The following is a 72,089-nucleotide window of genomic DNA, read 5'->3' as shown; positions in this document are numbered from 1 at the left end:
TTGTGATTATTGGAGCAAAACTCATTTGTGTTGGAACACTGACATATTTTATTTAGCAGACTTTGATAGGAGCAATTTTAATGTCAGAAATCACAAAAGCTTAACCAATTTCCCCTTCTTTCTGCAGTAAAAAGGTTTTGTAGTAGAACAAATAGGCTTTTCTAAGTGTTCTATACAATGTTACGCATGAAGTGCTTTAGAATTGTTGCCAAACTGGTGTTAGTATTTTAGAGGGAAGCCATTCTGTTTGTGAAAGGCATTGAATTAAGAGACAAAAAGAACAAAACCATTAAATTATGCTTCATGTAAATGTGCACATTAAGAAACATTGAAAACAAAGCTATTTTTTTTTGTGGCCTTTGCAAGAGCCACATGGATTTTGTGACTGATGTCAGAAACTGCAGTGACGCAGGAGTTCAGAAGTGGATAGACTCATTTCTGATGACTAGCTTAATAAACTCTATTACTTCAGAAATTAGTTCACAATTAATGATACAACTGTATGCACTCACGTAGGAAATGGTATCTAGTATGCTTGTCACCTGGAAAAGTGTCTTGTTTTTGAGAGAATAGGTTGAATACCAGGGGAAGAGTGGGGGGAAATCTCCAAACACACCCAACCCCCAAACCTTTCTATATAATGCAGAATCTCAACATATATCTCTGCCTTTGTTACATTCCAACAGTATATAAATAAGTACACATATATATAACTGTAGTTTGAAAAAAACACCATCCTCCTAATTATTTCCACTAAGTTAATTGTGAGATTTTCAATAGGGAAGCTTGTTTATTAATTTACTTTAATTTACCCTTTCTTCCTCATCACAGGAAACTGTTTAATTTTGCCTTTTTGATGTAAGATGGAACATTATCAGCCTTACAAAGGAAAGCAAATAAACATTAGGTCTTTGTTTCAAAACTGTTAATAGAGTTGTTTCAGAATTCGTAATTACTGTAGCCCTACTTCATTAGTCTTAGTTTTCTAGTGACTGCATTTGTGAATTTCAAATGCTAGCATTTAACTAAGTCTGTGTTTTGTCTGTGACTTAGGGGCAAGTATCAATAGATATTTCCTTTTCTGTTTGTCTGTTGTCATTAATGCCTCTGTGGAAGATGTGTTTTAAAAATGGAGAAGGGATGATTTTTGGAAATAGTGGAGATGATAGTGCTGAAGCATATTTGTAGGAAAATTAAAATGGATGTAGCTTTGGTGTGTAATGAACTTATGGAGGCAGCAGCACCTGCATCTAACTGCAAACTTCTCTTCCAGACCTTTTCAAGCCCCAGAAGCCACCTCAGATCACAGAATCATCTAGACTGGAAATATCTTTAAGATCAAGTCCAGCCACAAGTCTGATACTGCCAAGTCCACCTCTAAACCTTTCCCTGAGCACCATGGCCTGCACGTCTTCTAAATACCTGCAGGGATGGTGGCTCAACACTTCCCTGGGCAGGCTATTGCAGTGCTTGACATCACAGCTAGTCATCATCTTCTGAGTCAAGAAAAAGATGCAAAGAACCAGCTGTTGATGAATGGTAGAGAAAGAGGTCACAGGCTGTTGTGTACTGATTTTGCTGCGGGCTCCTTGCCCCTGGCAGAGGAGGGCAGTGGGGAGCTCAGGCCACCAGCCCTCCCTTGAACCCATGCTGCTGCTGCTGCTGCTCTGCCAGGGCTTGCCCTATGTGGCATCTGATGGGGAGAAAGGGATATTAAGTTTTCTGATCTGTGATTATACAGGCTTTGCAATGGATCTGAACAGACTTCTGTAAAGTGTCTCCAGAGCCCACCAGTGAGTCACAAGAGAGAGTTCAGTTGTACATGCTTTAAATGAGTCCAGTGTTTCTCTGAGCTGGGGCATTTTGTCCCTGTGTGACACATCAATGAATCAACATCAGAGAGAGAAACACAACAAGGTAATAATTTCGCACAGGCAGAGCTATTGTTCAGTAATTATCTCTCACCATTCCTATTTTATCCTTTAAAAAAAATCAGAGGAACAACCAAAAAAAACCTTTCCCACAGGACTGTATTTTTAAAAATGTTACTAAACTCTTTTTGTCCTCTTAAAATGCAGAGTAAAACTGGAATACTTTCACCAACAGGAATATTTTGCAACTCAGTTTCCTTGGATAGTATTTTTTCTTCTTCTTTTTCTAATTGTGTCTGAACAGAAGCCAATCTATATGTAATGGATGCTTATTTTGTTTTCTAAATCATAAAAAAGTCATAGTTTGATAACAGAAATACTGTCCTGTGTGGCAATGGAAACTGAGACTGAATATGAAGCATGCCTGCAAATTACAGTAAACTGTGCATGCACAGGAACTCAGTTATTTTTGAGACTTACTGCCAAATTTTATAGATAAAATAATCGCTGTGCTTTAAAAGACCCACTTCATGTTTATTGCATGTGCCAAACTCTCAATAAACTCTCAATAAAGGGGCAAATCAGTTAAGAAATGACCATCAGACTCCAGGGACTTTTGCACTGGCTCTCTGGTGAGTTTTAAATTAATACTGGGTACACCACGTAGTGTATCATGAAAGTCTAATAAAGTAGAGAGAGTTTGCATTTCTGTAAAATTGAAGGGCTGCTATGGAGAAATATGTTTTCCTAAGCTGAAAAAAGTAGAACTTTTTTTTTGTTTTGTTTAATTTTGTTTGGTTTGGTTGGGGGTTTTTGTGTGTTTTTTGTCTGCAGAAGTATGTAGAATTCATACAGATTTTCTATGTAAATGTCACTTGTTCCAGCATAATTATTTATTCATATCATTCTGGTAACCACAGTGAGAGGATTTACTATCTCATGCTATGGCTTTTCACTCTGGTCAGTGAGGAACAGAAAATCAGACAAAATTATCTGAGCAATAGGAAGAAAGTATGTGTTTTGTTAGTGACATGTTGCCCTTGTGTTGTATGTGTACAGCAACATACACAGTGTGCTGAGTAGGAACCCTATGACAGCAGAAACGTTTTGGCAGTATAGGGACACAGCAAGGAGCCGAACAGTAGGATGGAATTTAACAGCTGCTGAGTTTGTGGTGGAAACTTTCAGGGATGAGCTAGTGAGAGGGGACTTGCATGATGAGAAACAAAAGGGAAAGTAAAATGTGTTTCAGTGTCAAAGGCTAAATTGTAAAGCAGGTTTCTAATATAAACCAGAGGTTCAGATAAGGAGAAAAATCTTTGGAATATACAGGATGGTGCAAATAGAGAAGAGGGAGGCGAAGGCAAGATCAGAGGTGTAGAATAAGCATGGGGGAGTGTAGAAGAGAGGTCGGAAAGGCTGCTGGAGATTCTTAAGAGAAGAAGGAAAAGTTTTAATTTGATTTAAAAATACCACAAAGGCTAAGGAAAGTGATTGATAAGGTGCAGCTTCTGGAGTATAAAATATACACCAGCTGACATGCTGGATGTTCTTACTGGAAAGACTTAGAGAGATGAAGAGCAACAGTGAAGATAAGAGGACTTCAAGTCTGAAAATGTTCCAAGAGATGGTTAAAGCAGACAATGGAAATACAGGAATGAATTTCTGTAAGCTTTCAAGGATTATGATAGGCTTTCTTATGGCGAAAATCACATGAAGGAAAAGTATATGTTAGCTGTGACAGCCTCTCAAGGTTTTCCTAATAATTGGGCTCTAAGAAGAGAGTCCAAGCCTGAAATCCAGTGCCTAATCAAGGTGCCCAGCAAAGAAAAAGTCATAATAATATATCAGTCCTGTGACTGACTAGCCCTCTAGTTTGTCTGGTTGAGTTGCATAAACAAGAAGAAAGTTTAGCTGGGAAGGAGATACAACAGAGTAAAGCAGCCTATAGAAGATGAAGTTAAAGCTCTCTTGTTTCTGTAAGTTCCTGCCATTTAAAATAGACCTAGATTTAGATAATTCACTCCCAAATGCAGTGCAAGGGCAACACAGTTTTAAAATTGAAGCAGGTTAGGTATGGAGTCAGCAAGAGCTGGAGGAAAGCACAGCTGAATAAAACAGGGAAATGGTGTAAATAAAAATCTGGAAGCCCAGTGCTGCTGACCCAGTCATCACTTTGGGATATATGGCTGTCTTGATCCTTCCTATATGCCCTTTTTTCAAAGAGATGAGGAGGGATCCCTCAGATACATGACAGTTCTTCTACACCAACACCAGGCAAACTTTAAACTTTTGCCATGTTAGATGACTCTGTCTCAGGTGTGGAATTTGAGGTATCCTTTTTCATATTTTTTAAGTTTCATGCAGAATTGGAACAGAACAAGAATTCAGATTTTCCCACCGGACATTTAATTTGTCCAGCCCCTTTTTCTATCTCTCCCCAGTGTTCTAGTTGCTAAGAGGTTTTCCAGTCTCAGCAGCATGAGTAATTTATATTATCTTTTGCCTTGCATGTTAAAGAGAGTCTTTTCTCTATCTGACTGGAGTAGGTGCTAAAGGGAAAGGTGCACAGCTGTTTCTCATTCACCATCTGAAATGAGATGACAAAAGGATCTAGGAATTATACAGTTATTTAAGAAAAAAATTGGAGATTACTGGAATAAAATGGAACAGCTGCTCTCTGTGGAAGCCAGTAGCACTATGGCAGAAGTAGACTCAGCTCCCTTTAAGCCAGATGTCTCTAAATTAGGAACAGACCAAATAAAATACTTAAATATTGATGTGCTGTATGAAGATACTGTAATCCCTTAGTTTGGATTTTGTTTCTCATAAAGCAACCCAAAGCTCACTTCAGTACACAATCACAGTTATCTTTGTGTGAGGACTGTCAGGCATGTCAGAATGAGATCCAAATGGGTAAAACACTGAATAAGTGGCTGTTTGAAGCTATCCAGGAAGGTTAGGAAGAAGGCCAAATGTAGTTTGAAGATCCAGACTGATATTCCAGAGCAGATGGCTTACAAATACCTATATGGAAGCCCTTCGTTCTGGTCTGGCCACCCGGTCCGTAGCCTTCTTTTGAGAGCATGTCTGTGATTATTCATTAACAGGGGGCAAGGCTTAGCCTTTTCTTTTAAAGGATAGCTATTTGGTGGTACAGCTTACTTCTTATATACATTCAAAAAGTTTGATATTCAAAGAAAGAAGTCTTGGGTTCAGAGTTCTCTTTAGCCCCTGTTTTGCTGGCTGCAGTCCTGAAAATTATTTTAACCACCAATTTAGAGGTTACAGTAGACAGGGTAGAGAGGTGCTTCTTTAAAACTGAAAGGAGTAGGAAATTTATTGTCAGACCTCACAATGGTTGTCATAATAGCCAAGGCAGTCACCCTTTTCTAGAAGAAGCACCATTCTGCAGGGCCCATCAGGTGCAACCACAGCAGAGCAGCTCTGCTGACTCAAACTCACTTTGCCGGAAGTGTATAATACTAAAAATTTAAGCCACAGTGGTGAATAGAGAGTGAAAATAACAAGGTAATTTATGAGATGTTAGTTGGCATATGGTGTACATCACAAAAGAGCATTACAAAATAAGTGGAATACAAGCTTTGTGGTTAATACTGATGATACCAAGCAAGCAGCAGCTGAGCACCTAACAGCCACAGCTGGGTAACTCCAAAGGAGCACCTGCACTGTGCTGATGCAAGGAGTCCCGGCAAATGAAATGCAGTCCATGTTTGCTGTACTGAGTATAATCTGTTGTCACTGTTTAGTCACATAGCCCATCATTCTGGTTACTGTTATTCACATAATATCTCTACTAATTCACATTAATAGAAATGTTACATTCTTGGACAATACCATTTCTCTAAAAATAAGATCGTCTTACAGGGAAGTCAGTACTTGTATGGCAAGAATGGACACTAACAAAAAGACTAAGTTACCTGAGGAATTCAGAATTATTGTGTTGTGAATACTGGTATAAGTCCTCCATGATGCCCCTGAAAAATACAGGTGCTTCAGTTTTTTGGGAAATAAATCTTGCTTTTGAACTGGAATAGCCACCTTCTTGATTAAAGTGATCACACGCCAGCTATAAACTGTCTCTGACAGTTCAATTTAACATACAAGTCAGGATTTTCAGGCAACACATTCTAATCAAGTTAGAAAAATATAAACAGTTTAAAATCTTTTGAAAGATGAATGAAAGAATATTTAATATAAAGAGTAGTATGGTTAGAAGTAGGAACTTCTGGGCAGCAGAGCTATGGATTTATTTTTTTTTACCTTAAATATTTTTTTCCCTGGAACCTACCATGGTTTTTATCAAGTGGAAAAAGTGAATAAAATAGCAGCAAGGAATGTGTTTAATATTGAATATCATCCTTTGTCATAGATAGATATAAAAGAATTAGAAGTGATTTCTCCTTGCTAGGGTTTTCACCTGGAGGCACCCAGTGAAAAAAAAATGCAGCTTATTGAAAATAATACATGAAAAACACACTTTTGTGAACTTTATATATACACATGCACTGTCTGCTTATTCAGTTGAGGAGATTGGTGAATTGTGTTCTGGGGCTTGTTATCCATGGCCCAGATGGTACTGTCACTTGCACCAGGTGAGGAGCCAATTCAGATTCCTTCTCAGTGAAGCAATCCATGGGTTGAAATGCATTGCTTGGTAGTGTTTGTCATCCAAATTCATCAGAGGAGCAATGGTACAAAATGCAGATAGTTCTGCTTCTCTGTTTTTAATGAAGAAGATGAACATATATTGCATATATGGCAGCATGGAGACTACATTTCCCTCTAGTCCTGGTGTTATCAGGACTGCTAAAACTTTTTTGTACACAGAATTTATACAGGCTACAAAGGATTCTGCCAACCAAAAATCACCAAATAAGGTTCAAAAATCTTGAGGCTTATGTAACTATTTAGCTCTCTGATGAAGAGGACCAAAGTAATGATTACAGAGATGGAAGGATAATTTGCCTTACACAGGGCAGAAAACATTCAAGAGGGTCTCAATCAGACCAGCTAGTGTTGCTGTGAAGGGTTGACACTGAGATATTTCCACTTTCCCTCCCTCATAATCTTTTTCTATCAGCTTGTTTAGCTTATTTATTATTTTATTAATGATTGTTAATTACTCATTTTGATCTCAATTTTCTTCTCTAAGAACTTAGGGTAAGACTTTTTTATTCTGATCTTGATTGTAATACAGTGGGACAGTGAGACTCTCACTTGAAGTCCCTGTCAGCTGGTTGTTGAACTATTTTAATGCATATTGTTAATTTGACACAAGAAAGAGGGAATAAATGGCAGTACAGAGGTATTTTCACGTTCCAAGTTGTGCTCAAATATTGCAAGGTATCACTGAAGGTGTCACACAGGGGATGTACCTTTTCTAGCTGTAATCTAAACAAGATTTCTTATGTTACCAGATTAGTGATTAGTGCTTCAGCTTTAATGTTATTCATCAACAAGCTCTGAACAAAATTTTTAAAATCATGGCCTAAAACTTGTGATTCTGACTATCTTGGCTTGTAGAAGATTCACAAGACATCTTGTTTCTCCACTGAGAGATTCAGCCAGTCTGTCATTTTGAAGAAGTACTTTATTTCCTCCAGTAGGAAAGCAGACATCGAAAAAAACTGTAATCAGGATCAGATTTTTTTTTGTTTCAGTTATCTACTCTCCAAGATCAAAGCTCTGACTACTGAACAAGGAGAAGCTGCCCAAAGATTAATTCATAATTCATCTAATTGAAAGTTGCATGATAGATGTGATCAGAATACAGATCAGAAGTCATGGGTTGTATGGGAGTTTTGACTGAAGACCTGAGATGAGGTTGAAAAGATTTGGCATGGATCCAGGGAAGTGAACTAAGGCACTCTGAGTCCTTGTTGGAGGGATGGATCCACAAATGTGTGTGAATTAAAGCACAACTGAAAAGAAGCCTATTATGACAAGCTGTGTACATTTAGATTATAAAGGGTTTAGGAACTTCATAGAATGTTTCTAGGGTTTGTCCCCCCTCTTGTTTTCTGACACATTAATGGAATTTTTCACTTTCTCAGTCATTCTACTCTTGCTGGAAGAAAAAGCAAAACAATTTTATTAATTCAAGTATGTTCCTGTGCTGTTAGTCCAATTTTTTTTTTAATGAATCATGTTCCTTGGTTTAATTCTCTTGTAATATTCTGACCTGCATTGCTAGAATATAGTCTTATTGGTTATAGTCATCTTACTACGTCCTTTGTAAGGGCTAGAAGAATTTCTTACGATGTGCCAAATTTTTAAATACATTCATGAAGAAATGGAGCATTGAAAAGATTCCCCAAGAGTCCTCTCATCCCATTTGTGCAAGCTCAGCAGATATTTTATGGTGACTATTTCTCTAACCCATTCCTAAAATTTTCTGAGATTTGCTATATGAGCCCGTTCTTTCTACAATAAACAAATAAATAAATCAAAACTGCAGTGTACTAGAAATGCTGCCTTGAATTAGTGAGAATTTTTTCACTATAAATTTTTTAGTAGATATTTCAGCTTCAAAAGCATATTTAAGTCCCTTCACTTAGGTATTATTAGATAAAAATTGTATTCTGTCATCTTTGTTCACCATTAACAAGTGCTTTACTTCTATATAATGAATTAATAAATCAAATAGATTAAATCCCTGGAGAAAGAAAGGAGTTTTTAGCAGATATATAGGAAATTACTTGATCTCCTCAACAATGAATGACTTCCTGGATGACAGCAACTACTTTGAGTTGAAAAACTGACAACTCTTCTCGGTCCTTGAGAAGAAATACAAATCATTGATTGCTCACAATTGTGGCCCTCAGAGCTTATCTATTTTGTACCCAAGTCACTTCACTGCACAGCTGCCAAGCTTAACAGCCCCATTTTGGTGTGTGTAACAGCTGAACCCCGCTGAGACAGTGTGTCTGTGCCCCTAAGCCTCAGCTGTGCATGGCCCTTTGGGTGCACAAGTGCCCCAGGCTAAATTCTGTTTGCAGGGACCTCATGAGCACAGCTTGAGGTAGGACATGTAATGGGCTTCTTGGCTGGAGAGAAATTGCCTGATATTTCCTGAAATTGCATTACATTGTAGTTGGTGGGATTGATAATAATCTTGACTTGGAGCTGAGCTCCTGCATCAAAATTGTGCTAAATGGCCAATATAATGCGTGTGCTGGAGTGGAACTGTAACAGTTCAGTGTTCTTATTATTCAAAAGGGTTTACAGTTTTGTTTTAGATTTTAGATTGCGATCTAAGTATTCATTGCCTGTAGAAACCAGGGAAAATCCTTTCCTGCTGGTTTTGAGGCAGCACTGATGGATTTCTTCTCATTAAGCTAAAATATCTAAGTAACAATCTGGAAATGCTCAATATTTTTAATAGGAAACTAAGGATTAGTAGAAAATGTGATTTCTGCAAAATTGAGTAAAACAATCAAGCCTTATAACTTCAGATGGAAACTTAAACTTTTGGACATTTTTTTTTCTCTTCTTAAAACCGTTAAAGCATTCACTCTAAAGCAAGTGTTATAAATACCTTGCGGCTGTCTCTAACAGGATCTTTCTGGACAAAATGTCCAGCCCACAATAAACACATCATGGGATGGGTGAGCAACTGGCTTACAGATTGTGCACAAAGTGAATGGGGTGACATCAGACTGGTGACCTGTGACTTGTGGGGTTCCACAGGGCTCCATTCCTCAGACCCTCTTGTGCTTTTCAACATCTTCATAAATGACTTGAAGGTAGGACTGGAAGAGATACTGAGCAAGTTCACAGTCCATACAAAACTGGGAGGAACTGCTGACTCCCTCCACGGCAGTGAGGCCCTGCAGAGAGACCTTGACAAATGGAAGTCTGGGCAACCCCCAACCACATGAAGTTCAACAAGGAAAAGTGCCGGATTCTGCATCTGGGATAGGCAGCCCTGGGTGCACAGACGGACTGGGGAAAGAGATGCTGGAAAGCAGTCCCAGGGACAGGGACCTATGAGTCCTGGTTGATGGCAGGTTGAACATGAATCAGCAGTGCCCTGGCAGCCAGGAGGGCCAACCCTGTCCTGGGGTACATCAGACCCAGCATCACCAACCGGGCAAGGGAGGGGATTGTCCCGCTCTGCTCTGCACTGGGGCAGCCTCACCTCCAGTGCTGGGGGCAGTTTTGAGTGTCACCATGTAAGAAAGACATTGAGCTATTAGAGAGTGTCCAAAGGAGGGCAGTGAAGATGGTGAAGGGCCTTGAGGGGAAGCCGTGTGAGGAGCAGCTGAGGGCACTGGGTCTGTTCAACCTGGAGAAGAAGAGACTGAGGGGAGACCTCACTGCAGTTACAATTTCCTCATGAGGGGAAGAGGAGGGGCAGGCACAGATCTCTTCTCTGTGGTGACCAATTGTTGGAGTCTAGGGCATTCCTTTGGGCACCCTGGGAGGCTACAGACCTCGGCAGAAAGGTCTGGGACCCGAGCAAAAGGGTTTGAGATCTGTACAGGGGGGTCTGAAATCTCTACAGGGGGGTTGTAGACCCTGGCACAGAGCCCAAAGAGACACCGTCTTTGACTTCAGTCCATGGAAAAAAGCTTCTAACACTGAAAGAAGAATTACAAGTCACAAAGATGTGACAGACAGTAGTGTAGTGTGTCACGGGGTGGAAAATTTTGTAGTTTTAGGATTCTTAGTATGTAGGTGCATGGGGAACAAGATGGAGGATTTAGGGTGTTGCCCTGAGTTCTTCCTTCTTCTCCCCTGGCCTCCATCTTCTGGTGACGGTGGCACAAAGTAGTTCAAGGAGATTGGGTCAGAGTAGAGTTGACCCCTTTAGTATAGGTATTAGGCATTGGCACATAATTGTAAATAATATACACGTAGTTATCTGTATAAAAGGCAGCAACCTCCCATCGCGGGGGGAGTTGTCCTGTGTCCAAGCAGCTGTGAACATCTCAGCCGGGCACAGAGAAAATTGTAAGATAAGAAAATAATAAACAACGCGAGAAACCAAAGAGAAAAAGACCTTGAAGACTCTCCGCTTTTTCCTCGCGTCTGGCTCGGGGCCTTCAGAGGGCAAAAAAGGCTCACTCGAACCACTACCTGAATCTCGGGAGAAGAAAACCAAACCTGAAAACCAATGATAGGACTCAAGGTAATGTCCTGAATTTGTGTCAGGGAAGGTTTAGGTTGGATATCAGAAAAAGTTTCTTCACCCAGAGGATGGCTGGGCACTGGAACAGGCTCCCCGGGGCAGTGGTCACAGCACCAAGACTGACAGAGTTCAAGAGGCATTTGGACAATTCTCACAGGCATGTGGTGTGACTCTTGGGGATGGTGCTGTGCAGAACATTGATGGACTCAGTTATCCTTGTGGGTCCCTTCCAACTCAGCTTATTCTGTGATTCTGTGATTCTGTGCCATCCAGACACAGAAGTGGCACTTTTTCAAATTCAAAATTTAATATCAAGATCTGTTCTTGTAAAATAATGTGTGTATAAAGCTTAAGGATGCATTTTGAGGCTTTGAAAAATACTTTCTTATCCTTTCTCTACAAATTTTTTATCTTAGTTGCCATAAAAACTATACGAATAAGTTGAATATAAATGTGTTTGCTATCTTTTTCCTGGGGTAATTTATTTAATTTGAATGTAATTTGGTCAGTGTGAAATTCCAGATTTTAAATGGTAGTCTTATAATAAATTAATATGCCTAATAGCAAAAGTGTTTGGGTTTGGATTGTTTGGGGTTTTTTTGGTATGACATTACTAGCTTTGTTTCTAAATTACAACCCACTGATGAGTGAAATGATCCTTCGTCTCTGCAGTTACAGTCTTTTCAAGCAGCACTAATCTTGTTACTGCTTCTCACCAGTCTGCAGAGGGAAATAATGGCTGGTGCAAGCTGGGAAAGAGGACAGGCAGGAGGAGACTGCAGAGCTTAGGAAGTGAGCACTGCAATAGCAGCTGCTGATACTGCTCTACAACCAGAGGATTGCTTGGGTTGTATTTCTAGAGGTGTCCCTGAAGTCATGACTTTTCTGTGTTAGTCCTGGGGATGTGATGCAGCTGTTGATGGGTTCTGAACATGAAGTTAAATGTAAAAAAAATGTTCACGCTTCCCAGTTTTTAAGTTACCATGGAGGAGACCAGTCTGTGCCTCCCCATGGGACAGTAAATAGTTCTCATTCAAGGCTCAACCTTGTTCCTAAATACCCACCCTCACCAGCCTGGTGGGATCTGGAAGACCACAGATTTCAAAGTCTGGCTTATTTCAGAGGATGATCTTTTAATCCTCTTGCTCCTTTGCAAAGATGAGAGGGAATAAGATAGTTTATAAAATGTCTTCTCTCCAATGTCAGGTGTACCCATGAGCAATGTCCACTCCACATTTCTGATGGGGCTCAGCCTGACCATAGTGCTGTGCAGGGTGGGTGACTGGCATCTCTCATGTGAGTAGTGTTGGGACTTTCAGCTACTCTGCCCCTGCTCTGTGTCAGAAAGGCTGCTCTGTAAGTGACATCCATTGCCTTTTGGCACAAATTAATTGTTTTCAGGGGACACTTTTTTAGTGTGTTTATTGACAATCACTTACAAGAAGTAGACTGTGGGCAAGGGAGTATGCCTGCCTCAGTCCAACAGTGAAGACCCAATTTTTTCATTCAGTTCCAAAAAAATAACTTATCAATGAGTGCTGCTAGCTCCAGAACAGATCTCTTTGTCTGAAATAATCATTTTCATGGCAGCCCCACACATCCTCCAGGATCCTAACCATGGAGGATTTTGAAACTTCTTTCCCTTTGCAGCTCAGCTCTTACAAATACAAAGATATGCAAGAAGTAGATAGAAGATCTCTATAATTAGAATGCATTGCTTGTTGGTTGCCTTCCCCTTTCCTGTTGGAATTCATAGGTTTAGCTTACTCCACAACATTTACTTTTCTGGTCAGCCTGAGTTTTCTAGATGACAAGGTAATGGGCATATCTACAGGCAGTTTGTCTGGTGTGTTTTACACGTTTTCACTTGTTATTTCTTTCTACTGAGCGTGAAGGATGGTACTGCTGGCAGTCTTATGTAACTACTGATTTGGATGTCTAAATTAGGTAAAATGGACTCCACCTGAGATATTTGTCTAGTATCTGTCATTTGTAGAGGGTTTATGACTGTGTGGATGGGAACCCACATCAGGTTTATTTGTCAGTAGGTTTCTGGCACATTGCAATGGCCTTCTGATACCTGAACATTTATTTCTCATAAAAAATTGAGGTGGCAAGATTCACTGTTAGCATCTCAGAACTGTTATTCTTGCAAATAGGATTTTTGTGGTAGGTTTGTTCTTGTCAAAATAACTTGTATGTATGACTTCTTAATTTGCTAAGAAAAAAATGGCAGGTTTCTATTTGAAAACAGATTCTAAAAGGGCAGTGAAGAGAGATAAGTGGAAAATAATATCCATGTGCTTTGGAAGACAGAAGAAAGTCAATATTAGTCAAGCTGCCAAACAATCACCTGAAAGTACTGAAGGCTGCCAGAGTTCTCATGCTAGAACAATAGTAGACTCTTTAAGTTTTTTCCCCAGATAAGAAGAGAAAATCAGAACAGCTTCTTCAGTGCATAGCATTTTGGTTTTATTCCACTGCAAATTTTCATTCCAATACCTCATTTAGTGTTCAGGCTTTTTCACCACCCAAAATTTGTGTGTGTTACTTAGCTACCACCAGCCATAGGAAATCATTCCTCTTGCTCTATGGTGAATCCCTCTCTGCAAATGCTTTTTCAGTTATGACAGACACTCTGGGTCTGAGTCCTGGTGTCTCTGGGTCCTGATGTCTCTGGGTTCTCCCACTTCCCCAACCAATCCTTTCCCTGCTCTCTGTGTGCTCTCATGTGGCCCCCTGAGCCCCAGTCCCTGCTCTGCCTGCTGCTGTCTGCCATATTAGACCTGAGAAGAGCGGAAGAAAGAGGGATTGAGAGCAAAGGACAGGTGCTCTTGTCAAAGGGCAGGCTGTAAATGGAAGAATCTAAGCCCAAGACTTGGGGCTGAAACTGCACCTCCTCACCTCCTCTTCCATGAATGGTGCTGGGTTTCTGAGGTCCTCTGTGGGCTTTTGGCATCGAGAGACCACTCTAGGACTAGATTCAACCAGGCTGGGCACAGAGAGAGCTCTGTGGCCCCATGTATTGCTGAACATCTTAAAGATTCATCCTTGAAAAATATGAGGATTTTATATTTTTGTCCTACATATCATTTGAAACTGCTGTAACTTAAGAGGCTCACGGACTAAGAAGGAAGCTCAAGTCTCATTTGTGTTCCTGTTCTCCTCTCCCATGGTGCTTCTACAAGGTGATTGGAAAGGAAATAGTTAAAATGCTATGTCTAGAGCTAAATACTGACAAAACCTATGGGCGACATCAGCAGGGCTGAGTCCTAATGAGCATCCATCTACTACCCAGCTTTGTGAACCGAGGTTCCTGCAACTAAATTAATGAAGTCATAGGATTGGGTAGTTTCACAGGAAAAATCCAAAAGAAGGTAGGTAGGGCAATAACCACCACCACTAAAGCTGTGATTGAATGGGATATATTTGGGGAGAAGGAAGGAAAATGAGCAGTAAAAGAATATTTACTTATGAAGTACATATACAGCTGGGTGGGGAACTGGAGAAGTGGACTGCTTGCCGTCGGCATTTACAAGAGGAAAGTTGAATTTTGCCATTTAGAGTTACAGCTTATTTTCCCTAAGCTGATGCTGAGTTTTGATGTAGACTCACAAGTTACAGAAATCTACATCTGAAAACATGGCCTATTACAGGTACCCAGGGAAGGCATTTAGATTTTTCAGAAATTTAGAGTTGAGATTGCAGCTGATGTTTCTCTACTTTGGAGGGCCTCTACTTTGGAGAAGATGTAGATTTCTTTTAGGGCTTTCCAGATGGTCTAAAGGTAAATAGTGGTACTTGTGTCTTCACCACATTGTAAAGAGCAGCAGATTTGATGAGAGAGGTTTTCAAGGATTTCTAGGGAGCTTGGTTATTAAAACAATAGGAACATAAAAATTTGTAGAAGGACATTTCCTTAGGCCTTGTTAGTTCCTATAATAAATTTTCTGTAAGAACCTTGTCAGTTGTAGAGAATCCCAACAAATTACACCTGCTGGATCACCTTTATCTACACACTCATTGATATCCTACTCAGGCACCAGCTTGTTAGTGCAGCAGTACAGACACCACACTGCCACCTTCCCAGCAGTTCGCCTCGATCCATCTCCTGCGTGTTCTTTGTCACAAGCTCTATTGTCTCACCAGAGCTGAAAGTCAGTCCCCAGAGTCTGTGGTGCCTTGGCTCCCCTGCAGAGACTGTAACACTGATGTGAGGTTGTATCATCAGTCCTCTGGCATAATTGTTGCTGGTGTGACAGGTTACTCCTAAAGGGGAAGAGGAGGAAATATTGGTCTGACTGCTGTGGTGGCTGAGGAGCTGATGTTGCTTGTGCTCAGGAAAGAAAAAAAAGGAGTGGGCACTAATTATTAGCAAACACCATGTTAAATAATGGCAAAATGTTTGAAGTTGCCAGTAATTAGAAACAAGATGAATCATTCACAAGCTGCTATCTAAGTGTCTTAGCCATTATTATATTCACACACGATGAAAAAAAAAATTATCAGAGGAAGGATTTCCCTGCATGCCCCAGCTCTTGTGATACACACATGCATGCACAGAGTCCTGCAGTCTGACATAATTCTCACTGAACATCCTTAAATTGTCATTCCTGTGACTTTTGCCCGTTCTCATTTATTATTCCTACTCTCCTGCTCTTTCTCACAGTGTGGCTTTGTTTGCAAACTGGGTATAAACACATTTTGAAAGTCTGAAAGGTGAATATGTCTGAGGCATCTTTAACAATAAAAAAAAAAACCTGATTGGGATTTTTCAATAAGGCCTTTCCTACTGCCTACAGAAGCAGCAAAGGACACATCACAGCTATAACAAATGTATTTCATCACCACTTTTGAAAATACTGAAGGTGAAGCAGTATCCTCTCAAAACTGACATTTATCAGAACTTGTGACTATTATTCTGTGGCTTTATATAGACTTCATGGGAATTTAGGTTAGGGAAGGAGGAGCCAGGAATAGATCTAAGAGGAAAAGGATGAAGAGAATGAGATGACGGGTTCTTTTACATATTATTGTTTCAAAACAGCTGCATGTCTGCAAATTTCTTGTAGAACTGTGTAGCGCTAACAACACAGGAGCACAAAAGAAGTCCAGAAAATTTTGGAACACTACATATTATATACTATCATAAAAGTATAATAATAAGTCTGACTTATTTTATCTTTCAAATTATATTTTTAAACAGCCACAGCTGAACTTTTTAGGGGGAAAGGAAGTGTGATACTTGTGTATTAGTTGATCTTGCAAGACCTTTTCATTCCCTGAACAAAAGTCTGAGTTATTCTGTGTAGGCACCACAAAGACTACAAAGACGGGTCAGATCTTTGCAACCTCTCCTTCCATTCTGTTTTCTTGTAAAATTTTCTTTATCCTGAGTGGACTTAGTCCTGGAGTGGCTTTATTATCTGTGTCTTTTCTCTCCCCAGACCCCTGTGACTGGCCTCTATATCTGATCTTGCGTGAAAGGCTATGTACAAAACTCAAATGTTGGGTGCTAAGAGTGGAAGAAGAAGAGTACCCTTCTGGATGCCTTTACTTTTGTGACATTATGTTATCATTGTGTTGTTCACGATAAAATTCCCTCCCTAATCAATACTCTCCTTTTGGTTTAAAAAGTTCACCCCTGCATACCTTTAAAGCTTATCGTGATTTTGCTGAGTTAATAAAACTGTTTTCTGGGAGCTGTAGTGCTGCATTTCTTGCCCATCTCCTTTAAGGTTATTTAACAGATAATCTCTATTGATTTGAAACATAAAGCCATGGGTAACCCTGGGATAAATTAATAGCTGACACAGAAATAAAGCATTTAATCAGCCTCCAAAGATATTAGGGTGCTGCATTATAAAACTAATTTTGTTATCCTGTAGCAAGTCATAAAAAGAGAAGAAAAAGTACTGAATGTCCTTTTGTGTGGTGGCGTCAACATGCTGAGGTGACCACAGTGTTTTGAGCTCTCTGCTCTGTAACTCAGTTGTTCAGTACCTGCTATGTTTGTTTTGCCCATGTTTGCCAGACAGTCTGGACCCAAGTCAGACCTGTAAGTAAGCAATTCCCATCAGAGGCAGAAGTCTGACATCTGTTAACCCTAGATCTGCATAGCCCAATGATATATTTGTCCTTTCACCCTGATGACCTGAGTGGGGTTTTTCTGGGTTTCCCTCCCATCAAGGCCATTTGGGCTTCCCTGCCATCAATCTCATTGTGGTCTCTAACTGATAAGATATTGTTTCCACAGTAGCTGAATCACAGTACCTGGATTTTGTAAATCCTCTTCCGATTTACAAGAAGTTTAAGAACTGACTTATTTAGACTGTGCTGGCATCATCCTGCTTCAAAAGGAAAGGGAATATGGGTGACTGTAAGGGTCAGCTTGTGCTGCTGGATGAGGATCCTTGGCTAACACAGAACAGAAAGTCTGAGATGGTTCTTCAGCACCTGATTGTTGCTCCCCCAGACCCAGTACCTGAGCAGAGGTTGTGTCTCTCTGTGTGTTAAGTTGGTTTGCTAAGACAGGCTCTTCCCAAGCTTTTCCTAAGAAAGCTCGTACGTGCTGACAACAGTCTTGCTGGCTTGTGCACAAGAACGGGGAGGCCTTTTGTTGACCTGCAGCACTGTAGTGTATTTGGAAAATCGCATCACAAAGGGGGAGAATTTCTCCTCAGCTAACAAGAGGTCCTCCATAAACTTTCCTCAGTCCTCTTGAGAAACTGAATTCTTTCTGTATGCAGTGAAGAATACAGATGGTTAACTTATTAGTTCTTAAATTATGGCCTATGTCAATATAAAATTGTTCTCCAGGTTACTCCCTTGTATTTAAAAAAAGGAAAAAAGCTCACACCTATGCAAAACAAAAACAAAAACAAAAACAAACAAAACCCCTCCACAAAAAAACAAACAAACAAAAAACCCCCAAAAAAGCCCCCAACCCTACAACCAAAATACCCACCACCACAATAAAAAACTTTCACAATGAAGTTGTCTAAACACAGGAACATACTGCTTAGGGACACTGTAGTGCCTCCATTCCAAGAAATATTCCAAACTTGAAAAGGCCTTGAACAGGCTGATCTAACACTGAAGTTAGCCTTGATTTCAGCTGGGGGCAACACTAGACACCTCTGAGGGTCCTTCCCAGCCTGAAGTATTTTATGGTAATTTTCCCAAGAGGAGCTCTCAGCTTTCTATCTAGTTGAGAACTGTCAGGATTCAAAGTAGTCCTCCTATCCATTTTTCAACAATGCAGCTCTGCCACACCTTTTTTCTTCAATGGAACTGTCTGTAACTATAATTTCCTCTTCTAGACAGCAAGGGAAATGTCCAGACCACCCCTGGAGACCTGTTGCTTAGCATAAACAAAGTGATGTGGGGACAGGGATGTCTCAGTGTGTCTATTGTAGCTGCAGTTCTAAACAGAGGTGTTAGACCTTGCAGGTTCCTCTTCTCAGATGAGGTCAGCAGATGTGACAGGGAGAGCTAAAGCTGAGAGGTCCCATTAACCTTCTTCAGAAAACAACTGCATAAGTCAGTAAGATTCTTTTCCTCTGTAGGAAAAAAAAAGTTAAAACCTTGGGCAGAGGTGGAGGAGTAATTTTTAAGTTTTAGCATTTCTCAGCAGTGGGAAATGAAGAATGTTTTGAAGCCCATCCATCTGCTCTGCTTTCTTGTGAAGGTCTTTGTCTTTTCCAAAGCTCTATCTTTAGCAGTTCCTGTGTTGTTTTTTTCCCCATCACGTGAAGGTACTCAGCAGAATTGGCAGTGAGAGGTTTTTTGAATGACAGCCTCAATTCCTACTGCTCCAAGCATTTCCTTGTGGGTATGTATTGAAATATTTCTGCTGGAGCTGGAACTGATAAAAAATTCTCTGTAGCTGAACTGTGTGTATGTTTGCATTCTTGTTGCATTTTCTAAAATTTCAGCCTTGTGGAAAAAAGGAAAAATTACGTCTACAGTTTTTCTAGATGTTTTAATGCCTGAACAGCATGTCTGCTTTTGGTCTTCATTGGCTTTCTAGCAAGGGCATGTCACCTTTTCCCCTCTTTTGAAATTCCTCAAAATTTGTGTATCCTGTTAATTTGGTGGATTAGGGGAATGTGCCTGTTCACATCAGTACACATCTCCAGCTCACTCACAATCACTGCCATGCTGAATGCTGTCCACATGTTCCTGCTGTGTTTCCTGGTTTCCATAATTTCTTGTCTGTAGCAATCTTGTCTGTAGCCTCACCACATTACCATGTGGTACCTCTCTGTGGAGGTTCTACTGTGGAGGTCCCATCCTGTGGCTCTAGCTCCAGCCATCCAGTTAACTTGGATATAAACAGGTCCATCCTCTCCCACATGAGAACATCACAGTGCTCAATCAATTTTCCTGAAGCTGCACCCCCATAGCACAAGCAGCAGTCAAGCTCAATTTCTGCCTTCTCAAGCCTCTGGCTGAAGCCCTGGCTTACTCAGTTCAGAGCTCAGCATGCTGCTGAGTCTACTAAAAAAATAAGTTTGTATTATTTTTTTGCATGTTTGGATAAATAACTCTTATATTTTTTTCTTCTTGTTTTTCTTCTTCTAGAGCAGTCTTCTTTTTACTCCCAGTGTGTGCAATGCTGTATGGTTTAGCTGAAGGCGAGGACATTTTCCTGTAACAAATGTGTGTTAACAGCAGCAGGAAGCTGCTCTTCTGATAACCGCCCTGACAGAATTCTGTCACCTTATGGCAGAATCTCTACAAATCTTTGGCCCTTCTCCAATGCCTCCAAAAAAACGGGGAAACCCCCTAGTTTTGTCACATAAAGGACCAGGCTGTTCTTCAAATGATGGCTTTGAGGTCACTGCTGTAAGCAAATCAAGTAGCTGTTCTGCAACGATCCTGTTCTCATTCAATCTTTCAGAGAGGAAGAAATATGGGTTAGGCAGGGAAATGAGTGGTTCTGAGATTAAAGGTCTGATAAAAGACAAACTGTGTGTGTAAATACCAAAGATATGATTATTAACACAAAGTGACACAAATGCTTCTCTGAAGGAAGTGTCTGCTCTGTCTTTCCTGTTGGACAGTTGTCTTGGTTTAGGAAGACAGGTATCTGCTAGGTAAAATTACAATCAGAGGCTCTTTGGCAAAGATTTGGGAAATAGGAATAGCAGTTCTTTACTAGTATGTAATACAAAGCAAACAAACACAAAAAAAACTCCCCCCCCCACCAAACAACTACAGCATTAATGACAAACGACAACAGTACCAAGAACCTTGAGGGCTTTGTTTCACAAAACCCAGGGCAGTTTGGTTTCGGTGTCCCTGCAGGATCCTCAGAGCACCAAGCTGGAACAGTGGAAAAGTCCCGGGCTGGTAGCTGGGATGACAGGGTGTCCCGGCAGGCAGGGGCAGGATGTCCCGGCAGCGCAGGGAGTGCAGGGTCACGCTGCAGCAAGAGGAGCAGCGCCGAAGAAGTTCGAAGGCGAGGCAGAAAAAGCGACTCAGCTTCTGCTCGGCGTGCTTTGCGGCGGCTGAGATCCTCGAGGAGCGGCAGACACGCGTCTCCCGAACGCCGGAAACAGAAAAGCACGCAGCTGCCTCAAGCTGTGTCTTTTACCTGCGTTATCTCCCCCTTCCACCTTTTGTCCACCTCTTTGTTTCAGCCAAGCACTCTCAAGTATCCAACACCCGGTCCCCTTGGCAACCCGTGGGGAAAAAATTCCCCAGAGAAAGAAGGAACAAACCCAACCCCCAACATTATCCACCCCGAATTTTTTTCCACACAAACATATTACATTGAGTTTTAACTATTAAAAATACATATATATATATGCAAATATGGATGCAGCCACATTGTCATGGGTAGTTCACCCCAAAACAAGGTCCCCTTGAGGTATGCATCGGGTCTCTCCATCCTTTTGCATCACCCACCAGGTGCAACCTGGTCCCTGAGCGAAGACAACCCCACGGATGGGATTGTCTTTGCTGGAGGCAGGATTAATCCAAACAGTTTTTCCCAGCATACCTCTCATGTGTACCACTGGAACCTTATCTCCGTCTGTCTTTTGCAAGGGCTCAGATTGGGCAGGACCTGCTCGGTTGGTGGAACCTCGAGTGTTCACCAACCAGGTGGCCTTTGCTAAATTAGTATCCCAATTCTTAAAGGTTCCCCCACCCAGTGCTTTCAAGGTAGTTTTAAGCAGGCCATTGCACCGTTCAACTTTCCCGGCCGCTGGTGCATGATAAGGAATATGGTACACCCACTCAATGCCATGTTCTCTAGCCCAGGTGCTTATAAGACTATTCTTGAAATGAGTCCCATTGTCCGACTCGATTCTCTCAGGGGTGCCATGTCTCCACAGGACTTGTTTTTCCAGGCCCAGGATGGTGTTCCGGGCAGTAGCATGAGGCACAGGGTAGGTCTCCAACCATCCAGTGGTGGCTTCCACTATGGTTAGCACATAACGCTTGCCCTGGCGGGTTTGGGGAAGGGTGATGTAGTCAATCTGCCAGGCTTCCCCATATTTATATTTGGACCACCGCCCACCATACCATAAGGGCTTCACCCGCTTGGCTTGCTTGATTGCAGCACATGTCTCACAGTCATGGATAACCTGAGAAATACTGTCCATGGTTAAATCCACCCCTCGGTCTCGGGCCCACTTATAGGTGGCATCTCTGCCCTGATGACCCGAGGCATCATGGGCCCATCGGGCTAGGAACAACTCTCCCTTGTGTTGCCAATCTAAATCTATCTTTGACACTTCTATCTTGGCAGCCTGATCTACCTGCTTGTTGTTTTGGTGTTCCTCATTAGCCCGACTCTTGGGAACATGGGCATCTACATGGCGGACTTTCACAGGCAGCTTCTCTACACGAGTGGCAACGTCCTTCCATTCATCAGCAGCCCAGATTGGTTTTCCTCTACGCTGCCAGTTGGCCTTTTTCCACCTTTCCAGCCAGCCCCACAGAGCATTGGCTACCATCCACGAATCAGTGTAGAGGTAGAGCTTTGGCCACTTCTCTCTTTCAGCAATGTCCAAAGCCAATTGAACAGCTTTGAGTTCAGCAAGCTGACTTGATCCCCCTTCTCCTTCAGTGGCTTCTGCAACCTGTCGTGTGGGGCTCCATACGGCTGCTTTCCACTTACGGTTCATTCCCACGATGCGACAGGAACCATCAGTGAAAAGAGCGTAGTGTGTTTCTTCTGCTGGCAGTTGGTTGTACGGAGGAGCTTCTTCAGCTCGTGTCACTTGTACCTGCTCCTCTTCGTCCGTGAAACCGAAGTTTTCTCCTTCCGGCCAGTTTGTAATTATCTCCAAAATCCCAGGGCGATTTGGGTTTCCAATACGGGCAGGCTGTGTGATGAGGGCAGTCCATTTGCTCCATGTGGCATCGGTGGCATGGTGCGTGGAGGGAGCCTTTCCTTTAAACATCCACCCCAGCACTGGTAGTCGGGGTGCCAAGAGGAGTTGTGCTTCTGTGCCAATCACTTCTGAGGCGGCTTGAACTCCTTCATAGGCGGCCAAGATCTCCTTCTCTGTGGGAGTGTAGTTGGCTTCAGATCCTCTGTAACTTCGACTCCAGAATCCCAGTGGTCGGCCTCGGGTCTCCCCTGGCACCTTCTGCCAAAGGCTCCAGGACAAACCGTTGTTCCCGGCTGCAGAATAAAGCACATTCTTCACATCTGGTCCCGTCCTGACTGGGCCAAGGGCTACTGCATGAGCAATCTCCTGCTTGATCTGGGCAAAGGCTTGTTGCTGTTCAGGGCCCCAGTGGAAATTGTTCTTCTTGCGGGTAACCAGGTAGAGAGGGCTCACGATCTGACTGTACTCAGGAATGTGCATCCTCCAAAAACCTATGGCTCCTAGGAAAGCTTGTGTTTCCTTTTTGCTGGTCGGTGGAGACATTGCTGTGATCTTATCAATGACCTCAGTGGGGATCTGCCGCCGTCCATCTTGCCACTTTACTCCCAGGAACTGGATCTCTCTGGCAGGTCCCTTGACTTTGCTCTTCTTGATGGCAAACCCGGCTTTCAGCAAAATCTGGATGATCCTCTCTCCTTTCTCGAATACTTCAGCTGCAGTCTTTCCCCACACAATGATGTCATCGATGTACTGTAGATGTTCTGGAGCCTCACCCTTCTCCAGTGCAGCCTGGATCAGCCCATGGCAGATGGTGGGGCTGTGTTTCCACCCCTGGGGCAGCCGGTTCCAGGTGTACTGCACGCCCCTCCAGGTGAAAGCAAACTGAGGCCTGCATTCTGCAGCCAGAGGAATGGAGAAAAATGCATTGGCAATGTCAATAGTGGCATACCACCTCGCTGCCTTGGACTCCAGCTCGTACTGAAGTTCCAGCATGTCCGGCACAGCAGCGCTCAGCGGTGGAGTCACTTCATTCAATGCACGATAGTCCACAGTCAGTCTCCATTCTCCATCAGACTTGCGCACAGGCCAGATGGGGCTGTTGAAGGGTGAGTGGGTTTTGCTGACCACCCCTTGGCTCTCCAGCTCACGGATCATCTTGTGAATGGGGATCACGGCGTCCCGATTTGTCCGATACTGCCGACGGTGCACTGTCGAGGTGGCAACAGGTACTTGTTGTTCTTCTACCTTCAGGAGTCCCACTGCAGATGGGTTCTCTGATAGTCCCGGCAAGGTGTTCAACTGCTTAATGTTCTCTGTCTCCACAGCAGCTATTCCAAAAGCCCATCTGAGTCCTTTAGGGTCTTTATAATATCCATTCCTGAGGAAGTCTATGCCCAGAATACATGGAGCCTCTGGGCCGGTCACAATCGGAAGTTTCTGCCACTCCTTCCCGGTCAGGCTCACCTCGGCTTCAACCAGAGTCAATTCCTGTGATCCCCCCGTCACCCCGGCAATGGAAATCGGTTCTGCCCCCACATGTCCTGATGGCATTAGAGTACACTGCGACCCAGTATCTACTAAAGCTTCATATTTTTGTGGCTCTGATGTACCAGGCCGTCGAATCCACACAGTCCAAAAAACCCGATTTTCCCGTGCCTCTTCCTGGCTAGAGGCAGGGCCCCTCTAGCACTGGTTATTATTCCCTTCTTGGACATACATGGTAGAGGTTCCTTCGAGGGAATCTGACACAGCATTCCCACCTCCGTAATACCTGGCAGCTTGCTCATGGGAGGCTGAGGCTACCTTCATTCTAGTGGAACTCCCTCTGTTAGCGTTTCTCTCCTTGAGCTCACGTACCCGTGCTGCCAGGACAGAAGTAGGTTTCCCATGCCACGCTCCCATGTCCTCCCCATGGTCCCGCAGATAAAACCACAGGTCAGCTCGAGGGGTGTACCCTCTCTCTCTCGCTGGGGGATGTTGGGCTCTGATTCTGGGGCCTGTGACTCGCACCGGTGCTACATGGGAACTGTTCCTTCTCATCTCCTCTCTCATTTCCCTCATCTCCTCTTTGAGTTCCTTCACCACTGCAGAGACATGAGCCTGCATTGGGCCACTGATCATACTTTCATAATTTCTGAGCTTGTTGGCAACAGAACCCACTGTCTCTCGGTTATCCTCGGCATTAATTGTTGCGATGAATGTGGCGTATTGGGATGGTCCATGAGTTGCCAGATTCCACAACATGTGCCCTGTGCATTTAACCTTGTCGGGGTCATTATCATGCTGTCCGGTCCTCCCAAAAAGTACTTCCAATACTGCCACTTCTCTCAACTGTTGGATTCCTTCCTCAAGGGTCTTCCATCGCATTCTATTGTTGTGCTCTTGCATTCTGTCTCTGTGGACAAATCTCTCTCTCACACTCATTAGAAGTCGTTCCCAAAGGGGAAGGGGCCTTTGCTCTCTTACAAATACCTGATTTATACCTGAGTCCTGGGTCAAGGGTCCCAAATTCCTTGCTTCAGCACTATCCAGTTGGACACCTGTACCCATAAGGTCCCAGACTCGAAGTAGCCAGGCTGTATAAGCCTCACGTCCTCGTCGTGCAATATCTTTTTGCAGATTACGTAGACTTTCATATGTCAGGGACTCAGTGATGATCTCAACCTGTGGCTCTTCTGTGGGCTGTGAGGACCCTCCTTTCTTACCCTTAATATCAGGATCTGACGATTTCACTTTACACTTCCTTGTTTCCACAGGGGCGACTGCTGCTGGCTGTGGCTGCCCTTGTGGTTCAGCTGGAACCTGGACAGTTGTAACGTCTGTGGGTTCCACTGCTGCACCATCAGTCTCTGCCTTCTCGGGGCAGGGGGAGGGTTTTTCATGAGCTGGGGAAATGTACTCCCTCAGCATCTGGCCCATCTCTTTTACCAGAACCTCAACCCAATCCGGGTGGGTCCTTTCTGAGGCAGGCTGTGGGGCAGAGTCAGGCTCTGGGGTATCATCCCTATTCTGTGGGGTAGGTATCAGGGTGGTTATCCAGGTCAATCTTCCCTTATCTCTGAATGCTAAATAGAATATGCCTATTAGCAGCACCAGCCATTGTATGATATCATTAGCATTCAGAGAGGATTTAAACCCTTCAAAAACTGGTGGGGCAGACCCAAAGAGATGGGTAAAGGGTTGGGAAAAAGAAACTTCCCCCGGTGTCATTTCCTCACAGTAGGTACCATTGTTAAAGTAACTCCAAAAACACACAGTTAGTGTACGATAGCCCTGAATCCATGTGCCTGCCTTCCAGAGGAAATTAAAAATCCATGAGTTCTTCACCTTATTAAGCCATAAAATAAACTGGATGACAGTCACAGTAGCCTTAGTTATAGGGCCCATGTTTAGATAAGGGCCTGCAAATGGAAGGAATACAGCCACAACCACATGCCACCCAAACCAGGCTAAGTTAGACCACATGATGCAGCCTAATGAGGTTTTTATATCCAACGCACACAAAAGAAAGTACTAGGTTAGTTAAGAACTGCTATTTCTCTTCCCTTTTCTTTTCTCAGTGCCCTCAAGCCCCACGTTGGGCGCCAAAATCTGTCTTGGTTTAGGAAGACAGGTATCTGCTAGGTAAAATTACAATCAGAGGCTCTTTGGCAAAGATTTGGGAAACAGGAATAGCAGTTCTTTACTAGTATGTAATACAAAGCAAACAAACACAAAAAAACCTCCCCCCCCCACCAAACAACTACAGCATTAATGACAAACGACAACAGTACCAAGAACCTTGAGGGCTTTGTTTCACAAAACCCAGGGCAGTTTGGTTTCGGTGTCCCTGCAGGATCCTCAGAGCACCAAGCTGGAACAGTGGAAAAGTCCCGGGCTGGTAGCTGGGATGACAAGGGTGTCCCGGCAGGCAGGGGCAGGATGTCCCGGCAGCGCAGGGAGTGCAGGGTCACGCTGCAGCAAGAGGAGCAGCGCCGAAGAAGTTCGAAGGCGAGGCAGAAAAAGCGACTCAGCTTCTGCTCGGCGTGCTTTGCGGCGGCTGAGATCCTCGAGGAGCGGCAGACACGCGTCTCCCGAACGCCGGAAACAGAAAAGCACGCAGCTGCCTCAAGCTGTGTCTTTTACCTGCGTTATCTCCCCCTTCCACCTTTTGTCCACCTCTTTGTTTCAGCCAAGCACTCTCAAGTATCCAACACCCGGTCCCCTTGGCAACCCGTGGGGAAAAAATTCCCCAGAGAAAGAAGGAACAAACCCAACCCCCAACAACAGTTCAGACTTCCGCTAATCATGCATGGCCATCTAATCAGAAACTTATTGGGACAAAAGCATCTTACAGCCCACAGCAGCTGCACACTGTTAGTATCACTGTAGCAAAATGTGACCAACTGCAGTTCTGGAGACTTATCTTAGACTACACTTTATTGTGATTTTGCTGAGTAGGAGCAAAATGAACATCTCTGTAATTAATGCTGATGACTGCAGCAGCTAAGGCAAACCTGAACCGACTGCAGAAGTACCCCAAGCCGGATAGTGAACACCTAAATAAATAAATAAATAAATAAGCATCTAATTAGATTTTCATATCCTTTTGCAGGTGCATGATTTTTTGAAAATGTATCTCTTTGAACTGTGGTTTATAGCCACCATTACCATTTTCTATTGTACCAAACCCCCCAACTGTGTTGATTGCTTTTAAACATGACCCAAACAGCTAAAGGACAATTCACATTTGCTTTTTATTGGCAGTATTTATCCTCATTTTCTCAGAGGAGACTTGCTGGATTCAATATAGTAACTGCAGCCAACAGTCCATCTCAGCTCAGCTCGGTTTTGTACCAGTAATGACATTTCACACACAGATTTTGTTTCATTTAGGAGTTTTAAAACCATTTCATGAAACTGGAATTGTCTCTACATTAAAAAGCAAAGCTCCAAAATCTTTTTGTCTGGAAAAGGTAAGATGGAACACTACCATGATACATTTCCCAGGAATTTAAAGAAGAGGCTGTTGGCCTCTCACAGAACAATGTCTGCTTAAATTCTAACTGCTGTGTAATTCGACATGCTTGCTCTTTGGAGATTACTGTGAAGATCTAATGAGTTATAGAAGTAATAGAACTATGCCAAACCAAAATCTGAAAGCTGGGAGATGAAATTTGAAGCTATTTACTGATATTTTGCCCCAGCATAGTTTCTAATAGGAAATCCTTGAAAGATGAATAGCTGGGAGTTTGTATGACTGCTTTACTCTCATCAAGATGAGAAGTTTGAAGCTGTGCTCTCACTAAAAAAAGGTGTTGAAAAATTAATGTTGACCTAATTGGAAATAAATAATGTATTAGCTTATATGTCTCTGCCCTCTGCCTCAACACCTAATCACAGATTTAAAGAAGGTAGCCAAGAGTGAATACATTTCTTTCTGAACTGGTATTTTCAAGTGAATGTAAAATGCCTTTTCATTCATACCAAGACAAAAAAAAAAAAAAAAAGAAAAAAAAAAAAAAAAAAAAAGGGAAACAATAATATAATAATATTTCTTATCAGGATTCACCAGCTTTACAATATCAGTAGTGTATGCAATCTGTTTTTTTTTCCAAGTACAGCATCCTATCTAATATTACAAAGATACAAAAGTGATTACTTAGTACCAAAGGGCATATTACTAGCTGATTTCTTTGATCTAAGATAAATTAATGGATCCAAAAGTATGAATTCAAAACACTTTTACTGCCCTTAAGCTGTAGAAAGACATCATGTATCTTCCAAGTTGAAGCACTATCCTATTAGATTTCAACTACTGGCAGCAGCTTTCTTGAAAGAAAATCCTTCAAGGAACTTGATAATCCTGGTACTTAGCTGGAAAAGCTTCATATTGCAAATGTAGAGGCTAGAAATTGCCTCTTAGTCTTGCATTTCCATTACAGAAGTCTTTCTCAGTCTTCACCTATATGGTGCTGGAAGAAGTGTAATTCAATGCCAGTATTTTATATAACAAACTAATGGCTGAAGTTCACACTATGGATGAGGTCAAAGTCCATTTGATTTGATATTTTTCATTCATAAGCAATTCCCCTTTTTTTCCAGCACCATGACTGAAGACCCTGAGCAGCACCAGTTCTTTAGTGAGAGCACCTGTCTTGTTGAAGTCAGGATGATGCTGAGTGCAGGATTCACTCTGAGTGTTTGTGTGTGTGTGAGAGAGAGAAGAAAAGCAAGGAGACAGTAGGGTGCACAACTGCAGTGCAGTGCTGTTGGTATTCAAACTGCAGTAGGAACATTCCCATGGCTGCAGCTCCCTGGATGGACCGTTTGTGGTTTTTAGCCAATGCCTCCTGAAAAGTGACTGTCTAGAAGCCTTAGTTTAAATGTTATTAAGGATGCAGGCACTGCTCACTCTTTTCTGTGCATGTTCAGCATTTTAAGGGCACATTTTGGTTGTGCCTTTGGGTCAGTTCTTGTCATAGAGAAGGCAGAGAAGGTAAAATAGCCTTACACATGCTGAAGTGGACCATGTACTTTTGTGCTAAGACATAGTTTACATCAATTTTCCTTCTCTGTCTCTTTTGCCCAACAGATACTTTTTAAACTATTTGTTCCTCATGATTTGTTTATAAGCTGAAGGCAAGGCTTGTTTTCCTGCCCGACAGTACAGCATGTTCTGTATTAATTCAAGGACAAAAAAAAGAATAGTCAACTTAAAGTGTTTTCAACTTGTCACATGATGCCAGTGTTCCATTGAATTTCTCTCAATTGGGGTTGCAGGTAGAGCAGATGATAAGTGGCTTTATGTTTTTATTTAAATGATGCATCATTTTTCCTGTCACTGTCATGCCACGGCTTGTGTTGCCTTTCTGCAAACCCTGTGCGGAAGGTTCTCCCAGAACCTCTGCAAATGTGAAACTTCTCACTGCAGTCCTTGTGAGACATGCATTTTCAATTCTGTTCCTGTAAGCACTGCCACCTGCACATTAAGCACATCCTTCAACCTATCCCTCGTCAACAAAACACTTAAGCATGTGACTGAGTACTCTCCTCAGCTGGGGCCCTCAGCTCCAGTTCTGAGCTCACTGCAGTTGGTGTAAGCTTTGCTGAGAGCTGCAAGTTGAACAGCCTCAGCTTTCCAGCTTCAGTGAATATGTGAAGTGGCCTTAAAAGTTTTTATTCTGCTTTCCTAACCTTGACTGTTAATATCTCCTCCTACTGCAACTCTCCTTAAAATGTTGCACTATTTCATGCCATATTTGTTTTGCCTCTTGATGTATTAAGTGGAGGACTAATGCGGAGCTGTAGGAGAGGTTTTGGTTGCCTTCTGGGGACAGTATTTGTTTGGTAGGTGATTCCCTTCCAGATGGAAGGAGAGACCCTATGGGTGCCTCAGCAGAGCACTGCACAGTCCTGCAGCCTTCATACCCAGTATTTGTAGAAATTTTTCTATCACACCTCAGATAATAAGGAGACACTCTCTCCTCCCCCACTGTCTTACACTATTTTCACCAAGTACTGCTAACTCTAATTACACAAAATCTTCAGAGAAAAAAAATTGTGTTTATACAGCTACAGACCGTTTTCTCTATTTTTTAAAAATATGAAATAGTTACTTCTAGGGTTCTTTTATTACTGAAGACTGAGGGTCACTCATGAAAGGAAGTAAACACAGAAGTGCCTTGGACCAAAACACTTAACCCTCACTGACTTCAATGAGAATTGAGCACAGTCTCAAATGCCTTTATGAATAAAGGCTAAAATAATGCCCCAGCAATTGAGTTAAACTTTTCCTCCAGTCCATCAAACAAGGATTTTTGCAAAAATTACAGAAGGAGGGTAGCATGGCCTCCAATATTAAAGATAACAGCACTTTCAACTTGCGTATTTCTAAAAGTGCATTTTAATTTAATTCCGGAAATGTTAGTTCTTTCAAAAATAAGACTTTGAAAAGCCACTACTCTTTGAATTAATTGTCTACTGTATATTTTTAATATGTGAGTCAGATCAAGTGCAAATTGCCTTTTAGAAGTTGCCAGATCAAAAACTTGTTTTATCTAGGGCTGACTTTTCCCTTCAGATTTAATATCTTTCTACTCATCAAAAGGTGTCAAAGTTCCCCTTTTCCAGTACAAGCACAGCAAGACAAACCATCATTTTGTCTTTCTTGTGCTTATTGCCGCTGAAACAGTATCTTCACAGCAGTATTTTCAGCGCTGAATATAATTAACAATGATTTACATAACATCTAATAACATTTTAAGAAGATGAAATTTCATTACTGTTATCGAATTATTTCCCCACTTTCAAGTTCTGTATCATAACTGAAGTGATTTTTTTAACATGTGAGTTGCATCCTCCTCAGCAACGTATTTCAGTCAATTTATATTGATATTTGGAGGGTGCTCTCATTCTACATCTCTCTGCTTTTATTCCAATTTAGAAGCAGCAAGAGGTTAACCAGGATTTAAAGGAAATACAATAGACAATAATTCATTCTGTTGCATGCCTGAACTATTTGCAATTATGAATGGTATTGAATTTTTGTAAACTGAATTTCTAATTGAATTTCAGGAAACATTTGCCATCATTATATTTTATAAAGAATAAGAAGTATTGCAGAAGGTTTGGGGGTTTTTAATTAACCATTAAGCAAGGTAGGCAGTGTTGCCTTTCAATCATTAGTAGAAGAGGCAGCAAGAGAGATTAGCAAAGTTAATACCAGCAATAAACCCTCTGTCTCAGAGGTAAATAAGATACTTAGACAGATAAGATGCTTGTAACTCTTCAAGACCTTATGAACTCCATTCTTTACCAGAAAAAGCACTTGCTAAAAAGATGTGGGAGCCAGCAGCAACCAGCTCTGGGGATTCACAAAGGCAATGGATGAAGCGTCATAAATTGATCTCATCATTTTTGCTTTCCCCCTTTTCTTTTACAAGAAACAAGGGTGAGGAGAAGCAAGGGAGCTACATAGCACTCAGCATAACTTTTATACCCAGAAAAACTCTGGAACAGATGATTCAGCAACACATTCATAAGTAACTGGAAAATTATGAGAGGAGTTGAATCAACTTCTTGTCTGACTTGTAGCATGTAACTTGTTCTTTGCAGATCCAAGTAACTCTTTTTACAGTGGAATAATGGCATTTGTGGGTAGAATGGGCGTGTGAATATTTTATACCTGGTTCTTAGTAAGGCTTTTCACAATGTTTAACATTGTATTCACAAGTCAGCTACAGGATCATAGTTTAGATGGAAGAACCCTAACCCTCAAGCAAAATTGAGCTCGAGAAATACTTTTCAGCACTTTCTTGACAAAAGGGGAAGATATATTTACGCAGCTCTGTAGGATTTTGCCTTCTAGTTTGCTTTCACCTGTGGTCTCAGTGAAGGAATGGATAGGGTGCTTATACTAAGGAAAAAAAAAAAAAAAAAAGAAAAAACAAAAAAAACCCCAGAAGAACTATAGTTATGCTGCAAGGTAGAAAAAAAGAAAACAGAGAAATAATCTGGAAAAATCTGCACATTTGGTAGGAATAACTGGAACATGCTACACATAACCAGATATAGTTTGTTGAACTAACAGGGAATGGAGAGCATAGGACTCCAGTCTCCAGTCTAGATAGGTTGGAGCCTTGGGCAATCATTAATGGCATGATAATTAACAAGTCCAAATATTGGATTCTGCGCCTGGGATGAAGTAACTCTGGACACAAGTGTGAATAGGTAGAGAAGTGGCTGGAGAGCAGCCCTGCAGGAGGGAATGTGGGGGTGCTGGTTGGCAGCAATCTCTGCACAAAACAACAATGTGCCCTGGCAGCCTAGAGGGCAACCCACATCCAGAGGTGTACAGCATCATCAGCTGGACTATTCTCTTCTACAGATCCATTCTCCGGGGAATATCCTGACAATATCATGTATTTTGGGCTGCATGTGGGTCTGAAAAAAAGGGAGGTACCATTCTGGGATGTATAAACTACAAGTACAACAAGCACACAGAGCAATCCTTTCATTCTGGTTAGTAATGCCGAGACCCCTATTGTAATCCTCAGTCAGGTTTTCAGCAGCATTTCCAGGAAAGGGAGGAAATGTTTCTGAACAGGCTGGAAAAGCACCTCTCCAGAGCAATTGTAAGGCATGCAGATGCGCATTTGAGAACCTGTCCAGCACTACTTCTCCAGGCTTTTCTGAACAAAACCAAAGCACAGGAGATGATACAATATATTCACAATTTTAGCTTTATTTGTGGTTCTTTTGTGCTGCTGTTGTAAAATTTAACTTGCCATTCAGTTTGACCCATCTCCTCATGAAATTCAGATGTTAATGAAATACAGGGAAAAAAACACTTTTTCTCTTGTTCTTTCATTTTTTGTGGATCAGGCTTTCCCATATGATGCTTGTGAACAACAAAATCAAATATATATGCATTTTGGATACACTCAACTGTTATTTCTTCTTAGGTTTCATTGTTGTTGTGGTACTTTCTTCAACAAATAAAAGTTTATTCTTAATAACATACTGCCATCAATTTGAGGGGTCAAAACAGAGAATTTTGGATTCTAACAAATTAGAGGATAATCCTCTTTCTCATAGGACTCCCTTTGGCTGTGAGACAGCAAATACTGTTTTCTTCTGTTTACAAAGTTTTGCTGTAAAATTTCTCCTGGATCTTTTCTACTAATCTACTTTCTTGGAAAGAAAATTCCTATTGCACACATTGGGTTCATAAAAAATATTTTGGTTTAACTGGAACCAATTTCTGTTTCCAATTCTAATTAAATTAAATTCCATTCTAATTTTAGATCACTGGCAATGTTTGAAGGGAATATGCATTTATTTTGTCCACACATAGAATTTGTGTATTATTTTTCCTCAGGTAAATGTCAATGGACCCCATTTCTGCAGAATGTTCAGATTAGTATCTTTTAGCATGAAAAATATATGCTTCATTTCTATTGAGTTTGAGATCATGCAGAAAATGCTATTCCTGAGGTGTCAAATTTTTTATGTCACTTAGTCACATATTTATGCCACTTTTCTCTTCTGAAATGAGACATGGTATTTAGAATACTGCAGATGGAAGCAATCTCTAAATCAGTCATGCAAACCACTAGCTGTTTTATCATATAGGACATAGATGGGAGACCTTTTCAAATACTCTTTTACATGTTAACAAAGAAATTGGCCTTTAAAAAAGTGATAAGGAAATGGAGTTCAAAAATATCAACTGGATGGTGTCATTTTAGCAGGATTCCTGGATCCTTCTATGGTGTGGGATGCTTGAAATCCTAACATAGATTTTATTTATCTGAAGCCTTACTCACTCTTCCGTCAGCATCGATGCTGCTTCAGCAGTCACCACCTGGCTTTCTGCAATGGGGAAAGAGCTGGTTGCCTCCCATGTTTTGCCAAATATCGTGCTAGGAATTAGGGCACAAGAGGGGTTGCAGCAGGTTTTTAGGACCACCTGAACCATCTGAGCATTTGCTTATGCCACTTTGGGAATACAGAAGAAAATGTGAAGCTAAAGTGGCTCCTAATAGTAAGTATTTCAAGTATTTTTTAGATTGAACAACACATTGGACAACGTTTGTTGAAATTGAGAAGGGTGAAGCCAGCTTCTTAGATCTTGCCTTTTTTCCCCATGCCTATGCCATGGCAATTAACATGGTGGCTCTCTCGGCTCAGCAGGCCATTACTTGTGCCCAGAATGGACATGTGTCCATTGAGTCTGTCAGTGTGGCAGATTGTCTTTGCCAAAGAGAAGAGGAAAGGAGCTCTCCCAAGAGCAGAAAAGAGGATTTGGAGCCCAAGTTTGGAAGCTTTTAAGGAACCTGAGTATGTAAAGGAGCACTTGGTGGCTTACCCATGGCACCTGGGTCATGATCTCAGTGTCTGATAACCTGGCCTTGAGCCCTAGAATGAAACCCTGAATGTGGATGGGATGTTGGCGTGTCATATATGGCTCACAGGGAAATTAACTGTCTTGGGAACACCCCTTACCTCATAACTATTCTTATTGGATATCCGGAGAACTCATCTTGATTTGTTGTATTGCCAGTATGAAGCGTCCTGGTGGTTGCCAGGGAGTCACAGAGGCCCCACTTGGGACCATATTGCACAAGCTCTTCCTCTTATCTTAGTTCTTGGCAAGGCATTTCACTTCTCAGGAAGAGGCATGTGGATCCAGAAGAGGGTAGATTGATATTGTGGGAATGCAGCAATGAATAAATAGCACAGTATTAAACTGTTGTAGCTGTGTAGCTCATATCAGTCCAGGTGAAAGCTTTGACAGAAATGCCTGGATCTCTTTGTATGGCTCTTTGAAGATGAGTTTATAGTCTGTAATTCCTTCCAACAGAATTACATCTCCTACCCAAACCAGTCCCTCTCCAAGACGTATGTTACTGACATCAATTACTAGAAATATTCGTCATCAGAAGAGTAAGACAGTGATTCAGATTTTTTACTCATTAGTTGAGGATCTTGTTGCCAACTGTTGAGAAGCTTATCAGCTTTCTTTCTCACTCATGCATCCCACTTGTGTCAAAATGAAGGTTTTATTAGGTGCTTTGCATTAAAATAGAGATGAAAGGAGTGTGTTTGCTTGAAGCAGAACAAGACAGAATAATCCAGATCTTCAGCTGATATACATTTGTCAGAGCTTTCTAAAGATAATGAAGTGGAACTAATTTGCAGTAGTTAAGCAGCTGAGCTTCTCCCTCTCATAGGGACTCCTCTGCAGGTCTCCTGGTGATGACAATGTACTGATTCTGGCTCAACTGGAGTTAATTTTCCCTATTGCAGCCTTCACAGTGCTGTGGGCTGTATGGGTATCTAGAAAGGTGCTGATACACACCAGTGGTTTGGCTACCACTGCACCAAGGCTGTCTCCCTAACTTTCTCCCCTGACCAGTAGGCTCAGGATGAGCAAGATCTTGATAGAGGACATAGCCAGGACAGCTGACCCAAACTAAACAAAGGGATGTTCTGTACCATATGAAATGTGTTCAACAATAGAAACTAAAGGAGGAGGAGGAGAAGGGGAAATTTGTTATTTTGACATTTGTCTTCCAGAGCACTTGCTAAAAGCCTACCTTCTGGGAAGTAGTTGGACATCATCTGCTGATGGGAAGTAGAGAAAAAATATTTTCATTTTTCTTTGATTCTGTGCACAGCCTTTGCTTTTGCATTAGTAAACTGTCTTTATCTTGACACATGAGGTTTTTTCCTCTTATTTTCTCCCTGTCCTGCTGAGAAGAAGTCTAAAAGACCAGCTTGGTGGACACCTGGCATCCAGCCAAAGGTAACCCACCACAGACAGGCGACCCTGACAGCTTCTAGCCCATGCCTCAGATAGGTCAGAAACAGTCTGAGTAATGCATCTGCTGAAGGTGGCTGATAGGCAAGATTTAGTTGCAAGTAAATGGTGGAATTCTTACTCTTTTTCCTGAACTGATCTGCTTTACCTTTGCCTTTAGGGCAAGGGATTTGCATTTTATCATGACTGCTTGGAATTCACTGTGTGGAGTTAAGAATGATGTGTTTCTCCAAATCTGGTTGGAGACACTCTCCAACATTTCTGTTTTTCACCTCCTTTCTCCTTCCTCTTGCTTCACAATTCTTAGGCAGTGAGGAGGTTTTTTCTTACCTTTTCTACCTCTTTTAACAATCTTTCCCTCTATCTCACCCATTTTTCTTGTGATTCCACCTGCTCAGAAAGAGACAAATAATATTTACCTTATAAACATGTATTTCTGGCTGATATTGCTCTGCCTTCTACAGTGAAAAAAGAAAAAAAAAATCAATAATTTGGATTTTGAGAAAGTAATAAATGTTGAAGAGATTCCATAATTGTTGTATTATTCCGAAAACACAGATATCCTTTGGCTTTCATGAGCCCATGGGCTGAATCAGCAGTGTGCAAGTCCCACTTAAACAGCAGCTGAAGCTCCCAAGTCCTTTTGCAGACATCACTGTTTAATTCATGCAAACTGGAAGAAAAAGTGATGGTAAGTGAAGAGAAGTGTCCCTCCTGTTTCCCCTCACCGGGAAGTTAATACAGTTTTCATGTCTTGTGACATTATTTAGTGTTCCCACGGATGGCTGCATAATCACAGCCTGACAGCTGGGGGGCACTGGGAACAGACACATTCCAAGTCCTGTAACAGCAAGGCTCTGGGACAAGTGATACAAAGCAGGTAATGAAACATTTACCAGAAAAACAGTACTTTCATTCTGTCCAGAAAATAAATTTTATCTCTCCCAAACACATTCTGTTAAGAAGTTTGGTTTTATTTTTAATGCAATTTTTGGTGGATTTGTGTGTGTGTTTTTATGAGCCGTATGAGCTGGTTTTCCACTCAGAATTCAGTGTGGAAAATTTCTGCAGGTAGTTTTCTGTCTTTGAGTCAGAGTATCCACTGAGATATAATATTCATTTCATTAGGCTCATCAGTGTTAATACTGTTCAGCTCCGTCTAATGAAAACAGTAAATTAACATGTGCAGTAGTTCTCTTTCACTTCCTAATTGATTTATGATGAAAGTTCCCATGTTACCAGCTAGCACATCCTCAAAGGGTGTAAGTAGAAACAGTGGCTTAAGGGATTTAAAAAATGTATGTTTTTAATGACAGTGATATCCAGTATATGCTGTTTAAGAGAAAAATGCAAAAATAAATGTTGCTGCCACTGGATAACAAAATCTTATACAAATCATTTTCTTCCTTGGGAATTTGAGCAGCTATTGTACTTATGCAGGAATGGTCTTTGAATACATATTTCAGTAGCATTATGCACTTCAGCATAAGGATTATCTTTCTGAAATCTGTTCTCACAGTTGGGTTTTTTGGTGGTCTTTTAAATTTTGATCGTGAGCTTGCATTTAATTGAAGTGCTTATATGACTTACTGCTGACTGCTAGGCAGGAAAGCCTTGAATTACGAGTTGTTTTCCAGGAAGTTAAAATGGAGGATGGCAGATTCTCATCTGATGTTAATCACTTGATCTCCTTAAAATTGGACTGTGTTGATTTGCATTAAAGGATGGGAAAGAAACCCCTCAAGGAAGCACTGAAGAACACCTCTGTCAATGGCAGTGTCACACAGTACCCCAGAAGCCCAGGAGACTATCAGGCCTCAGCCAAGCACCTGTTACCAAAGGAAGCTTTGAATGACCAGTAAGGGAAATAAATGAAAAATCATAAACTTCATCAGTAGTGCCTCGTGGGTGACTTCACTCTTCCTAAAAATTCAGCAACTGACTTGCCCTTCTGTAGTAACATATGCCTACAAACCTTCAGAGGGAAAAAACAGAGACAGGCAAGAATTAAAAATGCAAAAAGGAACTGAAAATAATCCATTCTGCTGTAGGAAGTATGGAAAACACTGCAAATAGGAGCTTGCACATCTCCCAAGTCATCATGTTTTAAAAAGGGAATGGATCAATGTGTAGAGGAAGCAGCCTCAGTCACTTTGGAGCCAAATGGATCTGCTCCGATTGCAAGAAATCTCTGACCAGGTCTTGCAGCATTAAAGGTACCCAAACACTGTACAAACTGTAAAGGCACCAAGCTGTTTAAAAGTCATGTTCCCCTTGGCTTGGTGGATCTGCAGTGGTGAAGGTGCTGCTCACCCACTAGTGACCAAAGCTGGGACTCCTCACCATTGCGTCCCGAGTTCTCGTGACCCAGAAAAGACGCTGCTTTCCTGAGACAAATGCGCTGTTGGCTTCTTCCTGCTCCCATCAGCAGCTCCAGTGTGTTCACTGCCAAACCACATGGCCCTTGCAATGAGGCTTTCCTTGGCAGGAAAACCCTGGGGTGCTCAGCGAGGTCACCGGAGGGCTGCTGTGCTCCCTGCATTTGTTTTAATTGGGCTGAGCTGCTGTAATGTGCCAGAAATAGGTCTTGCAGCACCTGCAGAGACAATGTGGTAGGCAGTTTTCATTTAACTAGAGTGAACTTTGTAAATTCAAGGTATTTATTTTATTATATCAAACTTGATTTTTCACAATTATTTTTTCGGAAGTATCTCAGTACGGTTATACTCCATATGGACAAGCCAAAATTCCTGTCCCAAAGACAGATGGAGCAAATGAAGGAGAAACTATTATAAATGCAAACAAAATTCTTTGAGCTGAAGGCTTTATGGTTTTAGGTTCTTGATTTTGTAGTCAGTGAAGTGTCTTTCTCTTATATATTATAACTCTTACAAGACTGTGGTCTGTAAAATTAGTAATATATTCTGCAATGTATACTTGCATTTCTTACTTCCTTACAATGTATTTTTTCACTAAACTTTACATATTTGTGTACTGAATGTGAGAGGATTGTGACAAAAAAGAGATTAGTCTAAGAAACATTTCTGAACTTGTATAAGTCTGTGGAAGTATTTCTGAATTCCTTGCACGAATCTTAAATCATATCATGGCAAGTATAATCTATCATTTTCTTGCTGAGGTGGAATGTGGGGTGGTACAGTCTCTGCCCCCTGCTTACCAGATATAGTTAATTTTTCTCTTTATTTTGTTCATTACAGAAGAATTTTCTATTGCTGAGGACTATATTGATGCACTTTTAGAGTACTGCATTTTGTCCTACTGTATCATTTATATTTGTTGTGTGATAAATTTGGTATCTGAGTGATACTTCCCATTGCTGAAGTTGAGAAGGTCTGTTTCTGAAGACTCATAAAAATGGCAAAGTACAGGACTGCTTCAGTTCATATATTGGCTTTTCTTCACAAACTTCAAGTTGAATTACCACTGAGCAAGAAGCCGCAGTGATGATATTGTAAAAGATTCATATTGCTCTGTATTTTTGGAAGAGATCAATGATATTGTGGTAAAGGAGATGAAGGAAGACACTTTGTTATCTATGTCCTCCTTTGAACGTGATGCCAGGTCATAAGTTTTCCTTCTATGTCTGCCAGCCGAACTCCACTGCTCAGGTAACTGTTTGTTTTTTCACTTGCAGTTAAAACCTCTAAAGCTGTTAGACTGGAGTGTTTAGCAGCATTCCAGTTTATTTAACTGACTTTTTATGAATTGCTGGGTCAATTGCCAACTGCCAGGCCAAAATGAGATATAGGCTTGCCTTTGTTTTCCTAGGCATTGTATTTAAAATTATCAAAGGCTTAACAAATTCCCCAAGGCTCTCTTGGCTGAGATGGAAACTCTGGATCTAGGGCTTCCCTGGAATGATTTTGAATGTTTCATCCCTACCTTGTGCAGACATCTGGCCCCATCCTGTATCATTCATCTCCTGGTTCTGAACAAAATGGTTCAATATTTTCCTGTTGCCCTGGGCCCAGTCAGGCAGTGTGTAACTGACACTGCAGCTCACTAATGGAGTAGTAGTAAACACAACCTTATGTTTTACTATTTTTCTTCTTAGCCCACAAGTAACATAAAACAGCATTTCCAATTGTAATTGAACTACAACAAGGTCTGCTAGAAAAAATGCCCCCCCTTTCCTTGTCCTTCAGAGACTCATTCCTAGGTAACACAACAAAGCTTGTGTATTTTTATGTCGTGTTTCACTGTGTCAGGTAATTTAACAGCTGAACAAAACAATTGATAATTGTCTAATGGAGGAGAAAATAACTTCTTAACACTTCTCTTTTTTTCTTGTTTTCTTGTTGTTCATTTTAGCTAGAACACTAGGGAACTCATGTTCTAGCATTATGATAATGATGGGAATTCTGCTCTTAAGAAATTTCAGGTAACCTCTGGATATATTATGACCTTTTCTGTTTGTTGACTTGTTGGATTTTTTTAGGGGGAGCACTGATTTGCATTTTACCCCTGGTTAACAGCCTACTTCTTATGCTTGTTTCAATCCATTTCTGTGATTTGGAGATTTTTGACTGTGGCTTCAGTGGATTTGCACATTACCAGCATTGTACTTTGAGGTGGTATGAAGAACTGAATCATTAGCCACTCATTTTGCTAAATTACCTTATAGTACCCGAGTATGTAAAGATCAGGTATGTAAACGGTTATATTCCTGTTCTAGTCTTATTTAGTTAAATTGGGGGTTACTGTTGGATACTGTTGGTTACATGCACCATAGTTTTGAATCAGTGCAGTCATTTTTGTGTTACCATTTCTAAGTGTAAAATTGTGAGCCCTTAATTATTTTTTTTATTATTATTATTTGTTATTTTTCGCTATCTTCTGAAATGACAAAGCATTAGACTTAGCATAAGAACCAGGCAACTTATAAGAACTTGGCTGCGTTCCATGAGTCTCTTACTTGTTAGCCTGATCCTTAGATGCTGAAAAAGGAATGAAACATACCCTGTTCCTCTTCCTTTTCTGTTAGGCTGCATGAAGATGTCTTTTCACCACTTAGTGCCCCTATCTATCTCTATTCTCTTAAAGAAGGGAGCCGGGGGTGATTGCCATTTAGTTCTTCCAAAAGATTTAGAGGAAGTGAGAACTGCTTTCTGGATATAAATAACTCAAGTCAGGAAAAAACCCAATGGCATTATACCCACTGCTGGGCTGTGATTACAACTAGAAACTGCATATAGCTCAGCTGATTTAAAATTATGCAGTATATACTAGATCAGCCTGAAGGGCTGAATTCTTTAATGCTACATGGCAAAGCTCAAAGAGAAGTTAGTTGGAGCCAAGGAGGGTAGCCATGGTCATCCATTCTGACTCCCTCTGTCTGGGACAGTGCACAGTGCCAGGTGAACAGTCTGGTGTGGTTTGGTTTGTTGGGCTGTGCTGGCTTTGGCTGAGGTAGAGTTCATTTTCTTCACAGTGGCTGAATTTGTGCTGAACACAGAGTTGATGATATAGAGATGTTTTTGTAATTGCTGGGCAGGGCTTACACAGAGCCAAGGCCTTTTCTGCTTTTCTTACTGCCACGCTGGAGAGGAGACTGGGGGTACTTGTGAAGTTGGGAGGGGACACAGCCAGGACAGGTGACCCAAACTGGCCAAAGGGATATTCCAGACCATGTGACATCATGCTCCATATATAAAGTGGGGGGGGAAAGGCAGAAATGAGGGGACATTCGGAGTGATGGGATTTGTCTTCCCAAGTAACTGTCACAGGTGATAGAGCCCTGCTCTCCTGGGGATGGCTGCCCACCCATGGAAAGTGGGAAATTAATTCATTGCTTTGCTTTGCTTTGCTTGTCTGCGTGGCTTATGCTTTCCCTATTAAACTGTCTTTATCTCAACCCATGAGATTTTTTGCTTTTGCCCTTTTGATTTTCTTCCTAGTCTTATTGGTAGGGGAGTGAGTGAATCAGTGGTTATGTGGGGCTTGGCTGTTGGCTGGGCTGAAACACAGCAAGGGCATGAAAAAAGCCACATTCACTTTATTTGCCACACTTTAGGGAATGAGCAGACCTTGAGGTGCAACTTCATGTTCCAAATCACTCCTCTCTGAAGAGGATTCCCAGAGCTCACTTCTCCTCCTTTATTGCTTGTGCATCCTGCCTTCTGTGAACTTTCAGGTGCCTTTCTGATAAACTTTTTTGTTTAATATTGAAACTTCTTTCAAATAACCTTTAATAATAAAGCCATGAGGTAGAACTCTCTTACTTTTCTTGTATATTTTTACTGTCATGTTTATGTATGAAGCAAATTATAATATCCAATAACTTTGCAGTCCTGTGAGTTTTTATAAATATTTAAAATGGTTGCACTCTGTTAAAAATTCCCCATGCATTAGAAATGCAAGAGACTGCAAATTAAATTTATATTGCATATTTGAATATTGGATGTCAGTATATGCTAAAGTTATTTGGACTAAAGCAAGTGAAATACCTAATACAAATCAGTGATTTGCCTTGACACAGTGTCTTGATTCATTGGCAGTTCCTACATGCACAGAAAAAAGATGACACACCTTGCAAATTGTTCAGCAAAATTAACAATCAGATCAAAATTGTAATTTGCAAAGCTAAATAGACTGATGCAGTCATGGAACAATATCAGATTTTGAGGGGTTTCAATTTCTTTTCTTCCTTTGGCTTCTGTTGTTTATTTTCTTGCATTATGGATCTTCTTTCTCTGTATCTTATATTACCTAGTCACATAGGTACTGGGAATACAAGATATGTTTATTTCCATCCAAACTCTCATCCAAGTCATATTTCATTTGTTGCAATTTTCTGTCCTTGGAAGCAAAACTGAAAAGTTCCTCTGAGCAGTCTTCAAGAAGTGTCCTATCTACTGCTGTCTCACATTAATATTGTAGTCAATACAAATAATGGAAAAGGGAAACAAAGCAAAACCACTATTTGCAGTGCTTAAACTCTGTCCTTCATTTCCCTTCTATTTCTTACTGATTTTAATGATCTCAATTTAATAATGATCGTCAAAATCATATTGATACATATTTTCAAATATAGCAAGGGAAAAGCATTTTTCAGCCTTTTCAGTTATGGAGGTTCTTCAGTTTCCTCTTGCCAGGTTCTCACAATCCGCAGTCATGTAAGACACTGGCAATTGTTTTTCTTGACTGTTGTCCCTACTATTTCTCCTAACCAAAACATTTTTTTTTTTTTTGCCAAGAGATGTGCAGGTTGGAGGGCTCATAATAATCAGAACTTTGAAAAAGATTGCTAGTGTAGAAAACGAACATAGGTTCAAGATTTTAGAGAAAGAAACAACTGTTAGTCTGGTTTAGCTTCCTTACTGCAGAAGTCAGAACAATCCATGCATTTTGCCTCATGCTGATCCACACAGTTTTAGCCCCATTTAAAACGGTCTTTCAGGAGGCATCCCATCCTGATTTGGAGGCATCTAGAGATGGAGAAACCACTTATTCTGGGAGCTACCTTTTCTGCTCCAAAATATACAGAGAAATTCAGTTGAAATTTATCTAGTTTTGGTACTTTTTTATGCTCTTCTCCTAAGAGATTAGAATCTTTAATATAATATTACTTATATCTGTAATGGTAATCTCATCCTTCTCTGTTACAGACTGCACAGACTGAAGCACAGCCAAAGGAGTGAAATGCAGAGCACAAAGCTGACACAAAAGGATTCTGCACCAAGAAGTCAATTGGACATGGAGTGACATCCATGTGGTGTTTTGGTGCCATGCAGGGCGTGGAGGATAGAGGTCACACAACCTAAACTGGTAAGTCATGGGCTTTGGAAAGCAGGAAATCAACTGAGTATTATCCCAATGAGACACACATGCAGTGCTTGGTTCACAGCTCTTTCACTGCAGAAGAGGCAACAAGTGTGCCTTGGTGGTGATGTCCAGAGTTACAGATTAATTAACCTTGTACGGCAGCACTTATGGCAGTCTCCAGGTACCTCAGGTCATTGTTTGCTGTGTTGGTAAGCAATGGGAAAATAGAATAGACAAAATGGAAGTAATTGAGATAAAGTGCTGGGGAATTTAATAGAAAAATAGTGTGTATTTCAGAAGCACAGTTGCTGCTGCTTAACAGGCACTGAGAATTCCATGGTTGTGAGAGGCCAGAAATGATCTTTAATCACCTGTCTGTAAGAACACTGATGGCCATTGAAAAAAAATGACCCCAGTTTGTAAGGGAAATGCCACATCCAAAAATCAGCACAGTCAATAGGAGAGTTTAAATTTATTCAGCTATCAGTAGCAAGGCTGGAAAAAGGTTGTTAAGTATGAGTTATGGCTCCACTCCACATACTACAGCCTGTAGCAATGGATATTTTAATAAACTTCACTTGGAAGAAAATAAAATGATTTCTGTGAAAATACCTGAGGTTTTTTGAAGATACCGGAATCCAAGGAAATATATTTCATGGCAAGCATCCTTATAATGCACAGAAATAGGGGAAACATAAGCTTGTAATGAATATAGAACAGGCTTGAGGAAATAAGTGCTGGTGAGTTTAAGCAAACCATGTGCCTTGAAATGTAAAACAACCAAGGTATATTTCTTCAGTACAACAGTGACTAGTAGGATACATTTATTAACTGCAGAGCAACTGAACTCCCTACCACGTTAAGTGCAAACCTCCTGAAGGAATCTAATGTTTTGATTGAAAAGGAATGGGGCCTTCACACTAAGCCCATTAACAACAAGTTTGCCCATAAATTGTCTCAGAGCATGCTGTGTACCAGCCCAGCTCCCCCAGCAGGCAGCAGCCACTCAGGTGGAGGAAGGAGGTGGATGGAGTGCTTGGCTGGAGGGAAGGGGCCATGGGGGTGGCAGGGGAAATGCTGCAAGAACGTGGTTCCACCTCATGTTCCAATGTCACTGATGGTTTCACTGCTTGCTGCTGCCACAAAGTGCTGCAGGCACACCACCAGCAGCAGGGAGCAGAAACCATTTTCAAGCACAACAGCCTTGAAATTGTGGTAGGTTCAAGGCTGCCTGGAAAAAAAAAATCTTTCTTTTGCTGTTACTGCACTAGGTACCTCCGTGCTTGTCTTAAGTCTCAATCCTGCCCCAAATTAAAGACTATTTTTACTTACTGGTATAAAGTTTTGTGAAGCACTCCATAGACAAATAGCACAAGAAATTCCTTTCTGATAAATCAGGCTGAATGCTATGATGTATCCATCAAATAAATGCTCTAATCAGAAGTAGTTATTTCTTTAGCACCCAAAACTAAGTTAATTAGTGTACACAAAGTTGTTAAGTGTGAAGCAAGAGCAAGGCAAAATGCGACAAGGGTGCAGGCAGTTCTTCAGCTCACATGCAGTGCAGGGGTGGTCCAGGCACCTTAAGTCCTACAGGTGATGGAGATGAGCACTCTTCATCAGCTGTTCTCCCAGCCAAATCCATAACATTAACTGGACTATGCATAGCTGGACACTGATTATGCACCTTTTTTTCCTAGGAGAGAATGGCATTTTGAAAGCTGTGTGTTGTCCTTGGGGAGATAATTCCTCAGGTAGCCATTTGATAATCTTTACCTGTCTTTTCCCTCTGTAAACTTGAGCAATTTCAGTGACAGTGTTCATTGCTGTTGTTTACATGAGGGAGTTCATCTTGCTGCTCTGGGGATCTGGAGGATCACTTTGTTTATGCTATGTAGAAAATAATGCTGCTACGCTGTTGCTACAAGCTACATATGAATGCTTATGGGATGAAAACATCATTTTATTTTAAAAGAAATTTTACTTCACTCACGTTTTCCTGCTGTGCTTCTCATAAGCACCAGGACAGGTGTCTCTAGGTGAACACCAAATCTGAGACCTTGCCATGCTGCCTGGGTTGGGGAGGGTGGCTTACCTTTGACTTTCTTTGTGCCCTTTAGGAGCTGATGATGGATTTTGCCTCTCCATCCTATCTCATCCAATGCCACCTTTGTGAGTCCACGGATTTTCCTCACCATTTCTTTGGGCAGCCAAGGACTTTACTCTGTTCTTTATCTTCCCATTTTGACGAGAGCCATTACTGTTTGTGTATTTTAGTTTGGGTGTAGGCTGTTGCTGGCTTTCTAATTGTCCTGAGAAATTGCAAGTAGCTGCACTGGGATATCTGTGACCTGGTCATCTGGGCACCACTAGATGCACCAATCTTATGGCCCTTCTGTTCCTTTGGGTGCTCCTGCAGCCAGACCTACCCACACAGTCTCTGTTCCTGGCAATCTCAATAATTCTGTTACAGCTCTCTAAAGTACTTAGCAAAGCTCTTCAATGACCCTAGTCCTCACTGCTACTATGAAGTGAGGTTTTATGAAGTGAAATGAAGGCACTGATCCAATCTTACCTGTCTTTGCAATTCCTAATAATTCAGAGTCTATCATTCAGTATCTGCCTTTGCAAAACAATTCAAGTTGTTAGCAATTTGAAATTAAGAATACCTCAGGAAAAACATTAAGCTTCAGTGAATATATATAGGGAGAGATAGCAGAAAATATCTGGGTTCAATTAACTAGTTCCTTCACATCATCCTTCTGTTACATCTTACAGTGATTCTGCAAAACATCTTTGGTTTGATATTTTTCGCTATTATTTTTGCCCCAAGCAGATGAATGTGGTTTTTCAAGCTGTTTCCTTTTGCCATTGTTAATTTTGAAACAGGGAATAATGTCGTTTTCACTACAATTTTTTGTTTTCAGCCAGAAAATATGCACTGCAGTGCATAATTGCTACGCATGTTTAGCTATCCTAACAGAACTCAAAGACCACAAGCTGCAGCATGGCTCATTAGGGACTTTTTGTAAATACAATGCTAATACAAGAAGAAAAATCAACCCGGACTTTTAAGGGTCCATGAGTTAAACCAAGCAGACTCACTAGCTCAGCAATAGTAAAATCTTGTTAGCAAAAGAAATACTCAGATGGAGTGTTTTAGTTTTAACTGGTGCCATTCCCATACACATTTACATAATTATAGCTACTCTGATAATATTTCTTCCTGCCATGTTTCTGTGCTATGACAGAAAATGGCTTCTGAAATGTAATACCATACAGCCTGGGATACCATACAGACCTGAATCTTCTCTTGATAGCACTCCAGGATGTTTGATATTAATTTAGAATGCAATGTCATTTCCCAGGAGTTATGGGTTAATTCTGAAAAAAATTAAATGACCTTCAGATACATGTTGAAAATGGTTTTCACTCATCCATATTCAAAGCAAGGCTTTTAAAAGACACTCCATGTAACTCATATCTGCAAGTATGATCTCAGGGAAAAAATAATTGCATTCAAAATTGCAGTTACTTGACTAGAGGCAAAAAATTTTAAAAATGTCTGCCTCTTTATAAACAAATCATCTTGTATTTGAAATTTATTTTCAGCTTTCCAGGTGGTTATCATTGTCAGAGTTTCAGGAAGAAAAATAATATATATGAACCATAGATAGTGGATAATTGAGGCCTCCTATAAAGACAAACTATTGTGTATGTGAACATCTCAGCAGTGCTTATATGAGTGAAAGTGAAGTGAAAAGCTTTTTTATTTCACACCAGTCAGTCTAAGATAATTGTTTCCTATGAACAGGTACGGAACAATGGTATTCCACTTCATGCAATTAAAAACATCCACTTCATTTTTTTGTTAAAATAATTTTTACAGCGCTTTAATGCACTTACAGATACTTCTGGACAAGAGAAAACTGTCTTCAAGTTCCTTAAAATATCTAGACCACCTCAGAAAACTGTGTGAGTTAGATACATATTCTTATTTTATAATGAGAGTAAATAACTATTTTCCTTCTGAACAAGGAGTATAAATTAACAAATGCCTGTTTCCTTGATGAAATTAAATGCATAGTAGTAGCTGTTTAGATGCATAGGCCCTTCAGCTGTTCAATATAAAACCCCTTGTTTAAATGAGTGGGTTTCCTTTTTCTGCTCCTGAAGACCTTGTCCCAGACTCTTTACTCCCAGAAATATGTCTCTGACATCTTTTTTTTCTCCGGTGCCTCTTTTTTTTTGGGAGGCACAGCCATCCTTAAGTCCCATGTGAGAATTTATCAGCTTCTAGAACAGCTTTTTAGATTTTAGCCCATTATGCTCCCCAACAGCTCTGACAGCCTGTGAGTCTCACAATGCTGAAGAGAAGGTTGAGCCTTGTGACATAATATGTTTTGGTGGGTATTTTGTTCCCATTCCATAATTTTGCAAACATTAAAATCGTTTTCAAATGTACCCTGAATTTAGCAAACACTTTAAGCTGATATCACAGATGAAAATTGTTTGAGCATTCTGATTTTCCTTTTAAAGCTTTTCCCTATATGAAAAGTCATATTCTCACTTATGAAAAAGGTCAAGGATATGGAGGTCCAGATTATCCTAGCCTGTGAATATCAATCCCCACACCCAAAGCAGGGTCTCAAGGGTCATTAACCACCACACCTTTCCTTTTATGTGATCCTTTCCAGATCCTTTTCATGTTTGGAAATGCATGTGGCTTGGTACAGAGAGAGCAGTGCTACCTGCAGAGTGTTAAGGACTGGGAGGAGGTGTCAACACCTGTAGTTTTACTAAATGAAACTGTGACTGAATGAAAAAAATAATGAAAAAGAGAGAGACAGATTCCACCTCCTCGAACACAGAGCTGGGAATTGCCCACAGGTTTCAGTGCAGTCTGTCTGAATCAGCAGAAGTGCAGTCTCTGCCTTCTGGATGGGGTATGTACCTTAGCCCTAGGAACCATGCCTGTGTGTTGGGGGAAAAAAAAGGGCACTACAGACAGTTTTTTGTGTCTCCATTTGCTTGCTGTTTATTGCAAATACACCCAAAATGAAAGAAAGGGGTTTTTCAGGTCAAAATCCACCTCATCTTCTTCCTTTTTTTCCCTTTTGTCATTTTTGTGGTTTATGTGCCATTTGCACTCCCTTCTCCTTACAAGAACAACAACAAATAAACCAGCAAAACCAAAACCAAACTCTAGTTATCTGCATCTACTTGCACCTGCTTTTCTGGTATTACTGCAAATGTGTAAAACTATCTTGTCCTGGACAGTGGTTGTAGAGACAGAGACATAGATGTTCTGATAGACCTAAATGGATCTGAATCCACCTCTTGTGTTTCCCTAAGTAATTTCTCACTCAGGCCTCAGTTCCCTTTCTCTAGAGCCGCATGGTTTTTTCTCTGTTAAAGCTGTGTAGAGGAGAAACTGTAAGCCCCTCACTCTGGCTTCCCTTAGTACAGACACATCAAAAGCTTAAGGGAAAATCTATATTTAAAAAAAAATAAAAAAGAAAACAGTTTATTCTGTAAGGCCTATTTACAGGAATTAGGAGGCAGTTTGAGGCTGGGACGTGTGGGTTACCTGTACTTGTGTAATAAGAGGGAAATTAAATGTGTAGAAGAGGATTTGAGGTATATACCCAGAAATGCTGGGAAATGCAGGAGAATCTGGTGTATATTGGCATGGTTTTCTAAAAAACTCTGTTTTCCTGAGCAATATGACCCTTCAGTCCTATGCTGGTCATTTTTTCAGGGAGGAGTCAGAAGTTCTCTCCACAAAGTTGTAAGAAAGAAAAAGCAGGAAGGAGCCAGTGGGAAAAAATTCCCTACCAGAATTAAGTCTGAGAGTTCATGTCATCAAAGAATAAGAAAAAATCCCATGGTTATTATTTAGAAGAAGAAATCTGTCAGATTAAAATTATCAGAAATAATATTATCATATTGTTACTTCTCTGTAGCTGTGACATATCTAGCTGTGACTAAGACATATCTTTCAAATGTAAGTTTTATTTTATAATCCTGTGATATGATCCCTTTCCATGAATTCCCTTTGAACTGATATTTTTGCAACCTATACATATATACCTGCCATTTATAAAATTTACTGAAGTGTTTACTTCATGAACCAGATTCCATATTGTCAAAGAGAAATTAAATGGCTTGAAACAATGCACGGTGAATTTTTCTTTGTTCTTTTTTCTGAATATAAGTTTAATGACCACATTGTTAACTGTATTGTTCAAACACTGCACAATCTGCTTAAATATTAAAGGTTTTTTTCTCCTGACATTATTTTTCTATGGAAAATGTTTTGTTAGCCTTTATTTGAGACACATTACTAGGCACTGTAATTGCTGATTTGTTCATTGATTTTTAAGCAATATGTTAGTTTATTTTCACAATATTTTCAATTCGGAATAGCAGGTTAGAGACAAAATAATGTAGATATCCACTTACACAGGCTATCTCTAGATATTTCTGTGTTTTCCATTGATTCTAGCTCTCTGTGTAAATTTTACCTGGACACCTATCACCTGCCTTGCAAATTCCTAAAACCCAAAATAGCAACAGCTGAATATTGTCATTGCAGTATGAGCCATCCTGAGAGGAACAATGCACAAGGGGAGAAATAAGACAAGGAATATTGACTTCCATCTGACAAGAATCAAGCAAAGACTATTTCAATGAAGTGTTGTAACTATATTTTTGATCACCTCTCTGTGGCTTGAGTATAATGGTCCTTGGAAACCCTAGGCTATGCTAGATTTAGGATTCTAGCTCTGCGCAGTCGATGGAGAATATATAACACTATACTCACTAGTGGCTCAAAGTCTACATTGTAGGTTTCATTTTTCAGTCCCTGATGGGATTGTACCTTGTACTTTTAGGAGGTATCAATTTTGCAAAGGCTTTACCCTTTCTTCATCATAAATACTCTTGCTTGGATAGAAATTTCAGAGTGCTGAAGCATCAGTTTTTAGGTCCTATGAAAAAAAATGATGTGTACAGTCCTAGATCCCACTCACTGCAGTATTTATTTGATTTATGTGACCATGAGGGTTTGAAAAACCTCTGTTGTTTTCTAGTCCATGGATTGTGAGAACTGTCTTTCAGAATTGGATCGAACACCGCTAATGCTGTCTATAAACAACCCAAAACAACACTCTGGGGAGGGTAAATAAACCTGGAGCTCATTAATCCGTATCAACTGCTGCACTATTGTCATTGAGAGACTGCTCTATTTAGCAATCCAGGTGAAGTCATTTCAATACTCCAGGAATTTTGCCTGAGGCACTGCTACAAATATCCTGCAAAGGATTTACTACACAATTATACAGCACAAGGCTCTAAGAGGAAAGATACCTCTGGATACAATAGGATCATTTAGGATGGTGGATGGAGCAGGAATTTTGGAAGACATGACACAAAATTCATGTTCTCTCAATGACAGAACTGGCTTAAGTTCCTTTGTGCAACAATGAAAGAAATTTTTGGACAGAAAAAATAGGTCACAACATTTGGATTTGTTCATAGGCAGAAAACACAGGTAGTATCAAAACTTTCTGCACATGCAATTTAGAGGTTTCTATACCAGTGCATGTAGGATTCTAAGGGTTTTCCAAGTTTCCAAGGACTGAACACTAGTTTTTCCATAATTATAGGGAAATTATTTGTTTTTTTAAAAATCCCTCACTGGGATTAAAAGCATGCCTCAGCGCTCAGTGAGACTGAAAGTTTGAAATTCAGAAGGGCTTTATGCATTCAGAAGATTTTCACTGCCAATTCTTGTGACTTGGGCTAAGGAATTACTATCTTCAGAAATGTGACTGCACATGCCATATCCTTGTTTGCAGGAGATTAAGGGCTTTTTCTTTATCTTTTCTCTTTTATTGCTTTAGGCGTGACAGGAAGCCGACACAAAGCGTGATCACCATTTGTATACATCGAACAGGTATACATGGTGTCAGGACTAAGATCCACCTCATTCACTAGTCTGCCTTCTGGAATTTGCCTGGGGAAGAAATGTAAGTACCACAGGTTGTGCCAGTCCTCCTTGTAGTAACCTGTGATTAGTGACTTCATCCTTGCATGCAAGAGCATGCAAAGGCCACAGACAATGCAGACAGAGAGGAAAACCCTTGCAAAAAGACTCTGGATTTGGTTTCTTTGCTTAATTTGGAACAAGTTTCCTCTTTACCTGACATTTTGATTAGACTCATCAGTTTACAGCTACTGGGTTCCTGCATAGCACAGCGGGAAGGGGGACCTGTGACCTGCTGGGGACACTCTTGGTAATGCAAGACAGACTCTTCCTGAATGAAGATAGTGATTGGATATACCTTCCCTTTAGCCTTCTCTTCTCCAGACTTATCAATTGCAGTCACCTCAGCCTCTTTTAACATATCATGCTCCCCAGTCCCTGATAATTTAGTAGCCTTTCACTGGTCTCTCTCATGCTCTGCAGGGCCCAAGCCAGGTTACAGTACTCCAGGTGTGTCTTCACAAAGGCTGAATAGAGGGAAGTAATATTTTCCCATGGTATCAAAAGGGGTTTTGTTCCAGAGTATTTACTGTCTGTTCATGTAAACACAGTTCCCAAGAGTACCAGGAGTAAATAACATAACCCCTTTAACAATTTTATGGTCTTAAATGATTGCAGTCTCATTTGCAGAAGTTTTGGTACTCCTTGAAACAGCTGAGGTCAGGTGACTTATTTTGAACAAAGGAGATTTTATTTATTGAAGTTTCCAAAAAATATATTTTAAAATGAGCCCACCCACCATTTTTATTAATAAATTATTAATAAAAACATAATTAATTGTGTAATTATTATTATTATTGCAATAATACCCACAGCTAGAGGATATATTGTTTTTTTAAAATTTGTTTGTGCCTTGTTTCTGGTCTTTGTTAGGTTGTGCTCATGCCAGAGATTGCTAACAAGCCTGACTACAGTTTGTGAAACCCTCAGACACTGAAACAAGCACCACAGAATACACAGTAAAAAGACACTGCAAAATATGGAAATTCTGTATACGAAGCAAAAACAAATCATGTCTTTGCTGAAGTGGAAAGGGGTCACCTGTGAAAAAAATATAACCTTGAATTTTTTTTCTATATCAGAATACATAACTATCTTGACATTTTTTTATCCATTGAACTCTTCTGAGAATTTATAACATTCTTTTTAGAGTATTTTTTCTTCTAATTTAACAATAAAAGAAGCTTGTTTAGCTAAAAAATTTGGTTGTACTTAAAGGTCAACTAATATACATAAAACTTTGCAGAGTAGGAAATATTCCTTTTTATGTATCATCTGTTATTTATGGTATTTCTCATAACCTGCACTGTATTAGTGATTTTAAAATATCCCTGCAGGATAGCTACTCAAAGGAGAATAAAATACATCATGGTACAACCGAAGCTGGAAAAAATCAACCAAAGGCTTGAGAAGTTGAGTATTTAATGAAATAAAATACTAAATGTAAAATCTGAGTTGTCAGTACTGCTACTAAGCTGTTCTTTTAGATTCTGAATGTGCCTGAAATCTCAGGTGAGAACATAATTACCCCAGGTCTGTCTCAGAACACTCCCAAGCACCACTGTTCAGCTGGTGTCGGCATCCAGCTTATGCCCACCCTTAAAGGGTTATGGAAACTAGAGACTTCTCCAAGCCATGTGTTTAGCTTTGGCTGGTGTTTTCTGTCTACCCTAAGACACCACAAAGGGAGACACATGGGGAAACAGAAGGTGTCTTAAGGGGGCTCCCTTTTGCCCAGGAGTCTATTTTACCAAGAGCTGTCACTCATGACAGAGAGAGAAGTTCTAGACCCTTCCCTCTTTATCCAGCTCCTCTGTGGACTAGACATTCAACTCCTTCTATGCCTAAACAATTTTTGGTTGAAGCAGGAACTACAGCTGTATGTTCTCAGATTAGATTAACTCTACCAGCTGATAGCATATCCTGAGGTGTGGAGCTGACCTCGGATGCACAGCTGTGCTTTACGTAGGAAGGTAGTACAGGTCAGATAGGAGAAAATGAGCCCAAATACTAGGTCCTATACTAGCTCCTATACTATACTTCTATACTCATGAAATGGATAGATCTTTTAAAGTCTGAGTCTTAGATACCAGATTCTTGTCTTTTCTCTCTGTCTGAACAGGTGAAACCAGAGTTAGGTCTCTATTTGCTATTACCTTATTCTGTTACTTCGATGTAGTAAACACTGAGGTGTAACACCATAATAAATTCCAAAATTTTAATATTTAATAGTCTGAAACAATTTGAATATGAGAGATGTCTCATTAATATTTGGTTTCCTCAGTCATTAAAGCAAAACTAGGTGACATGATACCTTTGGATGTCACCTTGTCCTTCTCCTTTCCCAGGTTTTCTCATGCTTTTATTATTCTTGATTGGTGTTTTTCTAACCTATTATTCTTAAAAACTTTCAGAATTGTCTATTTCATAACCCCTCCAAGCCTAATCCTATGATTTATTATCCATCCTATGAGATTTTCCTCATAATATTTCAGTTTCAGCTGCTTCATATCATCTCCATTCAAAGGCATGGGGAGCTGATCACTATTTTGGTTATGTTTTGATAGTTCTTTCACTCCAGACTAAGCCATTTGAAATTATCCAGTCTTTCTCCATGAGATGAATTTTATTACTTTGAACTCTGTACATTTGTTCCTTTTTTTTTTTTAGCATATTTTTTACTGCTGGAGACACTACTCATTAATGGCTGAGGCAAAAAAAAAAGAAAAGAGAACAGCCTGCTGTATTTGGTAGATTATATTCTTGTGTGTACACGTGTGTACCAGTATATGTGCATGTGTGTGCATATTCTAGTGGAGTGCTTGTCTTTTTGTCCTAACAGCATGACTAGATTCATTAATATTCAGCTTAGAATCAAACCTTCCCTTCAAACTCAAATTCTTTCCTTCAGAAATACTACCCAACCTTCTGCACAAGCAGCCAACCCACCTACACTATAACATCTTTCCCATCTTTATTGACTGAGGGTTATTTCTTAAGTTCACATAATCATCCTAAATTCCAACCCTGTTTTTGCCTGTTCTTTCATCCCCTTCCCCCACCTCCCAATTCAGTGCCATCTGCAAGCAGAAACATTGAGTACTCACCATCTCAAGAGAGACCTCTTCAAAATTCGACTCGCACGCCTTCCATTTTGACACCAACCATTAATAAACACTTTTAGTGGTTACCAAATGCTCAAGATTTATACTCTTTCATAAAAATCTCTGTCTGACAGGTTTTTCTCCTAACTCATTTTCAGAAATATCATATAAAAATGTCAAACCTTTCTGAAGTGAGGATATGACATATACTGCTCCTGCTTTTTTTCTGTCATGGAACACTTAAATCAAATTTAAAAACTCTAAACTGGTTGGTTTCATGTCATCATCCAGGCATCTGTAAATTACAGTTTGAGTATTTATTACTATATTTTTTTCCTGAAACTCCATCCTTGCTATTGTCTAACTACTAGCACTTCCTTTATTCTTCCTTCAAAACTAGGAATATGTTTGCTCATTTACAGTCTTTTGAACCACATCTGTTCTCCAGGAACTCTGAAAATTCCTGGTGGTTTTTGTTTGAGATTGTTTTGGTCAGTTCTCTAAATGCTTTACAATGAGGCTCATCAGTCTTAGTCAATTTTGAAGTCTATACCTTAGGAGGAATCTAGAGGTATGCAAGAAAAAGACAAGAGAGAACAGGTTCAGGTTGAACTTAGACATACAGAGAAAAAATTCACAGCAAGAAATCCCACAAGGACTTGAACAGGATTCTCAGCGAGGTTGTGGAGTTTCTATCTGGATAATCTGGGAAAATGTTGAAGCTGGCCCTGTTTTGAAAAGGGTTGGGACTAGATCACCACAGAGGACTCACAGATTCTAATACTCTTGTATTGATTTTATCACTCTTCTTTTTCCTCTGAAGCTTAAGGTTAGATTGATTTTTGTCTCTCATGAGTAGACATGATCAAGCCAGATTTAATCACATCAAAATAATTGTTCAGTAACAACTGAACTCATAATTTTCTGTCATCCTCCTTTGTATTTGCCAGCACCAGTACCTGGTCCCTTTGTGTCATTGGTTATTGCTCATCAGCTGGGTTCCCAGCTGTTCTGGGAACAAAATAGGTCACATGAGTGACAAACATTTGTAAATTGCATCACCATGGTTATAAGAAGGTGCTTCATGTTTCTAAGACTTACTCTTAGAAATTGCTTTCATTGTTTTTCATACCCATCTCATACTTCTAATTTGTTTCCAGTACTAGGCCATCATATGCATCAAGGAAAAGGCTTTTGTGTGTGTGTTCAAAGCCTTAGTGTGTTTTGTCATAGGCCTAGGCAAAAAAATAATTAGTATCACTCAATTAAACAGATAAGCCAAAGGACTCTCCTTCATCTGTATAAAGTCATCTATCTCAAAGCACATCTCCCCTAGGGAGATGTATTGGAGGTCAGCCCACGCTGTGCCATGAAGAGATTCGTCCCTTACACTCTAAGTAAAACCAAATTTTTGCTTTCTCCTTCTTTGGTGCACTTACTTATGGCACAAAGAGGGCCTGTGACCTGCTGAGTTTCACACCTATTTAAGAGTCTTAAAGCTTAACTGGGATTACAGCATTTTCTGCCACTTCCACTTCTTTGGGCTGGTAGCTGCATTTTTTGCTGCAGTCGGTTCCTAGGAAGGAACACATGTTCTTGTTCATCTCTCCACCTGAGCCCTTACCTTTCTGTGCACAAAGCCTGCAGCTGGTCTGCCTGCCAGATCGCTCTTCCTTCTGTGAGAGCTGCTGTGTGCCTTGCTGTAAATATAATCAGCTTGGCCAGCATGATCATTGCTTTGTAAACCATTTGTCACAGCCCTCAGGGTATTGCATGTGTCCTTTACAATACTAAGCACACAGAGGAAGCTACAAAATAATGTATCTGATTATTTATTCTGGAAAGTAATTTCTGCTGAATGAGAGAACAGCAATTACTAATCCATCGTGCCAGCTTTTGGCAGGCTGACCAACCTAGAAAACTGACCAGCCTGCAAAATCCCTTTGTTTGTCATCATCCACTGAGTAGAGATGCCTTTTAAAACCTCTCTTTGAGCTCTTTATAAGTCCATCTATTTTCATTCTCCCTTTATATTTTCTCCTTTAACATCTTTCTTTATTTGCTAAGAGCAAAGCCATTTTTTTTCCCAGCTGCACCTCTAGCAAAATGGGAAGTTAGAGTGTACTATTTTTGGGTAGAGTGTCAACACCACTTTTTCTCCATTGAGTCTTAAGATTTATTTTTTATTTTGTTAATAAATCCAGTGTGTTTACAAATCTGAGAATCTGACTAAAATTATACATTAAAATGAAAGGACTTTACTTTCTGACTTACACCACTTTTCACTTGCTTCTCTAGAATGTGGTAATTCAAGTTTTGATACAAACACTGCTTATAATTGTGTATATTGTACTTGCTGTGAAGGATATTAGCTTGTAAATCCTTGTAAACAGCTAGCTTGTTTAATGTCTTATCAGCAGTTCACTTGGGTGGTTCACATCCATTCAAATGTCCAAGTTCTTTCAAATGTCTAACTTCTTTTTTTTTTTTTAATGTTGGGCTTTCTGAATCATTATCATATGCTTTTCATCATTCCTCCACTTTGCCATATATGAAGAATGACACTATGTTATATGAACATGACTGGTAATTGTTTCAGTGAAAACAAGTTTTAAAAAACTTTAATATTTTTAAAAAGGGACTCCTTTTCGAAGATAACCTTGTGTAGGTATTTCTATTTAGATTACACGTATATTTCTAACTAATTCCCAGTTATAATTTATCAAACTCCTTTTTACTCTTTTCATAAAACTTATGGTAACAACTTCCCAGAAAAAATAAGATTTCTATCTCTATTTTGAGGTAGTAGCATTTATTATTAACATACAGATGCTAATTTCACATAGGCATGAGCAATCAAAGTGTTAAAAGAGGTCATTGTCAGGGCACTAAAGCAGATGTCCTTGCACCCCCTTGCTGATTGTGGTTTCACATAAAGCTCAGTGTCTTGCTACTCACACATATGTGAAGAAAAATGATTTTCCTTTTTGCATTCTTTAGGGAAAATTCAAGAAACAGGGAGCAGAGGTAAAGGATACCATCCTAATGGAAGCACTGTCTTCGGCACTCACTTATAATTGTGAGCAGCATATATACTCTGGGAACACTGAGCGGCATATTGTTGTGAGATGGTGGATCCATAGAATCACCCTGAAACACCGTGTCCTCCAAGGGGTTGTGACGAATGCAATATCAGAAAAATCTGTTGGAAATAAATACTGAGAAAAGGTGGTTCACTAGAGAGATCATTAGAAGACTTTCAGCGGTATATAAAGGCACAGTCTGGAAAAGCAATTTATAATCCTGTGCTTTTGGTCACCTGGCACATATGCCCTTAAGTGACAGGTTTGGTTAGTTCCTGCAGAAATGATTCTGCTTATTATTGTTTTTATAACACCTCTCCCAGTGGTTAGTTGAAAAAGCTGTCCACAGGCTATCCATTCTACTAAGATTTCAAATTCATTATGGTCATTTTCCAGAACCAGGAAATCCATTTTCTATTACCCAGAAGATGTTAGCTTCGTGCATTTCTGAAAGAGCACAGTTGTGGTGGTTGCCGACGGTGAGTGAATAATTGACCAGAGAAACTTTTTGTATCCACTTTGGCATGATAAAAAGCTAGTGCTGTTCAAGGGAAACATTATAAGCTTTTTCTTTGTACAGAGAACTCATTCTTTGTCCAGGTAGTAAGTGCAAATAATTACATGCCATTTAGTTGAATAAAAAGATAGATGACAGAAAATATGAGGAAACTATACCAAAGAGAGAAAAAAAATTGCTATGTAAAGCTTATAAATCATTTTTACCTCCAGAGTCCTTGAGATGAGGTACTAGTCTTCTTAGCTACTTTAAAGAGAAATTGATCTTAGCATTACTACCACATCCTTACAAATTAAAAGTAAATACCTTTTTTACATCTTGCTGAGACCTTCCTGTTTGAGCTGTCATGGCTTGAACTCTTCTGGTGCCATAGGATGAGCTTTGTCCCAAAGCAGGGTTAGCACAGCCCTGCCAATAAGCTCTGGTGGGGGGTGAGCCTCTGGGGTGAAACATCCACAGGCATGGAAATCAAACTGGGGCTCAGTGAATCTCCACGTGCAATGCCTCAGCACTCGCGTCCGAGCTCAGTTACCTGTTTCATTTCTGACACTCCTGTTTTTCCACTCTTTCCAGTCTGGTAGAGGTGATGGTAGGTAGAGGTCACATTTCTGATTAACATATGTCCTCCATAGTGATTTTTCAAAGTAATCTTGTTATGCTTATTTTATGACAGTCAGGAGAGAGGAAGGAGCATGGGGCACCATGACATGAAAAGCATTTCTTGCAACCAGAAGTAGGGCAGACACCAAGTTGTCAAAGGAAAACAAATCCTGTAGACTCAGCCTGTTCATACAGTGAAATGGGTTTTCTTGCAGTTTATGTCTTGTGATTCATGACTCAGTTTCCTAGATTGGGAGTACTGTTCTGTTCCTTTACTTAATAAGTGAGAATAACAAAACACAAATGAGCTACTCTATTTCAACATAAATTTGTATTCTCTAATTTGTAGCAAAACATAGTGCTGTAATTTAAAACTGAATAAACACTGAAGTCCAAAGACTTCACAGTCAGAGAATAATACATTTTTGCAAGGCTGGGTATATCAATGGCTACACAGAAGGAAGCACTGAGGGAATTTAAGTACCATTGAGGAAGATTTTGATAACTCATTAAGCATGAAGGAGACTACAACAGAGAAGACTGCAAATGAAGTTTCCCAGGTGTAAGACAAGAAGAAAAGAACAAAACCCCCAAATTGTCACTGAATATAATACTAAAACTCTGATTTCAGTCTTCTTTTAGACAGGAGAGCTCAAAAATATATAACTTAATAAAGGCTAATCAGCATAGATCCATTACTGGAAGCCCAAACTGCAGAAATTTGCTTGAATATTTTTGTATTTTGTACAGTATATTTTGTACAGTGGGTGTGAAAGTTATAACATATCCACATTTCAGGAAATATTTTAATCCATTCTGCAGGACATATTGTTCTGCAGAATATGAGGAAAGGTGCCCAGAGCAGCTATCTGGTGAATGCAACAATCCCTGACTCAGGGGCAGATGTCCCCAGTAGCACAGGACACAGGCACACTTCTCTGCAGGAGGTAAAGGGAGGATCTGTGTACTACAGCATGTCCTGCCACGAGAAAGGATAACTTGGCAGGATGGCCTAGATTCTCTTCCTATTGATCAAAACAATCACAGCCCTCCTGACCACATCTAACAACAACGGATTTCGTCAGACTTTTCATTAAGATAACATAGGTTAGATTTAGTCTGTTGAGATACCTATGTCAGAGCTGTAGATTTGGTTTTCTGCTGAAGCACTCTTCCTTCAGCTGAATGCTGCTCCCTTATCCATCAGTGAAATGTGGCTAACTGTTCTGAAGTCCTCCAGGGGGTATTTGTTCTGCTGGATCTGGTCAGAGTTGTGAAAAGGTGAAGCTTCCATTCATGAGTTGTAGTTACAACGCTCACTGCCTTGCTTGAGTAATTTAATTCCCCCTTGCTTCACCTATTCATTGCAGAATAAGAGAAAATATGCCTTCAATCCCTTCTGGGGGCTTTTATCCCTTTATATGACAATGACTATATTGCTACTAAGCATTTTTGGTTTTGAAAGTCCACAATGGCCGTTAAGAAAGCTCAGTGCTATTGCAGTGCCAATAGATATTCATCGAAGAGTTGTGTTGTGTTTATTATGGGTCATGTGCAAGCCAAACTCTTTACATGCTTGAATAAAGGAGAAATACTTTGCCATTATTTGCTGTTAGGATTCCTCTCACTGTCTCATCCTCTGAACAGTTTCAAAGTGGTTGTCTTTGCCAAAATTTTAGCAACATTGAACATTTACTAGATATCTGCCTCCTGTTTTGACAGCTCACATGATGCATATCATTCTATGCTCATTAATCAAGGTCATGCTTATGCAGATAATAAAAACTGTCACTGGTAACAGATTCTCTTTTTGAGGGATTTTCCTTATTCAAATGCATGATAGACATAAGAGCAATTCTCTTTTTTCACTTTTAATTTTCTTCATAATATGTTCAATCTGAAAACCATCTGGAACTGAGTTTTAAATCAGACACACTTTGGTTGTTCATGGTATTTCTAGGATGATGTAAACATTCACATTAAGCACATGATAATTCAAGTGTAACCAACCATTTTGTGTCTTTCCTCCCCAGTGGAAATAGAAAATTCTTGGGGTTTAGCTTTCTGTCACAGTGAATTAAAAGCACAGACTCACATGTTTGAGGAGACTGTCTTTGATTAAAATGATGGAAGAATTCTGTCTATGTACTGGTAATAATAAAAAAAAAATGCATCATTCAGAAATAAGGGTAAAATTATGGAAAATTCAAACACTAATATCAGGAGAAATTTTAGCACTTGAAGCTGGATCTACAGACTCTCCTTTACCCTGTGTATCAGAGAAAGTAATTGTTTTTGAGATAGTGATGGCATTTACATGTGCAAATGTTTCCCCTGAGTCCCAAACATATCTTCTTGTTCAAAGAAAACAGACGTCTTCTTTTTGATGTTCTATTACTGATATCTGCTTTTTTTATATATTACGATGCTTCCTTTGGATGAAGATAACATATTCTCTAATAGAGAGTTAAAAATTATCATAAGCTGTAAGAAAAAGACCTTGTACAGAGTTCAGAGTGAAACAGCATATTACTCATTCAGTTGTCATACTTATTTACCATATTAAGGTTGTCACTGTTTGTAAATGGTGATGCTATCTCATTATTTTCCAGCCTGCCTGCAATTAACCTCTTATTTTGAGTGTGGTGAAAACACGCAGTAACAGCATATAACATTTCAAATATATTTCAAAGTGCAACTTTGTCACTTCAGTCATTCATGAGGGAATCAAATTCTTCCTTACTGATTTGCATACAGGCTGGTCATAAATAATACTTATCCTTAACATCATGTATTAGAAAAAAGTAATGAACTCCATTAATGGATTTTATGTTTGTCATCATTGTCTGAATTTTAATAGTTCCTGAATCTTGAACATAAGTAATACAAGCAGTAGCAAAGAGATTGAGAGCTCAAAGGAGATCATCTTGACTCTGGAGCAGTCTGTGATGAAGACTGGCCAGATGCTAGTCCCAAAATGTTGTCACTGTGCTGTGATCCTTAGGAGAACTTCCACTATCTAAATTTACTAGGGCCTCCAGTGTGCAATAAATAAGTAGCCAAATTGCTACTTATTCATATTTTCACCCCCACATAAAATGTGTGGTAGCATAACTGTTTTAACATTTATACCCTGTTTAAAATTTAGTCTTAGGGATCTAAGCTTAGCGCCTTGCCCTCACTCCTTCTGTAGCCAACTACAAAACTACTTCAGAAGGCAGTGCCACTCATCCTCAGATGGTGGTTATGATAGGTGAGACAAACTGTTTCACTGCAGTTGCCTGTTCTCTCTAAGAACAAAACTGGGAGTGAAGAGCCTCAATTTGGGCAAGGAACTTCTGACCTCTGGCATTGATTTGGCTTTGCCTGCTGATTTTTTCCCTTTTCTTCTGTGAGACAGCTGTTCTAAGCTAATCATCTGGTTTCCCACCTACAGATAGCAGAGAGCAAAGAGACTCTCCGGGGGATGATTCATCCTCTCCAAAGATAAGTATCTGACACAGGTGGGTGTTAGTCAAAGTAGAAAATGTACTGTAAATTCATTTCTGCTGGTATTGTTCACTATTTAAGCAGTCTCTTGGGGGGAGAGCTTCTTATCTGATTCCCGCTTCAGAGAAGAGAGGGTAGCCGACCCACCAAACTGCTGGAGGATGAAGTCTCCTGGATGTTAGTCTGAGCATTGTTTCTCTGCATAAATGAGGGAAGTGCAGGAGGAGAGGAAGGCCCTTGGGAAAGACGTGAGCAATGAAAAGTATTTTGGGACATATAAGAGGGTATGTGGGAGAGGCAGTGATTACAGAAACAAATAGAAAAGGATTTTTAGGAGAAGAATGGTACAGGAAGTCAAATAAAGTAAAGATTAAAGTGCACAAAAGATGTGGGGAAAAAATGAAAAGAAATGTCATCAGAAATGGATGGTAAATACATGATGAAGCTTGTATAGAAAAAGATGCCTCACAGCAGGAGATTTTAAAGAAGTTGTTTGCAAACTGAAAAAGCAAGCAGTTGTCAGCTAAATAAAATAAATGCTGTTTTATTACTTCCATTTCAGGAAAAGTTTCTGACAGAGACAGGTAAAGTATTTGGGAAATGTGCCAGTTTGATATTCCCAGTCTAGGCAATTAGAAAGAGATAAGTTCCATATTGCCTGAATTTGAAGTTCAGGTGTTCAGATAATGCTTTCAGATGCATGGTGCAATTTTTGGCGTTGTCATGTGCAGAGCCAGAATTTGGACTGGATGATCCTTGAGGGTCCCTTTCAATTCAGAATATTCTTTGATTTTATAATTTACCTGTTTTTACTCCATGGAACTCACCACTAGGTCCTAAGCATATTTAGGGATTTTTCAAGCTGGGCGGCCCTTTGCTCTGGTTCTAGTAGAAGCCCTTTTCTAGTGGGTGCATCTCCATTCACTAAAGTGGGAGTTCAGTTCCCTAATGTGCTTGTAAACACCAAGATGTGGAATTTATGTGTTAATTTCGAATGGAATCTTACTCTCCTAGGCAGTGCTGTTCTGCTCATGTGGACAGTAAACCTAATTTTTTTTTCTTTTCCTTCATTTATGTTCTTTGTTTCTGTGAGGATTTACTTTCTTGGACAGTAATAAGTATTTGGCCACAGCAATGTAGATTCACAGTGCACCTTTTGTGATGTATTAACCTCAAGTGGACAGAGAATTCTGTTTCACTGTAAAGTTGGGATAAACTGTGGTTCATTAGGACACATGAATGTGTCACTTACGAGGTACATCAGAAACTAGGAGTCACTACACCTGATTTAAGATCATCACTTGTCCTAACTCTAAAGACCTAAATAATGATTTTCAAAAACAGATGCCTTAAATTCTCTGGGAGAGGTGACTCCAGTTCTCCAGGGAAAGACCTTGCTGTATTTAGAAGCTTCACTTTAGTGTCCAGTACATAACTGTGTGGCTACAGTCCAGAATATTCATTTGAGGTGTTTGGACAGACAGCAAAATTCTACCTATGCTGCACCTACCCTGTAAGCTAGAGCACAGAGCTGTGTTGTAACTTAGACTAAAATAATTCTTCCCAGGCTGTTTATTCTTGCCTGTAAATGTTGTACGTGACACAACAAGAGTGAAGGCCTGATTGTGGTCCTTGGATGCAATTATGATACAAACAAAACCCAACAGTTTGAAAATTAGGAGGGGAATGGAGCAGGGATTTTTTTGAGTTCTTTTGTACCAGAAAAAAACTTGATTCTTCTCTTGGTATTAAAAGTAAATCCCCTAAAGTTCCTGAATGTCTGTAAGCCACTTTTAAGTATGCCTAAGCTATTGGTATTTGCTAGCACTGCTCAACAGTCTGAGAAAGAGACTCCTTAAGCTGTATATCAGAAATGCCAAATGGTCAGCATAAAACTACATCAGTGTTTTGTCAAAATGCTGAGAAAAATGGAAAGTTCTTATCTTTTTGTTCCAGGCCGACAGCTGAGTTTTATTCTTACTGAAAAAGGAATATGAGTAGAGTCTGTTTCAGAGCAGAAATCTCAGCATTAGAAGTCTAGCCATGACTCTGGACTAAAGCTGATCCATGAACCAAGAGAGGCTTCAAGAATAATATTAGTTTTCTCTTCTTTGAATTAGATCATAGAATGTTTTTGTTGGAAAGGACCTTAAAGATCTTTTTTCAACCCACTTGCCATGGCAGGGATGCCATTACCCTCACTACCATGTCACCTGTCCCTGCCCTCCCTCCCATTAACCCTGACCCATAAACTCTTTATCAGCTCCTAGTCAAATTCCAGGCGAAGCTCCATGCTTGTCACTGGCATAGAGGGTGACATTCCTTTTTTTGTCCTCCTTCTCATTTCATCAGTCTTCATTGGGAATGATTTGTACTGTTCATATTGCACCTCTAGAAAAACAAATACTTTATTTTAATATCATAAGTCACTTCTAACAAAGTACTTAACTGAAAGCTGAGGTCCTTTTTCTGCACATCTGAGTCCAGCACTTGCAAACGTGAGTTCCTTCCCCTACAAAGCAGTGTTAGACTGCCTTAAGACTCTGGGAGTTCCAAGAGAGAAATAAAAGGTACCTTTGTAGGTGACTTCCACTCAAGAGAGAAATAAAAGGTACCTTTGTAGGTGACTTCCACTCACATATCAGATCTAGCCTAACTAACCTCTGCTATTGGCTTCCATGGCTTTGGGCTCCGTGTAGAGCAAGGAGAAAATAGCCATGGCTGATTGTCATCAAGGGATGCACATCTATTTTCAGATTTTTCCTTGTTTCAAAATGGACTCTAATTGTTGGCATAACTTTTATAACAGTATGAGAGTGGTGGGCTGCTTATCAGCAGTTTTAGGTCCAAAAACTTGGGATAGTCATATATAAAACTTTCTTGCAACAACATCTGAGTCCAGCACCACATAACTAAGACTTGTCTGAGGAAATCACGCTCTGTACACCTGGTTCATTTCAATGGTGTGGCCCATTGGAACAATACATTGGAATAGACTCTTGAAATAAGATGCTTGCTTGCACAACATAATTTAAACAAGTGCAAACTATTTTGAGAGAAAGTTTTTTTACTCAGATTTGCTCTAATCCTTTTGTGCTCCTAAGAAGAAAATCTTAGATCAGTTACTATCCTTTCCTGCGCTGCGTCTGTTTTTTTTTAAAAATTCCAAACACAACAGAAAATAGATCAAATTCTGGAAAATATGTTACAGAACCAAACACACAAAGTTTGTGTTCTAAAGGACATGAGTCTTGCCTACTTATCTCCTGTAAATAACAAAGATGAGTGTCAGAAATCACAGGAGTACCAAGAAGCTCCATTGTATTACTCACTAAAATAAAATAGAAGCAGCATGTCATTTCTGAAGTGAGTTAGACATATACTTCCTAATGGACCAACTGTAATGCTCTAAACATATCCCCACTGTCTTTCAAAAAATATGTGATTGATTCCCACCACATTTTCTAATCTACACTGTTCTGTCAAACTCATTCAAGAGTTTGTTCTTTTCATTTCTGAACATTACAGAACCACAGAATATGCTGAGTTGCAAGGGACCTACAAGAGTCACTGAGACCAACCCGTTTTAACAATTATGATTTCTTTTTTTTTCTGAGGGTGTTCTTCAATGGGCAGATTTTTAATAAGCCATTACTTTCTCCTAAGTTCTTTTGGTAAAACCCTCTACAATGATTGTGCTTTCTGTCCCTAATACACTGTTGGGATGAGTTCTAACTTCTTCCAGTATGATCTAACTATAGACACACTGAAAAAATAAAATATATTCCCCCCTTCCAAAACAACTTTAGATCTAGTTCTGGCCTAAAATATTTCCTGTGGCAAATGGAGCTTATAAAGATAACTTAATGCTATAGTTCAACAGATATCTGTATTCACAGCAGTCTGAAGGAGCAATATGGTTTTATGTTTCAGTCACAGAATATTAATTTGAAATAGATTGATTTCCCCCTTAAATCAATACTTTCATAGCATATATATTTTAATCTATATGCAAAGTTGATGGTACCATTTGAAAAGCTATAAAGGCACAATTTATTTCTAGGTATATCTTGAATGCTAGTTGTTTTGGCATGACTACCAAAATAAGTGACCATAATTTTTTTTCAAGTTCATCTGTATGTGTGGTTTCCCACACTTCTTAAGAAGAAACTGTGAAAATACTATATTAAAATCCATTTTAATTAAACTTCAAAAGCATTTACATATCCTTGATGCTTTCAGGCAGTAGACCTCAATACAAACAATTTAATTGAATTATATGTTGGTCAAAACACTTCATAATAAGAGAAATGCAATGGAACTAATCAATTGTCACACATGAAAGTCTTGCTTGGGCATTTTCCTCTCCTTTGGGCAGTAAAAGGGAGTGTCATCATCCTGCTTGTTCACTACAGATACTGGAAACCACATTTCACAAAGGCACATTGGATACAACATGTTAATAATCATTGTAATTGATTTAAATGCTTGAATTGACCAAGAACACTCAGATTTTTTTCATTAGTTGGCTGCAAGATAACACTTGCAAAAAGCTGGAACATTTTTTTATACTGCACAAAAGGCCTTAGAAAAGTTTCTGTGATGAGCAAACTTTTTTTTCTATTTGCTGTTCTGAACATTTTTCAACTGAAGGTAAAGATTCAGGTGAATCAAAATGTGGATGTATTGTTTTCAATACCCTAGGCAGTCACTCTATGTATTTTAAAAGAATGGTAAGCTAACAAAATCCAGGATTTAAATAAGCAGTGAGAAACTATATTTGTCAGCACATTTCTACAGCTTGAAATTTCCTCTGGATGCCACAGGAAGGATCACACTTTAGTAACAAATTACTTTTGAAAAGCTAAAAACATGTCTGTAATTCTTGTTGTGCAGGTCAAACCTTGTCCCTTCTCAACTTTAGCACTGCCAACACAGAAGTCTCTTGTGAATTTCTGAGACGACACTTAAAGAAAGACTGGTTGCAAATTCAAACCTGGGGGAGAGGAAGAGAAAAGCTGAGCCTGGCTGCATTTAGACACCAGGGTGCTGACAATGTGGAATTATCCTGATACAGTAAATCACACTGGTTTTATTGTTACTCATTGAGGTCAGTTAGTGTTCTATATAGGTAGTAGGTTGTTTTCCACATCCAATTTTCTCTTTATTTGTGCTGAGCAGCATTTATATTAAAGGGGTTTTGATTTACAAATATTGGCAGGTCATATTCTGCTCTCAGTTCTACTAATAATAAAATTCAATTCCACCCGCAAAAATCTGTTATGCCAATTGTTAACCTGTATAGAAATAGGTGAGCAGATGGTGCCATTTTCCTAACTAAATGCAATCTGAAGAAATGAAACACCTTTATGCACTTTTTTGAACTATAAATGTTCTAGTTAGATCTACACCTACCAATGATATGCCTCTGGTACTTATTCCAGGTGTTCTGAAGTATTGGTTTCAGAAGACATCAGATTTTATTTTATATGATAATTTCTATGTCTTTAGGAATCACTGTAAGTAATTTGCACTTGTTCAGGTAAGTGTTTTTATAACACCCAGTAAACAAAATGAGAAATGTTCTAATTACCATAAATAGTGCATAAATTAATTTATTGCTCTTCCAGTAACAGCATATGTCACTTTCTGATTGCAGAACTTTTGAGTTATGCCTGAGATTCAATCTTTCTTATCATTTATTGTCAAAGATATTTTCATGTGGAACAGCTTTTAAACACTGGTGATGATTTCTAATGTTTAAGATTTTCCAGGATATTTTAGAAAAGCCCTCTGGATTTTATTCTGACTCTCAAGTTTGTCTAAGCTGCCCTACTGCCCACAGTCCTAATTAAAAAATAGATTGAATCTCAAACTATTAGGCAGAGTGTTCTCAAAAGAAGATTTTCTCCTGTTCTAAGCATTTATGAGGGAATGATTAGAACAATAACAATATCCATAAATGTTAAAAGCAGCTAAAAAGCCTCTCCTGAGGATTAGAAAAGTTCTCAAAACACCGATTCTCAAATCTTCAATGCCAATGCATGGCAATATGGGCTACTTGAAAATATAAAGGCAACTTCTATATTTGCAAAATCTTTCCTGCATTAGACGGTTGTAAGGTAAGGGTGTTCATCAGTCATGTTGGGCAGGGGGGGAGAAATTTCTCTGTTGCTTCTCTTTCCCGTGAAAGACAGTCTGCTGGGGTAAGCAGTCATTTGTGTTAGATAGTCCCATCTAAAATCTAATCTTTAAAATATTCTAGTTTCCTTGCTGATACCTTAATTAATTCAGTAACTCATTTACACTGTTCAAAGAAAGGATGTCTATGGATTACTTTTTGCCTAGATGAGAAATGGGTTTCAGTGCAAACACATACTTTTCTCCATAGATGGATTTTTTAACAGTTGCTAGAATCCACCAGTCAAGTTCTTAAAGAGTAAGTTGAGTAAACATCTTCTACCAGTATTAACTAAGGTGTAGCTGAGTTCTCGTTTGGGATGGAAGAGATGAATTTGTTAGCCTCTCTAATGCTATGATATATCCTTATCTGTGCACTCTGCTCTATGTATTGCATAATATTGTTATTAATCTTTGAGCCTACTATTTCGAAGACTATAGAGTTCTAATACTCCATCTGCCAGATTTTTACTTACAAGTTAAGCTTGCGTTATCTGGCACAAAACCACTGCTTACAGTCTTGCTTCAAAGTTTGGGGTTTAGAGAGGATTTTGCCAACTCAGCTGAAGTGAGCACAGAATTGAAACCACCTAATCCTCCATGTAATAATTTGGAAACCCCCAAGAGTTTCTTGACAGCTGCACTCAATTCTGTACTGACTTGTGGTTTAGAGATCCAGTGGTCTCCAACCACATGCTGGAATAAATTGGTTATTGTTAAAATTTGTGATCTGAGGTAAATAAAACTTCCTCACTATTAGCAGTATCCCAACTCTAGCAGAAGAAAGATTCAGGTGGTACAATAAACACACAAGAAACTTCTCTTGCAACAAAAAAGGAAAGAGCTATTTTTTTCCTATATTGTTTATTTGGGGAACATGCTGCCAGATTTGGGGGCAGAGTAGAGGGGCAGAAACTGTGACAGAGATGGAGACTCCTTGGTAGGGGTTACACAGATTCTGGATAAGAGTCGTGAGATGCAAAACTCTCACTGGGAGTTCAGCCATACAGCATGAAAAAGTCTAATTTCTGTCTTAGATACTTAATAATTTTTTTTTTAAGAAGTCACATTTTCCATTTTCAGTGCTTATAGCAAAGACTCAGCTGCAGTTACTTGTGACTTCAAAGTCATATTAGATGTGATCTATATCCCTTGTGTTGGCTACGTTGTTAATAAAAAAAATGAACTGCAGGGCATCTCTTAAAACATCCATTACTGTTGTAAGGAGAATTAACCCGGTTTTACCCCTTTGTGACTGCTGACCTGGTGAAAACATCTTCTTTGCAACTCAAGTAAGACAGCCACTGGTTTTAGAAAGAATAAATTTAAAATGTCTTGGAGTGCCCCATCACCCTCTGAGATGAGCACCTTAATATTATCTCAATTCACTCTCAATTCACTTTGTGAATTTTCTCAGCAAACCCTAGTTCTGTAGCACCTAACATAGAGCAGACTGTAATACTTCTTTTAGGAGCTCAGTTGATACCATGGCCTCCAAAGAGGACAGACTAATGTTTAGACAGGCATAATTTTCCAGTGCCTTGTCTCTCCCCTCTGAGGGGAAATGACTAGTTCCCTAAGTCAGTCCATGTCTACCTCAGCAAGTGGTACAACATAACAGGAGTTAATTAGAATACAAGGCATTTAGTGTGGAGGAGCCTTCATCTGCTCTATGTCCTTTGTAATGCTTTAATTTATACTAAATTTAGCCAAGTTGGCTGTCTCAAGCATGGTCATGGTACACAGAGCTGGAAGGAATTGCAGCCTCACTTCTGCACCCAGGTTAGTGCTCCATCGCGGCACTCTGGAGGAACAGATGTTGCTCCTGCTGACTGTCCTTTCCTTAGGGAAAAAGACAAGGGCCATGAGATTCCGATAGTCTTCCCTACTACAACTGCCTTTATCCTCATTCACATGAAGTTTTGGATGCAGCAGATGAACTCAGAAGTGGTGGAAGGGGGAAATTTCATTGTGTGTGGGATGGACAGCAACAGGCGCAATATTTGTGAATGTGGGAGCCCAGTACAAAGAGCTTGTGCTGTTATTCCACTCTCAGTGGATACAACTTTGGAGGCCATCCTTTCTTTTAAATGAATGGCCAACACCATTGTTTTGCAGACCTCAGCACCTGCTGCTTGGTGGATAACTGTTTTTGAGGACAGCAAGCACACAGAGAGCAAAGTGATGAGGGAATATTTGGAAACCATCCTCCAAAAGTGGGGTTTTTTTGGAAAGTGAACGTGGGACATGTCAACAAATTGACAGGGAGCTGAGGAGCACTCCCTGATAATGAATGTTCCCAGAAACTTCTGAATACATGCTCAGCCCTCAGTACCTCCTGTAAGGGCACTAATATTTTCAACTTAATTTTCAGCTTTATTGAAAGTGTTGGTGTCATTTGATTTCTTGTTTGGCCTTATTAGTTTTACACAACATACACAGTATTTTCACCGCAATAAATCAGTTTAGAGAGTTAGCTGGATATGTGTTGATAGGGATAGGTATATGCAAGGCAGGTTTTGAAAGAAAAACAACAAAACTCTTGAGATCTTTGAATACCTGAAAAAGTATGGGGAAAAATGATTAAAGAGAAGCCAGTCCTTCCATTTTGGAGATGTTAATGAGAAATACTGTGCTCTTTTCTGTACTTTAACATGTGTTTACACTCACAGAAAAGACATTTGGATTCTAACAGAATTGCCATTCTCATTTCACTTCAGATTTTTTAATCTAAATACTTAAAAAACTGAAAGGGTATTTACATTTTTATGCCTTTGCTGTGCTATTAATATAGGACTATCAATTATAGGGGCTTACAGTTGCAGTGGGTAGATGAGAGTCTTCAGGCAAGTGATGAGCTAAAATTCTAAATCCTTCATTTTTTCTTCTGCTGTTATGTCACTATTATTATTATTATTATCATTATTATTGTTGGTGTTGTTATTATTATTATTGCCATCATCATGACCATCCTCATCCATAATAATCACACCTCTTACTGAATAAGTGGAAACTAGTATAAAAGAGACTTGATAGCACGCCTGCTCAGCGATTTGAGAGCGAAAGGATAAAACAATTTGCTTTGTGTTTCCTGCTGCCTTTGCAGGTAATCTGCAATTGAATCCCCTGTCTTCTCTGCACAATTTGAATTGGTTTTTCTTGGTGTATTGTTGATACCATCATGAAGCTGGGAAAAAGGACATACTGCAGAAAGCAAAGACGATTCCCTGTATTCAGTTCTAAAGTCTGTCCATCTCCCTTGACTCTACATGCTGCCTATGCATTTTTCTTCCATTTATCTAACTCTGGAATGCAAAGACTTTTTGAGGCTATTTCTGTTCACAGGAACTCCGAAAAAAATTGACTGACTAGATGAATAGAAAGAGAAAATACTTTGGTAGAGTGTTTCAAATGTGTGATGATGTTAATTTCTATAATTAATATTTGGGACTTGCATTTCTTGAATGTTTCTCCTTGGTTGTTTTCTGTGCTTATCTCATTGAAAGCATCTCAGACATGGCAGGTGGACTGCTGTCCGTGCTTCTCTCGTGTAATGTGAGAAGTGAGTGAGAAAAAGCTAGATGCATTCTGGCCCA

General features: G+C 40.0%; 2 long non-coding RNA genes across 2 annotated transcripts; both read left to right on the top strand.

The window, feature by feature from the left end:
* Positions 1-35,288: 35,288 nt before the first annotated feature.
* LOC136287809 (uncharacterized) lies at positions 35,289-38,094 on the top strand. The gene is made up of 3 exons (XR_010720353.1): positions 35,289-35,670; positions 36,244-36,376; positions 37,409-38,094. It is a non-coding gene; the product is annotated as an uncharacterized lncRNA (long non-coding RNA).
* A 1,029-nt stretch (positions 38,095-39,123) lies between these two features.
* Positions 39,124-67,832, top strand: LOC136287182 (uncharacterized). The gene is made up of 6 exons (XR_010720092.1): positions 39,124-39,314; positions 40,145-40,352; positions 43,314-43,473; positions 51,378-51,503; positions 62,261-62,327; positions 67,758-67,832. It is a non-coding gene; the product is annotated as an uncharacterized lncRNA (long non-coding RNA).
* Positions 67,833-72,089: the final 4,257 nt, after the last annotated feature.

Source organism: Chamaea fasciata, unplaced genomic scaffold (assembly GCF_029207755.1).
Source record: "Chamaea fasciata isolate MVZ Bird 193981 ecotype frontalis unplaced genomic scaffold, bChaFas1.0.hap1 SCAF_3, whole genome shotgun sequence".
Lineage (NCBI taxonomy): Eukaryota > Metazoa > Chordata > Aves > Passeriformes > Sylviidae > Chamaea > Chamaea fasciata.
Note: the sequence above shows the minus strand (reverse complement) of the source record. Positions and strands in the feature narration are given on the sequence as shown.